Raw genomic sequence first — 72,089 nt, forward strand, 5'->3', positions numbered from 1 at the left:
CACCTCTCCTCAGTCGCATGATGTTCCTGACTATTTGGCGGACTTTTATGATGTATTTAGTGAGAATGAGTCTGCGTCTTTGCCTCCTCATAGGAGTTATGACTGTGCAATTGAACTGAGCCCGGGGTGTAAATTTCCCAAGGGTCGGCTCTTCAATTTATCTGTACCCGAGCATGAGGCTATGCGATCCTATATTAAGCAGGCGTTGGAGAAGGGTTATATTAGACCATCCTCTTCACCCTTAGGTGCTGGGCTTTTTTTCGTGGCCAAAAAGGATGGTTCATTAAGGCTATGTATTGATTCTCGTGCCCTCAACAAAATTACTATTAAATATCAGTATCCGTTACCCCTGATTTCGGATCTATTCTCCAGAGTTAAAGGTGCTTGCTGGTTTACCAAGCTTGACCTCAGGGGGGCGTATAATCTTATCCGCATTAAGCATGGGGATGAATGGAAGACGGCGTTTAATACTCCGGAGGGACATTTTGAGTACCTGGTGATGCCTTTTGGGCTCACTAATGCCCCTTCTGTCTTCCAGTGCTTCATGAACGACATTTTCCGAGACTTTGTGGATACATTTTTGATTATCTATCTTGATGATATTTTGATCTTCTCCAAGGATTGGGATTCTCACGTGTAACATGTTCGGACTGTGTTCCGGATCTTGAGGGAGAATTCCCTGTATGTCAAAGGATCTAAATGCCTTTTTGGGGTACAGAGGATTTCTTTTTTGGGATTTATTTTGTCTCCGTCAACTATTGAAATGGACCTTGCCAAGGTACAGGCCATTTATGATTGGGTTCAGCCCACTTCTTTGAAGGCCCTCTAGAAGTTTTTGGGTTTTGCTAATTTTTATCGGAAATTTATAGCAAAATTTTCTAGTATTGCCAAGCCATTGACTGATCTGACTAAGAAGGGTGCTGATGTGTTGAATTGGTCTCCGGAGGCTGTTTCTTCCTTTCAGGAGCTGAAGCGAAGATTCACTTCTGCCCCGGTTTTGCGGCAACCTGATGTCTCACTCCTGTTCCAGGTAGAGGTGGACGCTTCTGAGATTGGTGCAGGAGCTGTTTTGTCCCAAAAGGATCCTGTAACATCTAAAATGAATCCCTGTGCTTTCTTTTCCCGAAAGTTCTCTCCATCTGAACGTAACTATGTGGGGAATTGGGAACTGTTAGCCATGAAATGGGCGTTTGAGGAGTGGAGACATTGGTTGGACGGAGCTAAACATCAAGTCGTGGTCCTCACTGACCACAAGAATTTGATTTACCTGGAGTCGGCCAAACGCTTGAACCCTAGACAGGCTAGGTGGGCCTTGTTTTTTACACGTTTTGATTTTGTGGTCTCTTTTCTTCCTGGCACTAAGAATGTCAAGGCTGACGCTCTCTCTAGGAGCTTCTTTGCTGATTCTCCTGTGGTGACCAAACCTGCTACCATCTTAGGCGAAGGGATAGTTCTTTCTGCCATCTCGCCCGATTTGAGACGTGCTCTGGAAGAGTTCCAGGAGGACAAACCTGAGCGTTGTCCCAGTGGAAAGCTGTATGTTCCTGACCAGTGGAAGAAGAGAGTGATGTCTGAAGTTCATTGCTCTGCATTGGCTGGTCATCCAGGTATTTTTGGTACTAGAGATCTGGTGAGTCGGTCTTTTTGGTGGCCCGCCTTGTCTCGTGATGTCAGGAATTTTGTGCAGTCCTGTGGGACTTGCTCCCGGTCTAAACCTTGTTCTCGCTCTAGTGGGTTGTTGATGCCTTTGCCGGTCCCCAGGAGGCCATGGACCCATATTTCAATGGATTTCATCTCTGATATGCCTGTCTCTCAGAGAATGACTGTTATTTGGGTGATTTGTGATAGGTTCTCTAAGATGGTTCATCTTGTACCACTCCCTAAGTTGCCATCTTCCTCTGAGTTGGTGCCCCTGTTTTTGCAACAGGTGGTTCGCTTGCACGGGATTCCTGAGAACATTGTATCTGACAGAGGAGTTCAGTTTGTGTCTAGATTTTGGAGGACTTTCTGTTCCAAGCTGGGAATTCAGTTGTCCTTCTCCTCTGCTTTTCACCCTCAGACCAATGGGCAGACGGAGAGAACAAACCAGACCTTGGAGTCGTATTTGAGATGTTTTATTTCCGCTGATCAGGATGATTGGGTTTCATTTTTGCCCTTGGCCGAATTTGCTTTAAATAATAGAGCTAGTTCTGTCACTTTGATGTCACCTTTTTTTGTAACTTTGGGTTTCATCCTCGATTTTCTTCAGGGCAGGTGGAGCCTTCTGCCTGCCCAGGTGTTGACACTGTGGTGGAGAGAATGCACCAGATCTGGGACCAAGTGGTGGATAAGTTATCTCTCTCCCAGGAAAAGGCCCAGCGGTTTTCCAACCGACATATGACCATTGGTCCCCAGTTTAAGGTTGGTGATCTGGTTTGGTTATCATTAAAAAATATCGCTATGAAGGTGGCTTCTCCTAAGTTTAAGCCTAGATTTATTGGACCTTACAAGATTTTGGAGATTATTAATCCGGTCTCTTTTCGTTTGGCTCTTCCTGTCACATTTAAAATCCATATTGTGTTTCATAAGTACTTGTTGAAGAGGTTTGTTGAACCAGTAGTTCCTGGGGTGGCACCTCCGGACCCTGTATTGGTTGAAGGTAACATGGAATATGAGGTAGAGAAGATACTGGATTCCCGTCTGGCTAGACGGAGACTCCAGTATTTGGTTAAGTGGAAGGGTTATGGTCAGGAGGATAATTCCTGGGTCTCTGCCTCTGATATTCATGCCAAAAGATTGGTGCGTGCCTTTCATCGGGCTCACCCTGATCGCCCTGGTGGCGTGGATGAGTGTTCGGTGACCCCTCCTCAAGGGGGAGGTACTGTTGTGAATTCATTTTTCCCTTCACCATTGAGGTCTGATGAACTCCCTCTTCTGGTGAAGGAAGGTAGTGAGGCTGATTACCAAGCACCTGAGCTGGATGATGATGACTGGGTGGCGGGAATTGCTGACTGGATATAAGGCAGCTGATGCCCTTCTGCCTGGCTGGTGATTTCTCTGAGGGATTCTAGGAGACCAGTCTGATTCCTGCTCCTCAAAAGCTAAGTTTTCTGCTCTGCTTTTTGCATTTGTGTTTTGGTTTTGTTTTAACTTGTTTTTCTGGATTTCTGCCATTCCCTGCTGGGGTGAGCTGAATTCCTTTTTGCTCTGTCTTCAGAAAATACCTGAGTACTGATATAGTCTTTTTGAAGCCTAGCGTCTTCAGGGCTTTTTTCCCTATCAGTCTGTTGGCTCTTGTTTTGATAGGATTTTGGCTGATTGCAGACAGCAACTTTTCTATCCTGTCCTATTTAGTTAGCTTGGGCCCCATCATTTGCTCAGCCTATCTTTCTATCTGTGTGAGTGTTTTTTCATCTTGCTTCACCGTCATTATATGTTGGGGGCTGCCAATTGCTTTGGGGTCTGCTCTGGGGCAGTTTAGATTTCCCTTTCTGTCTTTAGGCTATATAGTGGGCTGTGATCGAGGGGTCTAGGGCACCGTAGAAACCCCGCACGGCTACTGCTAGTTGTTGTTGATAGGTTCAGGGGTCTGCAATCTGATAGCTGCCAACTTCTCTGGTTTTCTGGACTTAGCTAGTATTTCTGTTTTTGCCTGCTATGGTGACTCATTCATAACAGAGCTCCCTCTGCTGGCCCAGAATAGGAACTGTGCTGTGTGCTGGAATTACCTGATAGAGAGACCCTTCCATTGCTTCCAAGCATGACATCACACTCCGTAGGAGGGAGGTAATGCCACTGTGGCGACCGTACTCCTGGGAGCGCCATAGATGGAGGCAGAGCAAGTATAAAAGGGGCTGAGGACACCAGCAGAGGGCTCTCGACCGAGCAGGAGAGAAGGAGCAGGAAAGCTAGAGGGCACCAGAGAGCCAGAGCCAGGGCTAAAAGTAGAGAGCAGCGACTGGAAGGACTGGAGAGAGACTCACCGCAGACAGGAGAGAGACGGCACCGAGCAGTCTAGCAGAGAGACGTCGACCGCGCTTCTCGCGACAGTCACCGCCCGACTCCAGCCCGCGGCTGCAGCCTGCCCGCTGCCGCCCGTGGCCACCACAGCTCCACTCCAGCCCGCAGCTGTGTTCTGCCCGCTACCGCACTCGGTTGCCACAGCTCCACTCCAGCCCGCGGCTGCGGACTGCTCATTGCCTCTTGTGGCATCCACAGCCCGACTCCAGCCCACGGCTGCGACCTGCCCGCTGACGCCCGCAGCCCCCCGCGGCTCGACTCCGGCCCGTGTCCGCAGCTGCCCATCCCCATCTTATGGCTGCTGCCTGCACCCCCCGGTCCACGGGCAACGCCGTCCCGCCTCCGTCAGGAGGCGCAATGCAGAGGAACTCTTCAGGGGCCTGTTGTGTCCCCGCTTCGCCTGAACATAGGAACACCCGAAGTCTCCCCCAGATCCTCGTCGGCTTGACCCAGCAGCTGAAACGCCAAAGCAGTACAGACCACCACTCTGCCAGACGTCAAAGAGGATAAGTGACATGTTATAGTTAATACCCTGGACCCATAGTCGGCCATACCGTGGCCCTATAGTGACCGGTCTTGACCGGTTAGTCGTGTTCGTGTTACCAGTGTATTCTTGTTTTTATCCCTGCGAGGATAACTGTTGTTAGCTTGTTGGTTATTCAAGATGGCCCCTATAGGTATACATATATATAAAAAGTTACATCTTAAGTTCATCCCGTCTCCCGTCTCGTCACTACATCCCGCGTACCTGCAATTACTACAGGGGTATGACCTGGCCTAGGCCAAACTATACCCTGGGGTATATGCAGTCCCAGAGGGGTATAAACTGGCCTAGGCAAATTTATTCCCCGGGGTATAGTTTGGCCTAGGCCAAACTATACCCGGGGAATAATCTGGCCTAGGCCACTTTAACCCCGGGTATATTCTGGGCGGGGGGTTAATCTGGCCTGTTACACCAGGAATCCCCTTCAGCCTGCCGCTCTGTGACAGGACGTGGCCATGCACTGCCTGCAAATCAGCACCTCTGATGCGGCCACGCAGTGACACTGAGGTACAGTGCCGCCCAGCAACTGCTGAAGCCTCCAAACCCCCGCCCGCCCCTGCTCACTGACAACACACAGGATTGCAAGTGCTCAACTGGCCTCATTATAGGCGCGCCCCTGTATTATTGTACTCAATGAAACATACAGATGAGAAGGGGATGCGTGAATAGTGGTCAACGCCTTTAAGGCAAGGCAACAGCTAATATGGCCCTGATTCATCAAGACCGTTACTGTTCATTCAGGGCTTGATGAGGAAATGTGCTGGAGTGAGAGGCACTGGATTCATTACACCTCTACACAGTACAGATACCTCACACACAAGTAACACACATGAATAGAGTTGAGCGAAACGGGTCGAAAAATTTCAAAAGTCGCCGACTTTTGGTAGTCAGGTTTCATGAAACGAAACCCGACCCTAGGGTGAGGTCGGCCACGAGCTCGGTGACTTTAGCGCCAAAGTCGCGTTTCAAAAGTTTGTTTTCTGCCCTTTTTCAGCCAATCAGGATCCACGGACACCGTGGCCAACGTGATGACATAGTTAGGGGTCACCACCATCTTTGAGAAGGGCATGCAAGTGATTGGCTTGCTTTGGGGGGCGTCACAAGGGGTATAAAAGGGCGTGCACGCCGACCGCCATGTTACTCACGCTGATCTCAGAATAGGGAGAGCTGCTGCTGATGATGATTCTGTAGGGAGAGCGTTAGGCAGGAAAGAAGACACCAAAAACTGCTTCTGCTGCTAGCGATTTTGCCTGTACAACACACCAGTCACTGTGTGTGCAGTGCAAGTGGAGGCTATATTTTGCTGGATCAGCTGTGTTGGTTGTTAGGCTGCCTTATAAGGCTTCCTGATAGCTGCATTGCTGTTTTCCCACTGCTCTGCAAACTGCTTTTTTAAAAGCAATCCAAATTTTTTTTTGTCCTGGTGAGTTACTGAGCGTGCATTTTTTCACACCATACAGCGGTGTTCGCTCCTCACACAGTACCGTGTAACGGCTGTTATCACGGCCACAGTGAAGCTATCTGTGTGTGACTCTGTAAGGATAAGTCGAGGACATGTTCCGTTCTTACAGACCTCCACCTTCTAGTTTTGTCTGGTTTTCCAACAGTTAAGTATATTTGCTGTTTGATCACATTCAAAACTATAGAGAGACAGCGTGTGTCAGTCCGTATACTTAAAAAACACGGAGCTTGACAATTTTACGGACACCGGACAGCGGTGTACGTGCACGCTCCTCTCTCAGTACCGTGTAATGGCTGTTATCATGGCCACAGTGAAGCTATCTGTGTGTGACTCTGTAAGGTTAAGTCGAGGACTTGTTCCGTTCTTACAGACCTACACTCTAGGGAGATTCCTATTCTGCCCAATTCTATATACACCTTGTAGTTTGTCATACACTAGCCAATTTCTGCCTGTGACATAGTGGTGTGATATTCACTGTGCCTCACACAATCCAACAGTGTCCACAAGTGTGTTCAGAAATTCTACATCTCCCCTGTCCTATAGTGGCTTTTTTCACGCCTACGACATTGAGCCTGTGACATAGCGGTGTGATATTCACTGGGCCTCACACAATCCAACAGTGTCCACAAGTGTGTTCAGAAATTCTACATCTCCCCTGTCCTATAGTGACATTTTTCACACCTGCGACATTGAGCCTGTGACATAGCGGTGTGATATTCACTAGGCCTCACACAATCCAACAGTGTCCACAAGTGTGTTCAGAAATTCTACATCTCCCCTGTCCTATAGTGACATTTTTCACACCTACGATATTGAGCCTGTGACATAGCCGTGTGATATTCACTGGGCCTCACACAATCCAACAGTGTCCACAAGTGTGTTCAGAAATTCTACATCTCCCCTGTCCTATAGTGACATTTTTCAGACCTGCGACATTGAGCCTGTGACATAGCGGTGTGATATTCACTGGGCCTCACACAATCCAACAGTGTCCACAAGTGTGTTCAGAAATTCAAAATCTCCCCTGTCCTATATACACCTTGTACCTTGTTTTACATTACTATATAGTTTCTGGGATTTTGTGTACATTTTTACCAAAAATGAGGAAGGCTGGTGGAAGAGGCCGTGGAATTGGGCGGGGGTTGCCAGCTGGTAATGATGGTGTTGGTGGTGGATCTGATGGTAGTGGCAAAAGCAAAATAGGACCGAATGCAGGAGGTGTTGAGCCTGCGTCATCGTCTGGCTCCACAAAGCCTCGAAGGCTTAGTTTTCTAGAAGTTGGCAAACCGCTTTTAAAGCCAGAGCTTCAGGAAAAAGTTTTGGCTTACATTGCTGACTCAGCCTCCAGCTCTATCGCCTCCTCTTCTGAAGTTGTAAAAAATAAAAGCACTGAGTCGTCATTGGAGGCTCATGTTCATGAACCACACCTTTCCTTGTGTCCTTCACCCCAACCAAGATTGAAGGATGACGCAGGCCATACTACTGATTACTCCATGGAGCTGTTTTCACATACCATGCCTGGGTTATCAAGTGAAATGGTGAATTACCCAGGCCAAGATGAATCTGACATGGAGTGCACTGATGCACAGCCGCTGATGGATGATTCTGCTGGTACATTCACTCAGAGCACTACATTGTCCTCGCAGTGTAATGAGCCAGATTCTGACCCTGATGAGACTCAGGTGCCCCTTCCCGCATACTATACCACCATACACGGTGACACAGAGGAAGGTGCACATGACATTGAAGAGGAGGTGATGGATGACTCAGATGTTGACCCAGATTGGCATCCATTGGGGGAAGAGGGTGCTGCTTCCAATAGCTCAGATGAGGAGGAGGAGCATCCACAGCAGACATCGACATCGCAACAGCTGTTATCTGGCAGGCCCGGAGCACTCCAAAGACAGGTTCCAAAAATCAAAAGAGTTGCTGGACAGCTTGTCCAGACGGTCAAAATAGCACAGCGTGCTAGGCCACAAAATGTCTTCCAAAGTAGGAAGAATGCAGTGTGGCACATTTTTGAACAAAATCCTCATGATCAGGCCAAGGTTATCTGTAAGAAGTGCGCAAAGACCTTTAGCCGAGGGAAAAATCTGAAAAATTTGAATACCGGTTGCATGCTTAGACATTTAACCAGCAGGCACTTGCAAGCGTGGACTCAACACCAAACCTCAAGTACCACATGTGCAACTGATCACAAAGAAGGTAGTCAGCAACGCTACATTGTTTCCCCCACTGTAAGCCCACCGGTTAGCACAGCAGCAAATGTTGAGGTGTCGTTGCAAGGCCAAAGCAGTCAGGGAATCCCACTGTTATATCAAAGGAAGACTGAATCTAGGCCATCAGAAAGAACACCAACTCCATCACCATCATCAACCCTCTCTCAGTCCGCCCTGTCCACCGCTAGTTCCACCATATGCAGCTCTCAAGTCCAGCTCACCCTCCCAGAGACTATGAGTAGGTCAAGAAAGTACTCAGTCTCTCATCCGCGTACACTGGGTTTGAACGCCCACTTTGCCAAACTAATCTCGTTAGAGATGATGCCCTATCGGTTGGTGGAAAGCGCAGCGTTCCGCGAACTCATGGCCTATGCAGTACCATGCTATGACCTACCCAGTCACCACTTCTTCTCTCGCAAAGCCATCCCAGCCCTCCACCATCATGTGAAAGACCGCATTGTCCATGCACTCAAGCAGTCAGTGAGTGGAAAGGTGCACCTCACAACAGATGCATGGTCCAGTCGGCATGGCCAGGCCCGTTACGTGTCCATCACTGCGCACTGGGTTAATGTGGTGGATGCAGGGTCCACAGGGGACAGCGGTGGTGGGACAGTGCTGCCTAGCCCACGGTATAGGAAACAGTTGGCTGTAGGCGTTCGACCCTCCTCCTCCTCCAGAAGCGAAAGCTCATCCACAGAGCGCAGTCGTACGAGCACTCCATCTGCAGCTGCCACTGTTGCACACGAGGTGTCCCCCTATCGAGCAGCTAGTGGAAAGCGTCAGCAGGCTGTGTTGCAGATGATGTGTTTGGGCGACAGACACACCGCGGAGGTGCTGGCCGAGTACTTTCAGCGATAAACTGAGTCATGGCTGGGCAGTGTACATCTTGAGGCAGGCAAGGTAGTTAGTGATAACGGACGTCATTTTGTGGCAGCCATAGCCCTTTCAAAACTCAGCCACATACCTTGCTTGGCTCATACCTTGAACCTGGTGTTGCAGTGCTTCCTCAACAATTATCCGGAGTTAACAGCCCTGCTCCAGAAGGTGTGAAGACTGTGCGCGCACATCCGCCGGTCACCTGTACACTCCAGCGAGGGCGTCTGCCTTGACATTCTTAGTGCCAGGAAGAAAAGAGACCACAAAATCAAAACACGTGAAAAACAAGGCCCACCTAGCCTGTATAGGATTCAAGCGTTTGGCCGACTCCAGGTAAATCAAATTCTTGTGGTCAGTAAGGACCACGACCAGGTGTTTTGCTCCCTCCAACCAATGTCTCCACTCCTCAAATGCCCATTTCATGGCCAACAGTTCCCAATTCCCCACATCATAGTTACGTTCGGATGGGGAGAACTTTCGGGAAAAGAAAGCACAGGGATTCATTCTAAATGTCACAGGATCTTTTTGGGACAAAACAGCTCCTGCACCAATCTCAGAGGCATCCACCTCTACCTGAAACGGGAGTGAGACATCAGGTTGCTGCAGAACCGGAGCAGAAGTGAATCTTCGCTTCAGCTCCTGAAAGGAAGAAACAGCCTCCGGAGACCAATTCAGCACGTCAGCACCCTTCTTAGTCAAATCAGTCAATGGCTTGGCAATACTAGAAAAATTAGCTATAAATTTCCGCAAAATTAGCAAAACCCAAAAACTTCTGGAGGGCCTTAAAAGAAGTGGGCTGAACCCAATCATAAATGGCCTGTACCTTGGCCGGGTCTATTTCAATAGTTTTACGGAAACAAAATGAATCCCAAAAATTTAATCCTCTCTACCCCAAAAAGGCATTTCGATCCCTTGACATACAGGGAATTCTCCCTCAAAATCCGGAACACAGTCCGAACATGTTCCACATGAGAGTCCCAATCCTTGGAAAAGATCAAAATATCATCCAGATAGATAATCAAAAATTTATCCACAAAGTCTCGGAAAATATCGTTCATGAAGGATTGGAAGACAGAAGGGGCATTAGTGAGCCCAAAAGGCATCACCAGGTACTCAAAATGTCCCTCCGGAGTATTAAATGCCATCTTCCATTCATCCCCATGCTTAATGCAAATAAGATTATACGCCCCCCTGAGGTCAAGCTTGGTAAACCAGCAAGCACCTTTAACTCTGGAGAATAGATCAGAAATCAGGGCTAACGGATACTGATATTTAACAGTAATTTTGTTGAGGGCACGATAGTCAATACAAGGCCTTAATGAACCATCATTTTTAGCCACGAACAAAAAAACAGCACCTAAGGGTGAAGAGGATGGTCTAATATGACCCTTCTCCAACGACTCCTTAATATAGGATCGCATAGCCTCGTGCTCTGGTACAGATAAATTGAAAGCCGACCCTTGGGAAATTTACACCCCGGGCTCAACTCAATTGCACAGTCATAACTCCTATGAGGAGGCAAAGACGCAGACTCATTCTCACTAAATACACCATAAAAGTCAGAAAAAAGAACAAAGTAAGGAGAAACAGCGAAATTGCCCTGTATTTAAATAATAATATAAATAAGTGATAATATATCGCTGGTAAGTATTGGACTATATTATAGGACAGTCGTGTTGACAACAACCAAACTTACAAAAGAAAAAAACGACCATAGGTCCCAAGAATTATTGTTTATTGAGTCATTATATAAAGATTAAAAACATTCCATTAAAATAAATGTGTAGTACATATACTGAACAAACAAAGGGTCATGCTATCCAGATATGAGGCATACGATATATATAAAGATGTGTAAAAATAAGTGATAATTAAACAAACCAAAAGTGTTATTGTTTATAATAAAAATAACATAATAATGAACAGTATACAAGTGCTCAACCAAATATAAAACAACAACGGTGTGTAATCATATATCACGATATGCCAATAGTGCATATGTGTAATAGCACAAAGAAAAAAACACAATGTGCCACCGTGAAATAAGATGAAAATATCTATCAACCAGGAAAGGAAACCATGTGAAAAAAATAATAGATAAAAGTGGTAATATCATACAACCTCTCCTGGGAAAATAGTCAGCCAAATAGTCAGGAACATCATGCGACTGGGGAGAGGTGGAGAAAACAGGAGCATCACTAAGGGCACACCGACAACCCCAACTCACCACAGACACAGATTTCCAATCCAAAACTGGATTATGGATTTGCAACCAGGGAAACCCCAGAACAATGGTATCATGCAAATTATGCAACACCAACAATCTGCAATTTTCTTGATGGTCTGGGGCGACCCGCATTACCACCTGGGTCCAAAACTGAGGTTTATTTTTCGCCAAAGGAGTCGCATCAATACCCCTCAAAGGGATAGGCGTCTGCAAAGGCGTCATAGGAAATCCACAACGTTTAGCAAAATCCAAGTCCATCAGGTTCAGAGCTGCTCCCGAATCCACAAAAGCCTTGGCGGAAAATGTGGACTGGGAGCAGATCAGAGTAATTGCCAGAAGAAACTTAGGTTGAACACCACCCACAGAAAACGTGTGAGCACAACGTTTCTCTCGTTTAGGGCAGACAGAAATAATATGCGAGGCATCTCCACAAAAAAAACACAGCTTATTTTGCCTTCTGAACTCCTGACGTTGCGCCCTGGACAAAACTCTATCACATTGCATAGGTTCAGACATTTGTTCAACAGGTGGCAACACCTCACGTGCGGTCTTGCGTTCACGCAAACGCCGATCAACTCGAATGGCTAATGACATAGAATCGTCAAGACCAGAGGGAACAGGAAATCCCACCATAGTATCTTGTACGGTTTCGGACAAACCTTTCCGAAAGAGAGCTGCCAAGGCATCATCATTCCAGGTAGTAAGGACCGCCCACTTTCAGAATTTTTGAAAGTACAACTCTGCAGAATCCCGACCTTGGCTCAATGCCAACAGGGCCTTTTCAGCCTGATCAATAGCATTAGGTTCATCATACAACAACCCCAAGGCTTGAAAAAATGTATCCACATTATTTAGAATAGGATCATAAGGTTTCAAAGAAAACGCCCAATCCTGGGGATCGCCGCGCAGCAAAGAGATGACAATTTTAACCCGCTGCGCGGAGCTCCCCGACGAGTTAGGCTTCAAGGCAAAAAATAATTTACAATTATTCTTGAAATTCAAAAATTTAGACCGATCCCCAAAAAACACATCAGGGGTAGGGATCTTTGGTTCAGCAGCATGTGAATGAGTAAGATAGGCGGAAATTCCCCGCACTTCTGCAGCGAGCTGCTACACACGATCAGACAATTGCTTCATCTCCATTGAGAGAAAAAATTCCCCCTACGGCCTCAGAGATATAGAGGAAAAAATATACACACAGAAATTCTGACACCTTTTTTTTTTACAATTCTTTCCTGCTTTTGAGTACCCTAGGATCTGCGGTATGGCTGGTGATTCTGTTATGGATGAGTCACCGAAGGAGGAAAAAACAAAAATAATAGCTAAGTCCAGAAAACCAGAGAAGTTGGCAGCTATCGGATTGCAGACACCTGAACCTATCCACAACAACTAGCAGTAGCCGTGGGGGGTTCCTATGGTGCCCTTGACCCCTCGATCACAGCCGGAGAACTAAATTTGCCTAAAGACAGGGGAAATCTTAACTGCCCCAGAGCAGACCCCAAAGCAATAGGCAGCCCCCAACATATAATGACTGTGAAGCAAGATGAAAAACACTAACACAGATAGAAAGATAGGTTGAGCAAATGATGGGGCCCAAGCTAACTAAATAGGACAGGATAGAAAAGCTGCTGTCTGCAATCTGCAAAAACCCTATCCAAAAATGTACCAAGAGACTGATAGGGAAAACAGGCCCTGAAGTCGCTAGGCTTCAAAAAGACTATATCAGCACTCAGGTATATTCTGAAGACAGAGCCAGAGATCAAAAGATCAGAGACAAAAATGGAATTCAGCTCACCCCCGGCCGGGGATGGCTGAACTCCAAAAAACAAGGCAAACAAAACCAGAACTAAAGTGTACAAAAAGCAGAGCAAAACTTAGCTTTGAGAAGCAGAAATCAGACTGGTCTCCAAGAATCCAGCAGGAAAATCACCAGCAAGGCAGCAGGGCGTCAGCTGCCTTATATCCAGTCATCAGTTCCTGTGACCCAGTCATCATCTACCTGCTCAGCTGTTTGGTAATCAGCCTCACTACCTTCCTTCGCCAGAAGAGGGAGTTCATCAGACCTCGCTGGTGAGGGGAAAAATGAACTCACAACAGCCAGCATCCTGGATCCACGCTATAAAGGCAAATTACAAAACATCATGCCACAGGAGAACCTTGACCTAATATTTGCTAATAAACATGCAACTCTGGTAAACCGGTTGGTTGAGGCATTCCCAGCACACAGCAGCGGTGATGGTTCTCACACAAGCCATACGGGCCGGGGGCAGCTTGGCAGAGGTGTTCGTGGTGCACACAGCAGAAGTGGCGTTGGAGACAGGGGTTTCATGACAATGTTGTGGACTGATTTTTCAAGTACCGCTCACACAACTGGTAATACTGCATCGATGGAAAGTGACAGGAGACAGCAGTTGTCAATTATGGTTACAAACTACTTTTCCTCCCATATCGATGTTCTCCCGCACAGGTCATTCCCCTTTGACTATTGGGCCGCTAAACTGGACACCTGGCCTGAATTGGCACAATATGCCTTACAGGAGCTCGCTTGCCCAGCTGCAAGTGTGCTATCGGAAAGAGTCTTCAGTGCAGCTGGATCAATCCTGACAGAAAAAAGGACCCGTCTGTCAACCCAAAATGTGGATGATCTAACCTTCATTAAAATGAACCAAGGATTTTGTCCCACCTTCCCTTGATGACACATAGGTTGCCAGAAAAATGGCTTGCTTTAGTCCTCCTCCTATTCCGCGAACTTGACCTATTTCGCCTTTTGCAGCAGCTGAATGTCCCACATCAACATATGCCACTTTGTAAACTGCCCTAACTGGGCTGCCCCCCCGATGGCCGGGGTCACCACCTAGCGTATGAAACCGTGCGAGTGCCGTTGCCCTGGACAGGTGGGTAGGCCGACTCTTGGGCGCGGGCACTGGCACAGGGTCCCTCATAGTGCAATCGTTTCTGCCGTCAGACACACCGCCGTACTATGAGGGGCCCAGTGCCAATACCGACGCCCACGAGTGTGCCCCCCTTGCTTGGGCAGGGCCCCAGCATTTGCAATGTTTACCTCACCCTGCTCCTCCGCTGTGTAGTCTGGGCTGTCAAATCCTTCACTGGGAGTGCCACTACAAATTGATTGAATTGAAAGATGATGGTTAAGATGTAGCTATGCCCTGTCCTGCTGGCCGGCTCTAGCTCCAGATGATCAATGGCTTCCATTTCTTATGGACGTCGACTCACAATGACATGCAGTGGTGGTTTATCATCAGCTTTCACAGTTTTCCTACTCACAAACGTGTGACATTCCGGCGCACATTTTAACCTTCGTCAGGCTGCATAATTTTACAACGTTAACAGGCTGCAGAGGTACAATTGTACCTTCATATATACCTCCACTGTGGGAAGACTTTCTCCTTTACTTGGTTTCAGAAACTAAAGTTCATTCAGCTACAAATGTTATGCTGATATCTATTGGCAAGTGTTGTTACTGCTCACTTATGTTGCTGTCAATTAAGTTGATTCAATATATAGAGACGTTTTGGCACAACTTCAAGAGTGGTGGTGCACAAGTAGGATCCCAATCCGTATACTAGTATAGAAGAACTTGGCACACATGTGAATGATTGCAAGTGAAAGAGGGAGTGTTTTAATAAGATACAGTACATACAGTAAACGTTTCGGTCATAACTACCTTCGTCAATGTACTGAAAAAATAAAAAATTACAAGATTTTACAAAATTTCAAAATAAATTAAACAAAGTATATACAAAATGGATAATCTTGGGTACAAGTATATGCAGAAATTCAAAGTTATGCCGTATACCAATAACAGCTTATAGCAAAATTGTGATACAAGATTTGATAATCACTGACACCCTGAGGACTCAAGATTATAGATACGCACATACCTATATAATGTACTGACTGCACTTGTATAGAGGGCAACCTGTTCTATAGAGAAAAGATATTATGTAGTAGATGTTTATTATGGATGCCCATACCACAGTCACCATGTGCCCATAATATCAAAGAGGTGCTACATACCATAAGGAATAATGCTAGAGCATGGAGGGTTAATTTGTCTCTTTAACAAGAGCCTGAAAATAAGAGGTACTAAAGTGACCTATTTGCGCCATGCTGCTGATCCAGAAGTTAGTAGCAGCAGAAAGGTATCTTACCGTTGGTGATAACGTGGAACGGTAACTAGTCTGGACGCGGTTTCCACCTCTTGTCTCCCGTGGTGTGGGGAGTGCGCACGGACCGTGTTATATACATGGTGAAAATCAGCGCTAACCGGAAGTGCTAGGGCGGAAGTGCCTTAGCGTGCGGTCCAGCCATGCCGTCTAGTGTGTTCCACAGGCAGGAAGGACGTAGACAAGGGGCGTGTTTAATGTCTGTCAATCATAGGTTACCAACATAGGCTCTGCTATACTTAGCGTGCTGATGTATCAGGCGGTGACTTAGTGCAGCGGTATAAAGGCTCTCTATCATAGTGCTGATCAAGTGGGAAGGTGATTATTGTGATTCCATGGTTTACTGGGAGTGAGTTCAATTCCGAGGATTCTGTAATGAAGATTGATAATATTAGTATGATGTATATTATAAGCTGTGTCACAATCTCAATGCATGCCATGAATAAAATAAGATAAACATCACAATAGACAGTCACTTGATGAGATTAATATCTATGATGAAAGAAAGGATTGCACATCATACTCTTTATTTAACCCCTTAGGTGCTAATGTATTCAATTCATGAATCCAAAACGCTTCTCTTCTTTTAAGTAATAAAATGCGATTACCTCCCCTGCGTGGTGTATGGACCTGCTCTATTACTTGAAATTTTAACTGGGCAATGTTGTGGCCTGCTGTGATAAAATGGAATGGAATAGGGGGAAGTAAGTTTTTTACACCTGATTGTGGATTTGTGTTTGGAAATCCGGTCCCTGATGGGCGTGTGGTTTCTCCTATATAGAGTAGCCCACAAGGACATTTAATAAGATATACCACAAAGGACGTGCTGCAGGTATAAAAGTCCTTGATATTATATCTTTTGCCAGTGTAAGGATGAAAGAATTGGTTACCTTTAAGTACATTGTTGCACTGTAGGCAAGGAAAGGTACCAAATTTTGGATTCATGAGGAAGCGCTGTTTTTTAGGAGATTGTGATGAGCCAATATCAGCTCTTATTAGATGGTCACGTATGTTACGTGGGCGCCTGAAACAGGGTAAAAAAGTTTCTTTGAATTCCTTAATATTCGGATGTGCCGTGCTAAGATGGTGCCAATGTCTACGTATGCTTGTGTGGAGGCGGTATGCTAAGGGGTGGTAATCGTGAACAAAGGGGATACGTTGGTTCATGTTTGATTTAGGTGGGGTGGTGGAAGGGGCCAAATTTGTTGATTGGACACTATTCTTTCAACCCTTTTCATTTGAGATTTGGGTATGGCGTCTTTCATTTTAGTACGATGGAAGCTCTCATAGTGGAGCAGACTATTCCGATCAGTAGGTTTGACATAAATGTCAGTTGAAAGACTGCCCGTTTCATCTTTAATGACAAGGGTATCCAAGAAATTGATCTCCCTGTAACTCTATGACATCGTAAAATCCAGACCAGGCCAGGAGGAACGTAGGCGAGAGAAGAAACAATTTAATGTGTCTAGAGTACCCCCCCAAATACAGAATATATCATCGATATACCTTTTCCACATCACAACATGTGTGCGGAAAAGGTCATCCATGTAGATTACATCTTCCTCATAATGTGCCACATAACAGTTGGCATACGGGGGCGCTGTATTTGAGCCCATAGTTGTGCCTTTGATTTGTAAATAAAAAGTGTCCTCAAATAAAAAATAGTTTTTTGTAAGGAGGACACATAGTAGGTCACAGCATAGGTTCACCTGTTCTGGGTGGAAATGTGACAATTCCAATAATCTACGTACTGATCTTAGACCTTCCGTGTGTAGTATTGACGTATACAGGTCTTTAATGTCAAAAGTGACCAGTAGGGCTTCATTAGGGATCTGGCCTAGATTACGTATTTGGTCAAGAAATTCTCCCGTATCTAGTATAAAAGAGGTTGTGCGTCTTGAGGGGGGTTAGGATTTTTTCGAGATATTTCGAGACAGGCAAAAAAATAGTCTGTGGAGGCCACAATGGGTCTACCAGGTGGGTTGTCAAGGCTTTTATGAATTTTAGGTAGTATGTAAAATACTGGGGTGATGGGATATTGTTTTGTGAGATATTCGCAAGTTTTTTTATCAAGAACTCCTCTGTTGGTATATTTCAAGAAAATTTCTTGAAAGAGGTTTTTTATTTCCTGAATGGGATCGCCCCTTAAAGGTTGATATGTGGATTTGTCCACCAACTGACGGTATATCTTTCAAGTACATAGATTTGTCAAGGACTACGACTGCTCCCCCCTTGTCTGCGGGTTTAATAATTATGTCCTTGTTATCCTGTAAGTTACCTAATGCTTGTTGGTCTAATCCCGACATGTTCCTAGGGAAGTGAACTTTGCCCCTATTTATATCTTCCCTCAGTTCCTCAAATGTACCATTAACAAAAGAGATAAACGTCTCTAGCGCATGGGAACCTGGAGGGGGCCTATAGTTACTTTTGTTTCTGAGGCCTAAACTATCTGAAGAAATCACCATGTTGGATGGGGTGGTAACAGGACCAATACTACTATCGTTGTCAGAAAATTGTAATTTCAGTCTAAGTAGTCTGTAGAACCTTTGTAGGTCCATGTCAAGATTAAAAGTGTTAAATTTATAACTTGGGCAAAAGGAAAGGCCCTTTTGTAGTAACTGATGTTCCGCTATACTAAGACTTTTGGATGACAAATTAATTACAAGCTGGTTGTTACCTGGGAGCGAGTCACTCGATTGTAGTCCATGTTTCTCCGTGGGTCTTTTTCCTCTACGGGTCCTCTTCTTCTGGTAGGTCGACGTCTTTGTCCTAAAAAACGGTTCATAGGAGAGTATCTCTCGTGGTCCGATCCCAACGTGGAGACATCTGTTGAGGACCTGTAGTTGGAACGTGGAAAGAGATTTACAGAGTTGGAAGATTCCCGCCATTTATAGACCCTATTGAGTTCGTAATCTTCTGTGTCTCTGGCAAATTTATTTCTTTTTCTTGCTTCCGTATCCCGCCGGTGCTGTTCTATAATCCCATTTATCTTGGTCTTCAGGGTGTTGAATTCTTCTATAGGAATGGAAGAGGTTAATTGGCTCTCAATGTTCTTGATCTCTTCTTTACACTTGGAGATTCCTCGATGAAGATGCTCTACCGTGAGAGTCATGAGATCAAAAGAACATTTATTAATAATTTGTTCAAAGTGTGAACAAAAATCCTGAGAATCACTAAAGAGGGTGGGTCATAAAGGAACACATAGACCCCTAGGTATCCTTTGCACTTTTAGATACTCAGTGAGCGTAGCACAATGAAGTTCAAGATTGGTGCACCGTCTGAGTTCCCTCTCTAGATCCCGTCCCCGTGTTTTCTTGGGGGGAATTTTAAGAAAGTCAGAGGATAAAGTAGATTGTGCTATAATGTTAGAGGTTTCTTCGGCATTATATGAGAACGCTAATGAGGTCATTTGCCCAATGAAGTGTGCTCAACATAAGGGTTATACTGCAATATATAGAGACGTTTTGGCACAACTTCAAGAGTGGTGGTGCACAAGTGGGATCCCAATCCGTATACTAGTATAGAAGAACTTGGCACACACTTGAATGATTGCAAGTGAAAGAGGGAGTGTTTTAATAAGATACAGTACATACAGTAAACGTTTCGGTCACAACGACCTTCGTCAATGTACTGAATAAATAAAAAATTACAAGATTTTACAAAATTTCAAAATAAATTAAAGAAAGTATATACAAAATGGATAATCTTTGGTACAAGTAGATGCAGAAATTTAAAGTTATGCCGTATACCAATAACAGCTTATAGCAAAATTGTGATACAAGATTTGATAATCACTGACACCCTGAGGACTCAAGATTATAGATACGCACATACCTATATAATGTACTGACTGCACTTGTATAGAGGGCAACCTGTTCTATAGAGAAAAGATATTATGTAGTAGATGTTTATTATGGATGCCCATACCACAGTCACCATGTGCCCATAATATCAAAGAGGTGCTACATACCATAAGGAATAATGCTAGAGCATGGAGGGTTAATTTGTCTCCTTAACAAGAGCCTGAAAATAAGAGGTACTAGAGTGAACTATTAGTGCCTCTTATTTTCTCTATAGAACAGGTTGCCCTCTATACAAGTGCAGTCAGTACATTATATAGGTATGTGCGTATCTATAATCTTGAGTCCTCAGGGTGTCAGTGATTATCAAATCTTGTATCACAATTTTGCTATAAGCTGTTATTGGTATACGGCATAACTTTAAATTTCTGCATATACTTGTACCCAAGATTATCCATTTTGTATATACTTTGTTTAATTTATTTTGAAATTTTGTAAAATCTTGTAATTTTTTATTTTTTCAGTACATTGACGAAGGTCGTTGTGACCGAAACGTTTACTGTATGTACTGTATCTTATTAAAACACTCCCTCTTTCACTTGCAATCATTCACGTGTGTGCCAAGTTCTTCTATACAATTAAGTTGATTCAAACTGGGAGTGGCTTCTACTTCTCTTCCTGCCTCCCTCCTCTCAGTAGCCATTTTGCTGTTCATCTCATTGCTGTGAGCACACACATTTCTAGGCTTGTGAAGTCTTCAATTTCTTGGATACGAAGGTAGGAAAGTCTCACAGCACCTAACAGCCAGTTACATGCAGCCTGCCAAAGAAAGGCCTGTAAACTCAACAAATTTTGCCTACAATCATGATGCAACAGTCTGTTCATATGTACCAAAGAAGAACAAATCAGTCGTGCTTCTATCATCTATGCACATGACGGGAGAAGTTGAAGAGACACTAGCAGCCAAGCCAGAGATAATAAAATACTACAACAAAACAAAAGGCGGAGTTGATGTTATGGATAAAATGTTGGGAGAGTACACTGTGAAACGACGAACATTACGTTGGCCTCTGGCATTTTTCTACAATATGATTGTCACTGGGTTTGCATCCTACATCATCTACAGAGAACACCATCCAAGCTTCAGGACAAAGGATCAACGAAGAAAGTTCCTGAAAGATCTCGCAAATCAGCTGTGTATGCCTGCAATTGAAGATCGTAGTACAAACCGAATGATGATGAGAAACCATTTTCTTCGAGGTGCAGTAGAATTGGTGCTTGGACGATGCATTCTGCTAGCATCGCAAGCAGCAGCTGGCCCTCAAATACCTCATGGTAGTCGTGGACCCTCCCCTGTTGTTGGTAGTTGCTATGTCTGCCGAGACCTGAGGCGAAAACAACGTAAGACTAGAAAGTCTTGTGTGGTTTGTGTGAAAGCCTTTTGCGATGAACACTCGGTAGCAAAGACAACATGCATTACTTGCGAAGAAAATCAATAAAAAGAGTTTCTTACAATTTCTTTTATAATGTAAATGAACAGTATTTTTCCTTGTTTATAATAATAAAATAGTATTATCATTAAAAAAAATATTATTATTTTTTCCTTGCATTATCTTCATTCAAAATATATGAGGGTACATTTGTACCTATGCTGCTTGTTATGGATGCAAAAATATCTGGAGATATTTTATTGAAATTTGGCCAATATATTCTGGACCAAAACTGCAGAGATGTCACGAAATTTCAGCCCTCTACGGCTTTTCGAAAAAAAGTTATTGCAATTTTAAAACGGAATAGGTACAATTGTACCTACTCAGCCGGACGAAGGTTAAAATGTGCCCTCTCATGCCAATCAAATAGAATCGCCTATGGCCTGTGGCTTCTGTCTTTTGCACTCCAAAGTTACGTGACAGATCATGATAGCCAGTGAGCACCATGTTTACATCGCTCCCTGTGATAAAAATTTGATTGAGATGAGTAACAGTGATGGAATCAACGGAGTGCGATACAGCAAGACTTTATTCACAAAAAAATGTTTTCACTGTCTCAACACACAAATTAATTGAGGGTCAGCATCGCCTATGAGAATTGTGACGGAAGTTTTTCCCATGAATAGTAATTCCTAGATTTCTACAATCACTAGCCTTTATGTCAGTAATTGTATGCATCTCATTTCCTATTGCGGAGAGGCTGGACTGTATTACTGAGACAGAAATATATATGAAGATTTAAAAATAACACCAAAAGTATATAGTTGTGTACGCCTCAAATGCATTTCCTTTTTTCTACTTTTTAGATTGCTGCGTAATCCATACTGAGAACACGGAGATTTTACATGTTTAAACTATGCTATATATACCTGCTATCCAGTGATAAAATACCCTTTCTTAACTTTGTACAATCTGGTCAAATCCATACTGGCCTGAGAACATCTGAGTCTGCCTCCTGATCTATAGACATATATTTTTAATGTGTAAACTAGGCTACATATATACGTGTTATCCGGTGAAACTGTACCCTTTATCAACTTTCTACAAGTTGTTGAATCCATACTGGGCCTGAGAACGGCTGCCGAGCTGTTAAGAAAGCTACAGCACCTGTGGTTTGGACACGTAATTTTTTCAGGAATGACGTTAGGCCTAACTCTGGAATTGCGGTTGACCTGAACTTACTGGGAAATCATCGTTCGCGGGGAATAATCTGAATCCCAGATCCCCATCACTAATGGAGTTCAGCAGGTTATCTGCACCTGTAAGTGACAAAAGCTGGTCCTTTCAGTGTAGCGTGCATGCAGCCCTGGACATGTACGGGGATGCTAGACGTGTTATTGCTCGATCTCACGTGCCAGAGCCTCGCTTATCCCTCTAGTAAGCTTGACGCGTACTGCGGGGGCATGCCGGAGTCTCGGTTGTTAACGGAATAAAGCTGAGAAATCGCTAGCACAACTACAAACACACATACCACACCACACACAGAATCGACAAAGCTTTCAAAGTGTGCATCTTTTCTTTATGTGGCATGGTTGTAGTTTCCCGGGTGGAGTCCAATTAAGCCACAGGCTCCACTCCTGGTGGTGCCCTTTTGGACATTCCTTTAAGGTTCAGCTTTGCAATCATACTGCCCCCGGAAACCAAAAACTTTGCCTTCATGGACGCTGTTTGGAGGTTCGTGGGAATAACGCTGCCCGATCAGCAGTCGGCATATGGGTCGCCCTCCCAGGGCTGTGGGGTACTCGGTACCGGGCCGGTGTCAGTGGGATGTGTCACAGCAGCGGTGACCCGGACGGTGGCCCTGGGCGCCCATGTAAATGGCATGGTATAATGGTAAAGAGTTTATATAGATAGTTTGACGCCACCTGTGGTGTTCGGCAACATAGATGTTAGGCCGACACTGCATGCAGATCCTCTGGGACTGATGGTGTTGTGCAGCAAAGATGGTGAAGCTCCCCACAGGTGGAGCTGGAGTCCCAGGGAAGTGTAGATGTAGTGATGGGGGAAAGGCACAGGAGGTGTAGGTGCTGGTACCCAGATGTAGTGGTGCTGGAATAACTGTAGGAAACCAGAGCGTGCAGTTCCAAAGCTTTACTCAGTCTGCAGGTTACACAGATGCCTGCCTCCGTGCTGTGTCCTCCGGGTCAGGACCTCAGCCAAACTCCAGGACCAAAATGGAAAGCTCCCTTCCAACACTCCACCAACATGTACCTTCCTGAACGTCTCCTTTCTAGCGCTTGTGGGGGAAGCACTCACAGGACCGTGGTTCACTGAAGCGCCTCCTGTCTAACAGATGTTCCTCAGACTTTACTTGTATGGCAGACAGCTGTAGCCTTTTCCTTCTGGCTCCCACACGTCGATGCTGGGGCCTCCGAGCCTTAGTTGGGTACAGAGCATTTATAGCTGCTACTTCCCCCGCTTTCTGCTGCAGGAACGTCAGTGTCCCTACAAACTCGGAGACCGGAATCGGGACCATGCACTCCAGCTAGGAGTGAGCCTTAACTCTGCTCATCCTCCAGCTCCCCTTCTCACGTCCACACACTTCCCCTTCCCTGCACAGAGTGCCCTAACTTACCTCCTCCCGACCACAGAGAGCAGCTCCTCAGCAGTCAGGTTCAGAGGTCTCCCTGCTAGCCTGGAGTGGGAAATGTGTTGTGTGTTGGTTTCACTGCTAGAGAGATCCTTCGTTGCTCCCAAGCTTGACATCACACTCCCTAGGAGGAAGGTAATGCCACAGTGGCGACCGTACTCTTGGGGACGCCACAAGTGTACTGAGGCCCAGCCACTGCTGGATGATGCTGCTGGCACATTGACCCAGACCACTACATTTCCCTCGCACTCTACACTGCCAGAATCTGACCCAGAGGAAACTCAGGTTCCCCTTCCCACATACTATACCACCTTACACGGTGACAAAGAGGAAGGTTCAGATGAAAGTGCAGGTTCCTTGAGCAGGTGTTGGTATACTCATGGGCGATGGCACTGGCACAGGGCACCGCATAGTACGCAAAAGTGTCTCTGCCGGTAGGAGGGCCTAAACAGCCAAGTGCAGTGAGATGGAAGATGGGGACGACAAGGAGTTCAGAGTAGTGCAGGGATTCCCTAGCAAGGAGACTTATGTAATTGTTTTCAATGTTGGGACAGCAATTTTTGGGGAGCACTATATTCTGGTGAATGATATATGGGGCCCACCATGCACTGGAGCATTCCAAAGGTGGACATCAGACACTGGAGCTGCATTTACAGGGCTCATTATAGACTAGAGCTGTAGAAATGGGGCCCATTATATATGGAGCATTATTTGGGCTTATAAGACAGTGGAGCTTCATCCATTGGCACCAACATATACTATAGCATTATGTGGAGCTCATCATATACGGTTTGAAACATTATATGGGATCAATGATTCCATATGGAGAAATATATGGGCCTCATTACTCTGTATAGCGCACTAAGCGCTGGCCATAATACTGTATGGAGTTATATACTGTCCGTTTTTGGAGGTATTGGAGAATTTAAAATGGATATCAGTCATGAGATGTAAGAAGTGAAGTATTTTTCATTGTACTATACTGCTATTTCTCTGCCGTATCGGAGCATCATGAGTTGTGGTATGTGTTAAAGGGGCACTCTTTGGCCCTGGGCCCACGAAAACCTGGAGCCAGCCCTGCCCCCCCACAACTGTAGCCAAATAACCCCCATTTTTCAGTGTGTAACTAGTATTATGAAGTAAATTAAGGTTGACAAGCTTAAGTAATAAGAATTGATGCTTTTGGCATTCAAATGGGCACTGTAGGTGTGTTTCCTGTCCTCCTCTCACTGCCGACTTTAATTCCCCATTGACTTACATTGGGTTTCGTGTTTCGGTCGGACCCCCGACTTTTCCCTATAGTCGGCCGATTTTGCTCGACCCGACTTTTCGAAAAGTCGGGTTTCATGAAGCGAAACTCGACCCTAAAAAAACAAAAGTCGCTCAACTCTACACATGAACACTACAGATACTTCACATACATCTAACAAACACAACAGATACTTCATACACAAGTAACATACACATGTGAGCAGGTTGCGGGATGCAGTGAAGGACAGGAGACAGAGCAAGGATTAACGTATTTTACTTTAACAGATGCGTACTCCACGCAGGTATATAAAGGGTTAAACAGGGATAAAGCAGGTAGTAGGTAATAAAGGGTATGCAGTTTGGACAAAATGCAGGGGACAATGACGGTAGCAATTCTTAAGGTATCACTTACAGTATACGATCCGACGACTTCCAGACTGTAGAGTCCACGAAACAAGCATCCGCACCAATAACGGTTAGCGCAGGGTTAATCCAGTGTAGTCCCGAAGACAGTGACGAGCTGCGTCCTTCCGGCAGCGATGAGTCTCTGATGCCTTCTGCTGGATCTTCAGTCCAGCGGGTACTGTGGAGGGTAAGGCACAGGCTACAGCAATATCGGAGCCATACGCGGCCCGACAAATATGCACCTGAGGTTCAGAGTTCAGTTCACGGTCCCACACCCGGTACTTTTGGGCGGCATACGTGCAGTACTCACTATCCTGGAGTGTTTGGCACCTTGCTTGGCGGGGCCCAACGGACACACGGTACGTGTCTGTTCAGTCTCTTTGGGCAGCAGCAGGGATGTTGGAGCGCGGACCTTTCCCTGCTACGGTGCTCGAGGGACTGAACATTCACCTCCCCTTGCTGCGTGCTGTCAGTTCCCACCACGTCTCCCTGTTTCCACTCGCGCTTTTGCTTTTTAGCCTCAAACACGCCCCAGGTGCCAAGTGCAAAGGTTGGTCCAGTTCTTTAAGCTCCGACAGTTCCGGACTCAGCGCAAGAAAGGTACCTGCAGCCCTTTCCTTCTGATTACACACACACTATAGATATTTCGCACACAAGTAACATACACACTACAGATACTTCACACACAAGAAACATACACACACTACAGATACTTGCCACACAAGTAACACATACACACTACAGATTCCTCACACACAAGTAGCACACACTACAGATACTTCACACACAAGTAACACACATACACACTACAGATACCTCACAAACAAGTAACACACACACACACACACACACACACTCTACAGATACCTTACACACAAGTAACACACATGAACACTACAGATACCTCACACACAAGTAACACACATACACACTATAGGTACCTCCCACACAAGTAATACATGCACACTACAGATACCTCCCACACAAGTAACATACACACTACAGATACCTCACACACAAGTAACGCACCCACACACAGTACAGATACCTCACACATGTAACACACACACTATATGCTTCACACACAAGTAACATACACACTACAGATTCTTCACACACAAGTAACACACATGAACACTACAGATACCTCACACACAAGTAACACACACTACATATACCTCACACACAAGTAACACACATGAACACTACAGATACCTCACACACAAGTAACACACACTACATATACCTCACACACAAGTAATACACATGAACACTACAGATACTTCACACACAAGTAACATACAGTACACACTCATCTGTGCTGCAGGAGAGGCTGATATAGACATACATGTGAAGCTCCTCCTGCTCACAGCAAGCATTTTCCCAGCACCTCCATCGCTCTCTCCTTCTCTGTCGGGCTGTGGACCAGAGCAGGAGAAGATGTGATCATGGGGAATTGAGCTGCTTCTCTATCTGTCCCTGGGAAGCAGTGGTAGCTCACACAGGTGGATATGGCTGACCTTGCAGCTTGGTTGCAGGCTCTCTCCCTCAGAGGCGCACAGTGCAGGAGGACGGGAGCATGGGCCAATCAGCTCTTCTATCAATCTGATGCTCATTGGCCAGTGTTCTTCTCCTGCATGGCACGCCCCCTTTTTGAATGGCTCAACCCAGCGCAGCAAAAATATTAGTGTATATAAAAATGCATGCACCCCTGTAGGGGGTTTGGTAATGCCCTAGCCTTTTTCTTTTGTCCCGGTGCCGTATATTATCAGTATATGTATATTTGTTAATACATTATGGTACTGCTACACGATTAAGTGTATTACCATGTCTATATAATGGTACCGCTACAGTGTTATGTGTATTACCGTGTCTTGCTAAATGTACAGTCATATGTAAAAGTTTGGGCACCCCTATTAATGTTAACCTTTTTTCTTTATAACAATTTTGGTTTTTGCAACAGCTATTTCAGTTTCATATATCTAATAACTGATGGACTCAGTTATATTTCTGGATTCAAATGAGGTTTATTGTACTAACAGAAAATGTGCAATCTGCATTTAAACAAAATTTGACCAGTGCAAAAGTATGGGCACCCTTATCATTTTCTTGATTTGAACACTCCTAACTACTTTTTACTGACTTCCTGAAGCACTAAATTGGTTTTGTAACCTCATTGAGCTTTGAACTTCATAGCCAGGTGTATCAAATCATGAGAAAAGGTATTTAAAGTGGCCACTTGCAAGTAGTTCTCCTATTTGATTCTCCTATGAAGAGTGGCATCATGGGCTCCTCAAAACAACTCTCAAATGATCTGAAAACAAAGATTTTTCAACATAGCTTTTCAGGGGAAGGATACAAAAAGTTGTCTCAGAGATTTAACCAGTCAGTTTCCACTGTGAGGAACATAGTAAGGAAATGGAAGAACACAGGTACAGTTCTTGTTAAGCCCAGAAGTGGCAGGCCAAGAAAAATATCAGAAAGGCAGAGAAGAAGAATGGTGAGAACAGTCAAGGACAATCCACAGACCACCTCCAAAGACCTGCAGCATCATCTTGCTGCAGATGGTGTCACTGTGCATCGGTCAACAATACAGCTCATGCATAACGCCTTTTTGTATGACCAAACAACTCAATCTTTGTTTCATCAGTTCACAGGACCTTCTTCCAAAATGTAACTGGCTTGTCCAAATGTGCTTTTGCATACCTCAGGCGACTCTGTTTGTGGCGTGCTTGCACAAACGGCTTCTTTCGTATCACTCTCCCATACAGCTTCTCCTTGTGCAAAGTGCGCTGTATTGTTGACTGATGCACAGTGACACCATCTGCAGCAAGATGATGCTGCAGGTCTTTGGAGGTGGTCTGTGGATTGTCCTTGACTGTTCTCACCATTCTTCTTCTCTGCCTTTCTGATATTTTTCTTGGCCTGCCACTTCTGGGCTTAACAAGAACTGTACCTGTGTTCTTCCATTTCCTTACTATGTTCCTCACAGTGGAAACTGACTGGTTAAATCTCTGAGACAACTTTTTGTATCCTTCCCCTGAAAAGCTATGTTGAATAATCTTTGTTTTCAGATCATTTGAGAATTGTTTTGAGGAGCCCATGATGCCACTCTTCATAGGAGAATCAAATAGGAGAACTACTTGCAAGTGGCCACTTTAAATACCTTTTCTCATGATTTGATACACCTGGCTATGAAGTTCAAAGCTTAATGAGGTTACAAAACCAATTTAGTGCTTCAGGAAGTCAGTAAAAAGTAGTTAGGAGTGTTCAAATCAAGAAAATGATAAGGGTGCCCATACTTTTGCACCGGTCAAATTTTGTTTAAATGCAGATTGCACATTTTCTGTTAGTACAATAAACCTCATTTGAATCCAGAAATATAACTGAGTCCATCAGTTATTAGATATATGAAACTGAAATACCTGTTGCAAAAACCAAAATTGTTATAAAGAAAAAAGGTTAACATTAATAGGGGTGCCCAAACTTTTACATATGACTGTATATATGTACAATGTTATACCGTTGTATTGCTGCTATGTATAGTGTATAGGGTAAGTATAGTTATTGGATTGGCCACTAGATGGGGGCATTATAGTGTACAGAGCTTTCACCTAGTGAATAGTATAGGAAAGGGTTAACTATACGAGCGACTGCTGTTTGGTAAGCTAGGAATGTTCCCTTAGGTAGTCAGAAGGGCCCGAGCGTCTGAATAGTACACATGAGCTCTAGGCCCAGGACACCGCAGCAGTCACGTAACATTAAAGAAGAGAAGCTTAGCCATTCGGAGTCTATAGGACAGAAGTATGGTGTAAAGCAGCAGGATTGCAGCAGTTCATAGCTGGAGAAAGGAAGCAGTCCGAGAAAGTATAGGGCGCAGATTGTTCAACATGTGGCAGATAGTTGCGTGGGCCGATGCTCTCACGACCGGGGTGACACAGGCCAGAGAATCCCTAAGCACAGGAAGTCTGAACCGGGAGAATGCTGCGGTAAAACCTAAGGCGCTATTACCCCGTAATGTACTGGAGGATGTGGAACTGAGTACAGGGAAAGAACAGAATGAGAACTGCATGGATCTTGCTGTTGATGTTGTAACTGACAAGAATGTGCTGCCAAGTTGTTCAAGTAAAGTTTCACTTGTTGCATTTTAGGCCTGTTTCACACATCAGTTTTTTTGGTCAGTCAAAATCCGCTAAAAGGGCGGATAACGGATCCGTTCCTGTACTCACCACAACGTTTGGCACCGGACCGTTATTTTTACAGATCCGTCAAAGGAAGAAATTTAAAGGAACCGCTGCCTGGGGTAGAAGAGAAAGAGAGAGAGGAGAGTATTTTTCAGCCGCCAGAACAGAGTTTAGGGTTAAATTTGTGGCTGAGTGAAGTCTTTCGGGCATGCGCAGTGAGAAATGCGGATCCGACCACCCGAAAAAATGCTGCATGGTCTGTTCGGGCATGTTGGCGGATGTCAAAATTTTGGTGGATCCGCAAAAAAACGGATCCAACGGATGACCATCCATCAAGATCCGCCAGTAATGCAACTCAATGGGAAAAAAATGGATCCGCCAAGAAAAATGGCGGATCTGTTTTTTTGCAAAACTGCGGATTTTGACTGATGGACACAAACAGATGTGTGAAACAGGCCTTAACTGGACTGCGTCTCAATTCTTGCAAAACCAATTGCAGAAAGGCTTCAGCACCACAGTGGTATCCCTGATGGCGCAGTGAGAGAAGACACAGTTAAGCTGGTGAAAGAATGCTGTTTTCATGTGAGAGGAGGCCAGGGCTCAGATACACCAGAGTGCTCGACCATGACTACAGTCTTGGACCATCCTTACACTTGGCATAGTCGGCAGGATGCGACTACCTCACAATGCGGAGAAACCGCGAAGAAAGAAGATGTGGATGATGTGAAAGTAATTGCTGTGTTCAGAAAACTTAAAGATGAAGATTTGGTGAATGCTATTGAAATGCTGGATGTGACGTACAAACTGGACTTGACTTATACCGTGAAAGAGACTGACATTGTGTTGGCCAACATGGTGGCCATGAAGATGGTGGGAAATGGCATTGAAGAAGAAGAAGACATGGGCCTTTCCATTCATGTGCGTTTTAGTACAGTATTGGTACCAAGATCCACCTGTCGATATTCCCCGGTCTTCCCCTGGTGGGTACGGATGAAGAAAAGAAGACCTTGCCCTCCCCTACAGAATTCCAGCAAATAGGTTGAATTGTCGGAGGCGTCCCTATGTGGAAACAGATGGGGTCTAGAAGGAAATGGCATGGCACCGTTGCGTGATTTTGGACTGGCAGTGATGGAGCAATCCTGAACTTGAAGCTGCCGCATAGGCTGCATGGAGCTGAAATGGCAGTGACAGTGTCATGATCCAGCGTGTATCTGACAGTTTAAATGGATAAGTGAACTTTTTTTCCTTTGGCTAGGTGCCAAAGTGATGTGATTGCCCCCGGTGGCCATTAGAATTATTACACGTGGTGTCATTCATTCTAAGTTGCCCCGGTGGTGGTAAGTGGTAGTGCACTTTAGTTTCTTTGGTTTAATGTGCACTTAATTACATATCAGGTGTTAGGCTCTATAAAAGAGAGCCAGGTGTGTTCAATCACTGTTGGTGATATTGCGGGTTAGTCATTCGCAAGGAAGCCTGGGTGAATGAAGGTGCTGAACATGAGTCCTACGCAGCCCAGCCAGAGGGGATGAGTAGCAGCTATGTGGTCTGCAAGAAGGGCTGGCATGGCGTGGTGGAGTCAGTTTATGGTGTTGGCAGGAAGTGCTTGCATGGCTTGGTGAAGTGACGACTATGGAGAGAGTTGCACTCAGCATGCGCGACTTGGTTGCTGATAGCTGGACTCAAGCATGCTGGACTTCTTGGGCAGGAGCTGAACTCATCTTTGGGTCTCTCTTACTAGACAGCTGCAACTGGTGGTGGACTCTGCTCCAAGGCTGCACTATGGTGAAGGATCCAGTTATGGTGATGGATCCAGGTGGAGGAGAAGATGCACACAGGTGGTGGGCTCTGTTGCTAGGAGCGTACGCAACAGAGCAAAGCTAAGTGGTGTTTCCCCTGTTTTGTCATCTTTCCTCATGTGTGTTTTAGTGCAGTGGTGGGATTAGTTTTCGCACCGACCAATTCCCTAGTGAGGGTTTAGGTCAGGGTGAGCTAGGGTTATTAGGTTCCTGTGAGTCGCCCGGTGCAGAACCGGCATAGGTAACGTTAGGAGAGCAGGGACACTGGCTCAGGGGAGTTCAGGAGGTCTCCACTTCCCTATTCCCTATTGCAGGGCCCACCCTTGTTAATGTTACCCAGGTTTCCCCTTTATTATTTAAATTCGCCTTACTGGAGGAAGGGTTTTCAGATTTACGTGTAATACCTAAATTCGCCTGTTGGAGGCGGCGTATCCAGCTGCACGTTTTATTATTTAAATTCGCCCCACTGGAGGCTCTGTATCCAGGGTCACGTGTGTCATATGGGTTCGCCTTGCGGTACTCGCTGCGTCCAGACACACGTGACCGTGACATTATCACCAACCCTACATTTTTTTTTTTCTGGTGAGCTTTGGCCATGTGGAGACCTGTGAGTAATTGCTGTCGGGCCTCACTGAGGTGAGTGGGGAGCGGCAAGGTGTTTAGAGCCGCTGCAGCAGCAGTTATCAGGGTCTGGGGCCTCTGCTCAGGCAATCAGGAAATCAAAATGGTGGCTTTGGCAAATTGCAGGTCTGGTAAAAGCCCCCTAGAGTCGCTGCTGGGGAGCTGGACTTGTTCATACAGGTGGACGTAACCAGACAGGTGGGTGGAGTTGGTGATCCCCATGGTGCTGCCTGGGGCTCCCCGAGGTGAAGGGGTACGTCCCTGTAGTGAGCAGACTGGTGTTATAGTCCACGGGGCTGACGCCAAATCTTCTATACCACCGAAGAGGCCGTCCCCTCCTGGTGGTTTGGAGGAAGGCGACCAGGGAGTGTATATTTCCTCCATATTCCTGTCCCCTTCTCCTCCAGGTGTGTGCAGCAGGTGCGCTGCGGGGGAGTAGGGACAAATCTCAACTCTCGCCATTAACCATTTCTACCTCCCTTCCACTCTCTATCACAACCTTCCGTAACCACTCCAACCTTATACCCATTCACCCAGCCCCCGCTTCCCCAGTCCCACTAACAGGAGCTCTGTGGAACGCTTGCTCTGTCTGCAACAAGCTTTCCTACATCCATGATCTTTTTGTTACTACCAAACTTTCCTTCCTCGCCATCACCGAAACCTGGCTCACCCCTTCTGACACAGCCTCTCCTGCTGCACTTTCATATGGTGGCTTCCACCTTTCTCACACCCCCCGCCCCAGCAGCAAACATGGTGGAGGAGTTGGTTTTCTCCTGTCAGATACCTGCTCCTTCACCCCAATCCCACTGCCACCCTCTGTTACCCTCCCTTCCTTTGAGGTGCACTCTGTGCGCATCTACTCCCCCTCCAACCTCCAACTGGCTGTCATCTACCGCCCCCCAGGGCCAGCCACCACCTTCTTTGACCACTTCACCACCTGGCTACTTCATTTCCTTTCCGCGGACATCCCTACTATCATCATGGGCCACTTCAACATCCCCATTGACACTTCCCTCTCAGCTGCCACTAAACTTCTATCTCTCACTTCCTCCTTCGGCCTCACTCAATGGTCTTCTACAGCCACCCACAAAGATGGCCACACACTGGACCTCAACTTCACCCGCCTCTGCTCCCTATCTAACCTCTCTAACTCACCTCTTCCTCTCTCTGACCACAACCTTCTCACATTCTCTTCCCTCTCCACTCCATGTCTACAATCCCCACCCCACAAACTTTCACACCCTCGCAGAAATCTTAAACACCTTGACCTACTCATTCTCGGAATCCCTCCTCCCTCTCACAGATATAAGTTCCTTACACAATGCGGATGACGCTGCTGCTCTATATAACACCACAATAGCTGTAGCTTTGGAATCTGCTGCCCCACTTACACATACCAAAGCTCGCAAAATCAACAGACAGCCCTGGCACACCAGCCTGACCAAAGAACTGAGGCAAGCTTCCAGGGCTGCTGAGCACAGATGGAAAAGATCCCACTCCAATGAGCACTTCATCGCATTCAAACAGTCCCTCACTACTTTCAAGACCACACTCGCCACAGCTAAACAAACCTACTTTTCATCTCTCATATCCTCCCTGTCTCACAACCCTAAACAGTTATTCAACACCTTCAATTCTCTCCTCCGTCCCCCAGCACCTCCTCCCTCCCCACTCATCTCAGCTGAAGACTTTGCCTCCTTTTTTAAGCAGAAGATTGATAACATCAGAGACAGTTTTGGTCAACAACCCCCAGAGCCCTTCCTCCTGACTTCCCAGCCCTCCACCATTACAGAAGATCAACTCTCCACTCTACTCTCAAGATCACATCTCACCACCTGTGCACTTGACCCGATCCCATCCCACGTCATCCCAAACCTCACCACAGTCTTCATCCCAACCCTAACCCATCTCTTCAACCTATCACTAACAACTGGTGTTTTCCCCTCAAGCTTTAAACATGCCTCCATCACACCTATCCTCAAAAAGCCCTCTCTTGACCCATCCTCTGTATCTAGCTATTGCCCTATTTCACTTCTCCCCTATGCCTCCAAGCTACTGGAACAACATGTCTACCTTGAACTGTCCTCCCATCTCTCTTCTTGCTCCCTCTTCGACCGCTTACAATCTGGCTTCCGGTCACACCACTCCACTGAAACTGCCCTTACTAAGGTCACCAATGACCTCTTAACCGCCAAGAGCAAGCGACACTACTCTGTCCTCCTCCTCCTGTACCTGTCGGCTGCCTTTGACACAGTGGACCATTCCCTATTATTACAGAACCTCTCATCCCTTGGCATCACAGACTTGGCCCTATCCTGGATCTCATCATACCTAACAGACCGGACATTCCGCGTCTCCCACTCACACATCACCTCCTCACCTCGCCCCCTATCTGTCGGAGTCCCACAAGATTCAGTCCTAGGACCCCTTCTCTTCTCCATTTACACCTTTGGCCTGGGACAGCTCATAGAATTTCATGGCTTTCAGTATCATCTCTATGCTGATGACACACAGATCTACATCTCTGGACCAGATATCACCTCCCTAATAACCAGAATCCCTCAATGTCTGTCCACTATTTCATCCTTCTCCGCTAGATTTCTGAAACTTAACATGGACAAAACAGAATTCATCATCTTTCCCCCATCTCATGTGACCCCCCCCAACGAACCTATCCATTACAGTAAATAGCTGCCCACTCTTCCCAGTCCCACAAGCTCGCTGCCTCGTCGGTAATCCTTGACGCTGATCTCTCCTTCAAACCACATATCCAAGCCCTTTCCACTTCCTGCCGACTTCAACTCAAAAATATTTCACAAATCCGTTCATTCCTCAATCAAAAATCTGCAAAAACCCTAGTCCATGCCCTCATCATCTCTTGCCTTGACTACTGCAACCTCCTGCTCAGTGGCCTCCCCTCGAACACTCTCGCACCCCTCCAATCTATTGTAAACTGTGCTGCCCGACTAATCCACCTGTCCCCCCGCTATTCCCCAGCTTCTCCCCTCTGTCAATCCCTTCACTGGCTCCCCATTGCCCAGAGACTCCAGTGCAAAACCCTAACCATGACATACAAAGCAATCCACAACCTGGCTCCTCCATACATCTGTGACCTCGTCTCCCAGTACTTTCCTGCACGCAACCTCCGATCCTCACAAGATCTTCTTCTCTACTCCCCTCTTATCTTCTCTTCCCACAATCGCATACAAGCTTTCTCTCGCGCATCACCCCTACTCTGGAACTCTCTACCACAACATATCAGACTCTCACATACCATCGAAACCTTCAAAAAGAGCCTGAAGACCCACCTCTTCCGACAAGCCTATAACCTGCAGTAACCACCAATCGACCAAACCGCTGCATGACCAGCTTTACCCTCGCCTACTGTATACTCACCCATCCCTTGTAGATTGTGAGCCTTCGCGGGCAGGGTCCTCTCTCCTCCTGTACCAGTTATGACTTGTATTGTTTAACATTATTGTACTTGTTTTTATTATGCATACCCCTCCTTACATGTAAAGCGCCATGGAATAAATGGCGCTATAACAATAAATAATAATAATAATAATAATTAACCAACCCTGGGAGGTGCAGACCTCACGGTGAAAGGGTTGGAGGGTGGTGTCCCTTGGTGAATGGCGTGAGACTGAGTGTGGTGACAACAGGGGGACGCCTTTGTTGTCCTGTCCAGAAGGAGTTCACCAAATATATGACAAACGAATGTGTGCAATAAACGTTGAGGTCCGGACCTGTGTGTGAACGAGCATGTATGGGTGGCCACCAAAAAACATCAGTGGAAGTGTGTTGCGAAGTGTTACCAGCGCATATTAAACATTCACATGCATAACCTCGTTCCCCAGGTCGGCACTGTGGAGATGAGTGGTGCCTCCAAAACGAACATTATTGCCAATACCAGCGGTGCGTTTGTCATAAACCTGAAATTTCAGGTAGGGGTGGGGATCTCAGGATCTGGATGTCCCCGCTGTAAGTGTTTACCTAATGAGGAGTGGTCTTGAGGGTCCAGAGGCCCCTCATTAAGGAGGTGGTACTGTCATGATCCAGCATGGATCTGACAGTTTAAATGGATAAGTGAACTTTTTTTTTCCTTTGGCTAGGTGCCAAAGTGATGTGATTGCCCCTGGTGGCCATTAGAATTATTACACGTGGTGTCGTTCATTCTAAGTTGCCCCGGTGGTGGTGAGTGGTAGTGCACTTTAGATTCTTTGGTTTAATGTGCACTTAATTACAAATCAGGTGTTAGGCTCTATAAAAGAGAGCCAGGTGTGTTCAATCACTGTTGATGATATTGTGGGTTAGTCATTCACAAGGAAGCCTGGGTGAATGAAGGAGCTGAACATGAGTCCTGCGCAGCCCAGCCAGAGGGGACGAGTAGCAGCTATGTGGTCTGCAAGAAAGGCTGGCATGGCGTGGTGGAGTCACAGTTTATGGTGTCGGCAGGAAGTGCTTGCATGGCTTGGTGGAGTGACGACTATGGAGAGAGTTGCACTCAGCATGCGCGACTTGGTTGCTGAGAGCTGGACTCAAGCATGCTGGACTTCTTGGGCAGGAGCTGAACTCATCTTTGGGACTCTGTTACTGGACAGCTGCAACTGGTGGTGGACTCTGCTCCAAGGCTGCACTAAGGTGAAGGATCCAGTTATGGTGATGGATCCGGGTGGAGGAGAAGATGCACACAGGTGGTGGGCTCTGTTGCTAGGAGCGTGCGCAACAGAGCAAAGCTAAGTGGTGTTTCCCCTGTTTTGTCATCTTTCCTCATGTGTGTTTTAGTGCAGTCGTGGTATTAGTTTCCGCACCGACCAATTCCCTAGTGAGGGTTTAGGTCAGGGCGAGCTAGGGTTTTTAGGTTCCTGTGCGTCGCCCGGTGCTGAACCGGCATAGGAAACGTTAGGAGTGTATGGACACTGGCTCAGGGGAGTTCAGGAGGTCTCCACTTCTCTATCACCCTATTGCAGGGCCCACCATTGTTAATGTTACCCAGGTTCCCCCTTTATTATTTAAATTCGCCTTACTGGAGGCAGGGTTTCCAGATTTACGTATAATACCTAAATTCGCCTGTTGGAGGTGGCGTATCCAGCTGCACATTTTATTATTGAAATTCGCCCCACTGGAGGCGCTGTATCCAGGGTCACGTGTGTCATATGAGTTCGCCTTGCAGTACCCGCTGCGTCCAGACACACGTGACCGTGACAGGCAGGAAATGGAAAGAACCCGGCCTAGCAGATCATGGGAAGACATCGGTGGGGGCCCCACTCGCCCACTCTCGTGATGCCCCAGACACAGAATCGGTGGTCGGAGAAGTCATCATCATATTCCTTTAGGTCAGATCCTCTGTATGCGGAGGTAATGCCTCGATGTTCTATGGAGCATCATGTGGAGCCAGCGTCGTGGCACCAGGAGGAGGAACCTCATTGTCCGGAACCAAAGTTGCTAACTCAGCAGGGACCAGAAACAACGACCGCCCTGGAGGATCCAGAGCCGGGAGCCGAGCATGAGCCGGAGCTCTATTTGCCACCAGCAGAGTACACAGGCACAAACGCGGAATGATCCAGCGTACCCGGGACGGGTGCGACCAACATTCCTGAGAGGGTGAGTGCACCTCAACCCCTTACCCGGAAGGGATGGTCCACACCATGGGCCACTGTATTGTTACTCAGGCAGTGTGCCGAAAAGCGCGTTGGGGAGGGCGCCCATCCAGGAGACCAGGAACATATCATGTTATCTTGTAAGTTACTCGATACCACTACTATTTTATAATGTTTATCTGTCTTCTATATACTTAGTCCTGGTCACTTAATATGTGATGTGGACACACTAACACCCGGTGGTGTATTTTTGCATTTGCACTTTACTATTTTTTATCCAGCGTGTCTAGTATTTTCTGGACACATTGACACCTAATGGTGTTTTTTTTTGCACTATTGCACTTTATTAATTATTTTTGTGTAATTTTTCTTATGTATTTTTTGTCACATACACTATATATAATATTATCGTTTTGTAATTGTGCACTACACATACTGCATATACAATTTTTACACTTTTTATATTTTTATATTCTATGTATATTTTTACACTGAGATATAATCCACATCTATTTTATATAATCTGATAAGTGCGCCCCTTTTTCTTGTAGCAAACAGATATACATTGCAATTTTACTAAATTTATTACTTTATGAAGTTTTGACCTTACATCATTTTTAACCTTGTATACTATTAAAAATTTATATTATTCTGAACTCTGGATTGTCAGTTGTTTTTTTTCTTGTGGTTCTATGTCAGTGCTGGTCTTTGTGTAGAGATTTTTTTCACTAACAGTGCGGTCATCTGCTGAGGTTCCTCTATACCAATCACCATACTTGTAAACAGGATTACTGGTTAGGGGCCCACTCAGATATTTAACCTCCCTTCTCGAGCTGTACTTCTAGCTACCCCTCTCAGTGCAGGTCAGGAGACTCAGCCATTGGACTAGATACAGAGATCGGAGCATTGGTTGATTTTCAAGGATGTTTGAAATTGGCCTTAGGGTAGATTTACAAAAGCAGATTTTGATGTAGAACTTTGTGCACCTGAAAACATGTTGTGTTTATTTGTATGGGGGTGTTGCCTAAATGCTGTAGGATATCCAATTATTTCACTTGTTGCATTGAAAAGGATCAAATCGACTGTAAAATATGCAGCAAAAATGGTCATAATTTCCAATTTCAAATCCCCAGTGCCTATCCTATCAACCCTCTACCGACATGCGCCGTATATGCACGGCGCTGCATCCTGCAAACTGCCGTGCAGATACTGCGTGATCATTGTGCTGGCTCATGACGAGCACCACCATGATCAAATGCAGATGTCCGCTCTATATGAGAGCTGACACCCTTCATCAACGCACACAATCGGGGCAAGCACCGATCATGGGCATTTAAGGCCTCCGATGCCACTGTTAGTATTGACATTGCTGGGCATCGCAAAGGGAAGGAGTTCCCTCTCTGCTCCCATCAGCAAAACACAGTTGCCATCTTGTTGTGCCTATGGTTTCCATGGTGACCCTAGGCCAAAAGGTGGCGGTAGGGTCACACATAGCTGGTGTCCTGTAAGCTCCTGCTCAGAGCAGGAACTGACACGCCTCCTCCCTGCCTGCACAGTGCTGATTTGATGCCCTACTATGCAAAAACATTGCAGAGTATTAGATCAGTGATTAGGGCAGAGTAAGTTGATGTTCCAGCCTGGGATAAAGTAAAATAGTAAAAAAAAAAGTTTTGAAAATTTGTGAAATTATATATCTTTTAAATCACAAAATAAAGAACAAAAAGAATGAAAACAATATTAATGCAATATATACATTTATTCACAGTATGTAAAAGCAAAAAATAAACAAAGTATATATATTTGGTATCCCCACATCTGAAACAACCTGCCCTATAAAAGTGTCCCACTACTTATCCCCTTCAGTGAACACGGTAAAAAAAAAAATAACTTGGCAAAAATCTATGCTTTTTCATCATACTGCTGAACAAAAAGTGGTATTAAACGCGATCAAAAAGTCAAATGTAACTGAAAATTATATCACTGAAAACGCCATCTTGTCCTGCAAAATAATAAGATGCCACACAGGTTCATCAACGCAAAAATAAAAAAGTTATAGCTCTCAGAAGAAAGTGATGCAAAAACATTTCTTTTTTCTATAAAATAGGTTTTATTGTGTAAAAGTGCCAAAACATAAAAAAAATATAAATGTGGTATAGCTGTAATTGTGCTTATCCGAAGAATAAAGTTGTCTTACCACCTTTGCAACATGGTGAATGGTATAAAAAAACACAAAAAATCCCAATTCCTAAATTGCTGGTTTTTTTGTTCATGCTGCCTCCCAAAAATCGAAATAGAAAGTGATAATAAACTATATGTGACTGAAAATGGTACAAGTTAAAACATCAACTCGTTCTGCAAAAAGCAAGCCCTCACATGACTGTCGGCAAAAATACAGAAAATGATAGCTCACGAACTGTGGTGATGTTTTGCAAAGAAAGCATCTTTTAGGCTATGTGCACACGTTGATGAATTGCCATGGAAATTTCTGCGGGAATTCCGCAACTCCCTGCCGCGGGAAATATGCTAGAATTCCAACTGCGTGATTCCTGCGTATTGCAAGCGTAATTAGCTTGCAGAATGCTAGCATTTTCCAAACGATCTGTACATCGCTTGGAAAACTGATTGACAGGTTGGTCACACTCGTCAAACATAGTGTTTGACAAGTGTGACCAACTTTTTACTATTGAGGCTGCCTATGCAGCATCAGTAGTAAAAAGATATAAAGTTGAAAATAATAAAACAAAATAAAAATGGTGTTTTTCTCACCTTCCGGAGTCCCACGCAGCGTTCGCAGGCCTCAGCGATGTTCCTGGCAAGTCCCATTCCAGCGATTCTTTGCGACAATGATCTTTGATGATGTAGCGGTCATTGTCGCAAGGCATCACTGGGACCGGAAGATGCTGGGAGCACAGGCGGGAATGCTGCGTGGGACACCGGAAGGTAAGAATAACACCATTTTTTATTTTAATTCTTTTTTTTAACAGGGATATGGTACCCAGAGCCTGGAGAAGAATCTCCTCCAGACCCTGAGTACCATCCGCACATTTTCCGCTTACTTTGCGCATGGTGGGCATAGCCACATGCGGAAAGTAAGTGGAACAATGCAATCCTATGTGTGCGGAATTCCGGCGATTCCGCACAAAGAATGAGCATGCTGCGTATTTTTCTGCGAAGCGGTATTGCCGTGGAAAAATACACAGCATTAGCACAGCATGTGCGGAATTGCATTGAATACAATGGGTTGCTTATTTTATGCGTTTTTGCAGCGTTTACGCCGCATTTTCGTGGCAAAAATGCATAAAATCCATGGGAATTCCGGATGTGTGCACATAGCCTCAGTGTTGTGAAAGCAGCCAAACAGAAAAAACAATATAAATCTGGTATTGCTGTAATCGTACCGACCCGAAGAATAAAGTCGTCTAATCACTTATACTGCACGAGGAACAGCATAAAAAATGAATAAAACCAATTCTTCACCTGCTGTTGATTTTTTCATTCTGCCTTCCAAAGATTGCAGTAAGGCACGGCTAAGATTTATCCTGCACTCTACACTGAGCGCTTACAATGGGGTTTCTGTGTAAATCTCTGAAATACTTGATTCAGATGGAACCCCAGAGGAAGATTCTTTATAATGAGGCCAGAGGTGTATCTAGGTTTTCTGGCATTTGGGGCAAGAATAGCATTTGGCGCATCTATAACTAATGTAGATTTAAATAATCATATAGTGGAATAGCCAAATATAAATTGCAAAGTGCAAATGTGCTATAATTATAGTAAAGCTATCTCATAATGAAATAAAGTGCCAAGTGCTATATCTGTCCAATAAGAGAAAGGATTTCCCAAAAAACAAATAATCGTTAAATACTTTGCTGCTAGGCCACAAGGTGGCAGTATTGTTCTACAAATAGATTAAGTTATCAAAAGAGACGTGAAATCCAATAGTGAACAGCTCAAAAAAGGTATATTCACATATCACATTAATATACGTACCAGCCACAACGTCCTATCAGTATAAATACATCTTATTGTTAATCAATCGATTATACCATAACTATTATTCCATCAGTTGTTGAGCTTAGCATACATAAATTGATCTAAAGAGATACTCATATGCCATATAAATTTTTTACCTTCAGCATCCGGTTTACTAAATATGAGGTGCCGCTGTCAAGAGACCCACTTACTTCCTTGCCCCAACGCGCGCGTTTCGCCCAGCTTCTTCCGGGGGCGTGTCCTGCATTGATGGGCATGTATGTATAAATACAAGACTCTACCAATAAGGAAATTCCTACCGTAACATTAAGGCTGAGTTCACACGTGGGGTTTTTTCGCGTTTCCGTGGCGATTTTAACCGTGCAATTTTGCCTCGAAAAATAAGCATCCCATGCATTCCTATGGGATTCCGCAATGCTGTGCTAATGCTGCGGTTTTTACCGCGGCGGAATCACTTTGTGGTAAAAAACGCAGCATGCTCATTAATTTTGCGGAATCGCGGCGATCCCGCACCCATAGGAATGCATTGTTCCGCTTACTTCCCGCATGTGGTGGTGCACACCATGCGAAAAGTAAGCAGAACAATTGCAGATGGTACCCACGGTCCGGAGGAGAGGAGACTGTCCTCCAGGCTTTGGGTACCATATCCCTGTAAAAAATAGAATTTAAAATAAAAAATATTGGTATTCTTACCTTCCGACGTCCCGCGCAGCCTTCCCGCCTCTCTCCACGCTCTCGTTCCCAGTAATCCTTTGCGAAAATGCCCGCGATGACGTCCGATCTCGCGGGATCGCGAAGTCTCGCGGTCACTCGCGCGAGGTCATCGTGAATATCTGCAAGACGTCGCGATCCCGCGAGAACGGACATCATCGCGGGCATTTTCGCAAAGGATTACTGGGAACAAGAGCGTGGAGAGAGGCGGGAAGGCTGCGCGGGACTTCGGAAGGTAAGAATAACACCATTTTTTATTTTTTTTATTATTTTTTACTTTTTATCTTTTACTACTGATGCTGCATAGGCGGCCTCAGTAGTAAAAAGTTGGTCACACTCGCCAAACACTATGTTTGACGAGTGTGACCAACCTGTCAATCAGTTCTCCAAGCGATGCTCCAGATCGTTAGGAAAACGCTAGCATTCTGCAAGCTAATTACGCTTGCAAAATGCTAGTTTTTCCACGGGAAAATCGCGGGAATTTAAAATGCGATTTTCCAGCGGAATGGAATTCCGTAACTCTTGCGGTAATTTCCGCGAGAGTTCCGCTACGTGCGAACTTAGCCTAATAGTTGCTAGGTGTAATTGCACATGCGTGAAAGGGAAAGATCTTCACCCAATAAAATAATTTAAGATCACTGACGTCAGCTGTTACTTAGTGGCATGACGTATGTTAAAACAGAGGCGTGTATTTCCGCATCCATAACAACAATTGCGCATGCCTCAGAAAGTAAAACAAGGTTATCACATAAGTAGTCTTTTTTTTAGGCCAATGACGTCTGCTGTCACAAAATCTCCTCAAGCATGTACAAACCGCAATATATTTTAACTATAATATAGACCAGCACACCGCAATCTAGCCCAGCTACGTCATTCTATCATTAGCCAATCATAAGATTTTTTGCTGTGGCGGGATATATAAGTGCTAAATGTGAATGCTCCGATGTAAATGTGATTACATAAATTAAAAGGGAGACAACATTATCAAATAATTCTCCGGGTTAGTGATCTTAGCTATATCTGCTTCGGCTCTCTACACTCTACTGAAACTGCCCTCACTAAAGTCTCTAATGATCTTCTAACAGCTAAATCTAATGGTCAATTCTCTTGGATCTCTCCGCTGCATTCGACACTAGAAAATCAGCTCCTCCTCACTATGCTCCGTTCCATTGGCCTCAAGGACACCGTTCTCTCCTGGTTCTCCTGCTATCTCTCTGACCGCTCCTTTACTGTATCTTTTGCTGGTTCCTCCTACTCTCATCTTCCCCTTACTGTTGGGGTTCCTCAAGGATCGGTTCTAGGCCCCCTCCTCTTCTCTTTGTATACTGCCCCTATTGGTCAAACAATCAGTAGATTTGGGTTCCAGTACCATCTCTATGCTGATGACACTCAATTATACACTTCTCCTGATATCACACCTGCCTTTTTGGGAAACACCAGTGATTGTCTTACCGCTGTCTCTAACATCATGTCCTCCCTCTATCTGAAACTGAACCTGTCAAAAACTGAACTCCTCGTGTTTCCTCCCTCTAGTAACCTACCTATGCCCGACATTGACATTTCCGTGTGTGGTTCCACCATTACTCCCCAGCAACATGCCCACTGTTTTGGGGTCATACTTGATTCCGAGCTTTCATTCACCCCCCACATCCGATCACTGATTCGCTCTTGTTATCTGCACCTAAAAAACATTTCTGGAATTTGACCCTTTCTTACTTTCGACTCTGCAAAACTCTTACTGTTTCTCTTATTCATTCTCGTCTGGACTATTGTAACTCTCTACTAATTGGTCTCCCTCTTACCAAACTCTCCCCTCTCTCAATCTGTCCTGAATGCTGCAGCCAGGATCATATTCCTCACCAATCGCTATACCGATGCCTCTACCTTGTGCCAGTCCTTACACTGGCTACCTGTCATGATCCCAGTGCAGGTTTTTGAGCTGCACACCTGGGGTTAATGATTGTGGCCTCTTTCTGGTTCTGGGAGAGCTTCTTAAACCCCTGGGAAGCTTCAATCCCTGCCAGTTATACTTTTGCCTTTGGCCTAGTGTGCTGACCCCTGTGTGCCTGTTTGTTGCTATAGCTTGTTTATATGTGTGACATCGGCGGCCGTGCCCGCCGATGCCCCTTCAGCGGCGGTGCCCGCCGCAGCTTCCTCTCACCTGCGTCCCCCTGTCCGCGCGCTCTTCCGCCCTGCTCACCGCTCTGTTACGGGTAACCGCGCCGGCCTTAGGCCGCGCACGCGCGTTCCCCCGCCCTCTTCTGTTGGTAGGGGGCGTCGCTGAGGGGAGGATCTGTAGGGCGTACTTCCGGTCCCCGCATATATCAGGCGTCCGCTCTATTCTGAGGGCGCCTGGTGATTGTTTGTGACTTTCAGCAACCATCGGCCATACCTATTCTAGTGTACCCTGCCTATCCTTGCTGTTCTCATTGTGTGCTCTTTTCCTGGCCCATTTCCGTCTGTCTGTCTCCACCCCGTGGTCCCCGCTGACCCTTCCCTGTAGACTCCTAGCCATTACCTTCCTCCTTTCCATCCCGCTATCCCTGCTCTGCCTGCCTGTCCTCCGAGTCGTCCCTGCTGGCTCCGGCTGTCGCGGTTCCGCCCCCTGCGGTCCTGTCCCTAACGATCCCTGTACAGGGGTCGGTCTTCACCAGGTGCGCTCGGCCCAGGGGCTCCGGATCCGTGACCCAGAGGGTCCACTCTTGGACGTATTAGCCTGAGTCGTCACAGTATCACCAGGCCATGGATCCCGCCGGTGCCGCAGCCGCCACACAAAAGGAATTACTTTTTCTTCGTGAAAATCAGACCCGGATAATGTCCTTTATGAAGTCTATGGACACCCGGTTATCCGCCCTGCAGACCTCTGACCCCGGGCACGCTCCCCTCTTAGTCAGCCTCCAGCAGGAGCTCGCGCAGCAGCGCGACGCTCAATCCCACATCTTAGGTTACATGGCATCCGTGGATGATCGATTGCTTGCTCTGCAATCCTCTGCTGCCGCTGCAACTTCCTCCCCTGACGTAGTCTCTACTCCGGCTCCCCGTCTGGGCAAACCCCCCAGGTACAGCGGAGATCCCAAGTTATGCCGGGGTTTTCTAAATCAATGCAGGCTACATTTTGAGCTTGCCCCCCTTCAGTACCCCACTGACCGCGCCAAGGTGGCGTTCATTGTGTCCCATCTCGAGGGTGAGGCCCTGTCCTGGGTGAACCCCTTGTGGGAGAGGGATGACCCCGTAGTGTTAAGTATACAGACCTTCTTGGAAACCTTTCGCAAGGTGTTCGATGAACCGGGTCGCTTAGCATCCTCCACGGAGGCCCTTTTTAACCTCCGCCAGGGTTCCCTCACAGTGGGGCAGTACGCCATCCGCTTCCGGACCCTCTCTTCAGAGTTGGGGTGGAACAATGAGGCTCTTGTGGGAGCCTTTTGGAGAGGCCTCTCCAGTAAGATCAAGGATGAGCTTGCCGGGCGAGACACCCCCACCACTCTGGAGGACCTTATTTCGCTGGCCACTCGCATTGATCTACGCTTTCAGGAGCGCACTCGAGAGGCGGTCGGAGAGAGAAGGTCCTTTAGGCTGTATCAGGCTCCTGTCCCCCGTTTCCCTGTATCTCCTGTTAGTACCGCTCCTGAGCCTATGCAGATTGATCGCGTCAGACTGTCCGAACAACGGCGCAGGGAGAGGATGACCAAGGGTCTCTGCCTGTACTGTGGAGGTGCCAACCATTTTGTGCGTTTTTGTCCGGAGAAGCCGGAGAGGTCGGGAAATGCCTCCACCTAGGTCAGGTAAGAGAGGACCCCCTAGGTGATCAAAATTCCTCTCTCCCCCTTATCCTTTCAGCTTTGCTAATTACAGGTCGGGAGCGTGGATCTGTGGAGGCGTATGTGGACTCGGGTGCTGCCGGTAATTTCATCCGCCAGGAGGAGGTCGATAAACTCCAGATTCCGGTGATTGTTTTGAAGAACCCTCGCGCTATTTCCTCCGTTGATGGTAAACCTTTACCCGGACTCATCACCATGGTTACCGTCGAAGTAGACCTTCAAATCGGAGCTCTCCACCTCGAAAAGATAGCCTTTTATGTCCTGCCACAACTAGCCCATGCTGTTCTTCTAGGGCTACCCTGGCTCAGACGGCACGAGCCGGTGATTGACTGGCGCTCTGGGGAAGTTCTCCGTTGGGGGCACTCCTGCCAGGAGCACTGCCTACGGGCTCTCACTCGTCCCCGTCCATGCTCGAAGCCTGCCGACCTTCCGGGTCTACCCGCACCCTATCACACGTTTGCCGATGTGTTCAGCAAAAAGGAGGCGGACTCCTTGCCCCCTCATCGCTCCTATGACTGCCCTATCGACCTGGTCCCCGGAGCCACTCCTCCCCGAGGGAGAACTTATCCTTTATCCCCAGCAGAGACCTCGGCTATGTCGGAATATATACAGGAGAATCTGGCCAAGGGGTTCATCCGGAAGTCCTCGTCCCCTGCGGGCGCAGGTTTCTTCTTCGTCCGGAAGAAAGATGGGTCCCTGCGACCCTGTATTGATTACCGGGGCCTGAACAACATCACTGTTAAGAACCGGTACCCGCTCCCGCTGATTCCTGAACTCTTCGACCGGCTGAGGGGGGCCAGAATTTTCACGAAGTTGGATCTGCGGGGAGCTTACAACTTAATCCGAATCCGAGCGGGGGACGAGTGGAAGACGGCCTTCAATACTCGGGACGGCCATTATGAATACTTGGTCATGCCGTTCGGTCTCTGCAATGCTCCGGCGGTGTTTCAGGAATTCGTAAATGAGGTGTTCCGGGACCTACTCTATTCCTGCGTGGTGGTGTATTTAGATGATATCCTCGTTTTCTCGACCGACCTCTCCTCCCATCGGAGAAGTGTACGCATGGTCCTGCAGCGTCTTCGAGAAAATCGTCTTTACGCCAAGATCGAGAAGTGCCTCTTCGAGCAAACAGCGTTACCCTTCTTGGGATATATCATCACGGATTCCGGTCTTAAGATGGATCCGGAGAAGCTGTCCGCGGTACTCCAGTGGCCTCGTCCAGTTGGCATAAAGGCCATCCAGCGTTTCCTCGGCTTCGCTAACTATTACCGACAATTTGTACCCCACTTTTCTACAGTCACCAAGCCCATCACGGTCCTGACCCGTAAGGGGACGAAGTCTAACGTCTGGTCTTCCGAAGCCGAGGACGCCTTTCTTGCCCTGAAACGCTCGTTTGCCTCTGCTCCGATCTTACACCGTCCAGTGGCTAGTAGGCCCTTCATCCTGGAAGTTGATGCCTCCTCCACTGGAGCTGGGGCGGTTCTCTCCCAACAGGCTCCATCCGGACGTCTAGTCCCCTGCGGGTTCTTCTCCAAATCCTTTTCTCCGGCGGAGTGCAACTACTCCATTGGGGACCGGGAATTATTGGCCATTAAGATGGCGCTGAAGGAATGGCGATATCTGCTCGAGGGGGCAGTGCATCCCTTTACTATCTTCACGGACCACAAGAACCTGGCCTATCTGCAATCTGCCCAGAGACTCAACTCCAGACAAGCCAGGTGGGCTCTGTATTTTTCCCGTTTTGAGTTTAAGCTCCACTTCCGGCCCGGCAGTAAGAACATCAAAGCTGATGCGCTTTCCAGGTCTTTCCAGCCACCGGAAAAGGAGGAGGATCCATCATATATCATCGAGCCGGCTAAAGTTATCTCCGTGGCCCCTGTGAGATTCTCTACTCTTCCGCCTGGCAAGACCTTCGTCCCTTCAAACAAACGTCTGGAAGTACTGCGCTGGGGACATTCTTCCAAGGTTGCTGGGCACGTTGGGATTAAGAAGACTCTTTTGCTCCTTTCCCGGTATTACTGGTGGCCCTCTCTCCACCAGGATGCTAAGGACTTTGTAGCCTCCTGCAGGACTTGTGCTCAGAACAAGGTTCCTAGGACTCTGCCCTCCGGGCTCCTTCATCCGTTGCCTGTGCCAGAGGCCCCTTGGCAGCAAATCGCCATGGATTTCGTGACTGATCTGCCTCGCTCTGCTGGATGTACTACCATCTTAGTCGTCGCAGACCGCTTTTCCAAGATGGCCCACTTTATTCCCTTGGTCGGACTGCCATCTGCTCCAAAGTTGGCCGAGATCTTTATCCACCACGTTTTCAGGCTGCATGGTCTTCCTCTACGAATCGTGACCGATCGAGGGGTCCAGTTTACTTCCCGATTCTGGAGGGCCCTCTGTCGGCTCCTGGGCACGTCTCTCGACTTCTCCTCAGCGTATCATCCTCAAACCAACGGCCAAGTGGAACGGATTAACCAAATTCTGACCACCTACTTACGCCACTTTTCTAACGCCCATCAGAATAATTGGGTCTCTCTTCTACCTTGGGCGGAATTCGCTCATAATAATCATTCCAGCGAATCAACGTCCAAGACACCGTTCTTTGTGGTAACTGGGCTAAATCCTGGGGTTCCATTGCCCTTTTCCGCATCGTCTGGAGTTCCTGCAGCAGACACTCTCGCCAAGGAATTTTCGCAAATTTGGAAGGAGACCAGAGAGGCGCTCGAGCTTGCCAACATCCGAATTAAGAAACACGCTGACAAGAGACGAAGGGATCTACCCCCGTACCATCCCGGGGACAAAGTCTGGCTTTCTACCAAGCATATCCGCCTGAAAGTCCCTGCTTACAAATTAAGTCCTCGATATATCGGGCCTTTTGAAGTACTTGGGCGCATTAACGAAGTAGCCTACAAATTGAGGTTGCCGGCGTCACTCCGGGTCCCTAACGCCTTCCATATCTCGCTCCTTAAACCTGTGGTCTTGAATCGGTTCCAACCAACCTCCATGTCCCCTCCCTCGCCAATTTGTTCCAACGATGTCTTCGAAGTAAAAGACATTCTGGCTATGAAAAGGGTCAAGGGTAAAACTCTTTTTCTTATCGACTGGAAGGGTTTTGGCCCAGAGGAGAGGTCCTGGGAGCCCCGAGAGAATGTCAATGCCCCCCTTATCATGAAAAGATTTCTGACCAACCTCAGAAGGGGAGGACTTATGGGAGGGGGTACTGTGACATCGGCGGCCGTGCCCGCCGATGCCCCTTCAGCGGCGGTGCCCGCCGCAGCTTCCTCTCACCTGCGTCCCCCTGTCCGCGCGCTCTTCCGCCCTGCTCACCGCTCTGTTACGGGTAACCGCGCCGGCCTTAGGCCGCGCACGCGCGTTCCCCCGCCCTCTTCTGTTGGTAGGGGGCGTCGCTGAGGGGAGGATCTGTAGGGCGTACTTCCGGTCCCCGCATATATCAGGCGTCCGCTCTATTCTGAGGGCGCCTGGTGATTGTTTGTGACTTTCAGCAACCATCGGCCATACCTATTCTAGTGTACCCTGCCTATCCTTGCTGTTCTCATTGTGTGCTCTTTTCCTGGCCCATTTCCGTCTGTCTGTCTCCACCCCGTGGTCCCCGCTGACCCTTCCCTGTAGACTCCTAGCCATTACCTTCCTCCTTTCCATCCCGCTATCCCTGCTCTGCCTGCCTGTCCTCCGAGTCGTCCCTGCTGGCTCCGGCTGTCGCGGTTCCGCCCCCTGCGGTCCTGTCCCTAACGATCCCTGTACAGGGGTCGGTCTTCACCAGGTGCGCTCGGCCCAGGGGCTCCGGATCCGTGACCCAGAGGGTCCACTCTTGGACGTATTAGCCTGAGTCGTCACAGTATGGTTCTGACCAGGTTCTGTTTCCCGTTGTGAGTTTGCCTGTTGATTTTGTACAGCATTATTATCTCTGTGTATGACTCATTGCCTGTGACCTGACTACTCTCTGCTTGCCCCTCATGTACCTTTGCAGCTATCTCTGTGTGTGACTCACTGGCTACATCTTGACTATTCTCCCTGTCTATGCCCCCTGGTAACTTTGTCTTGCAGTTATCCTGCTAGGAGTTATCTTGCAGCTCCTAGCTATGTGGAGTTTAGGCCACGCCCCTAGCAGTCATGTGCTTCAGGTCCTGCGGCTCTGAAGTACGCATCTACTTGGCTGCTGCCCGCTCCACATGTATCTTTGAGCACTGTTCGCTTTACTCAGGACACGCGTACTGGCTCAGTGAGCAAGTTCAGTGCGGTGTTCCTGACATTATAACTGGCCTACAATTTTTTTTTTCTCTCCTCACTTCTGCAGCATGGACCCAATGTGTGCTTTATCTGAGCAGGTGAAATGCTTGACTCAGTCACTGCAGAAGCTTAGTTTGGAACACCAGGCTCTGGCCCAGTCCCAATGGCGGGTGGAGGACTCAGTTCAGGGGGTGCTTTCTGCAGGCTTCCAGCAGGTGGGGAATAGAGATGTTATTTTTGTCCCACCCGAATCCCCAGTTAAATTGCCTGATACATTTTCTGGTAACAAGGAAGATTCCAGGGCATTTAAAGAGGGCTGTAAGCTCTTTTTCTCTTTGAGACCCCGCTCCTCTGGGGATGAGAAACAGAAGGTGGGGGTGGTGATGTCCCTGCTTAGGGGGTCCCCACAAGCCTGGGCATTTTCGCTTTTCTCTTCTGCCCCTGAGAGAATGTCTGTGGATGCGTTTTTTGAAGCCTTAGGGCTTATTTATGATGAGCCTGATAGAGTGTAGTTGGCTGAGGACAAGGTGATGAGTGTCTGTCAGGGGGAGCACTCGGCCGAATGGTTCTGTGCTGAATTCAGACGTTGGGCAGCCGAGATTTCCTGGAGTGATGCCGCCCTTCGGGGGCTGTTACACAGAGGTCTGTGTGAACGTCTGAAGGATGCTTTGGCACTTCATCCTCCGCCTGACTCCCTGGAGGATGCCATGATCCAAGCGGTTCGCATGGATCGCAGGCTGCGGGCTAGAGGCATTATGCAATGGGAAACACCATTGTTCTTCAGTGGAGATGAGACCTGGACTCTTCCTATGGCTATGGAGGTGAGCACTGTCACTTGTGAGGGAAAGGAAAGAAGACGCCGCCGGGAAAAGCAGTTGTGCTTCTATTGTGGGAAATCTGGACATTGGAAGAAGGACTCCCCCTCCTGTCCATCATCCTCCAAGATGGCGGGAAACAACTAGGTCTGGGTAGTAGTCGAGGAGGCTACCCAGACCTTCAGGTACAATTTTCCTCATGTGCAAAAATGGTGCTGCAGGTGGAACTGGAACTTGGTTATGGTCCTGTTCAGACTACTGCTTTTTTTGACTGCGGTTCTGCTGTGAACCTGATTGATACCAAGGTTATGACTCTTAATAAGATAGGGGCAGTCAGGCTTCACGATCCTGTTAAACTTGTGGCAATTGACTCATCTCCTCTTGCCCAAGACGGTATCTGTTGCAGGTCTGAACTTTTTTCTCTAAAAGTGGGTTCCACTCATGTGGAAAAACTAAGTTGTCTTGTGCTAGATAACTTGCCTGCTGGACTGGTACTGGGGATGCCTTGGCTTCAAAGCCATAATCCTACCATTGATTGGGTTACAGGGGAAATCAATCAATGGGAATGCAATAATAAATGTGGTAACCTGGGACATCTTGTTAATGCTGTTAAATCCGTGTCTGTGTCATCTGTCGGTCTGGAAGGTATTCCGGAGTACCTGAAGGATTTCGAAGATGTTTTTTCCGAAAATGGGGCTGAGGCGCTGCCACCACATAGACCCTACGATTGTGCCATTGATTTAGTACCCGGAGCCAAGTTACCTAAGGCTCGATTGTTCAATTTGTCTGGGCCTGAGCGCCAAGCCATGAAGGAGTACATAGCTGAGAGCCTGCGCAAAGGGCATATCAGGCCTTCTGTGTCACCTGTGGCAGCAGGGTTCTTCTTTGTGAAGAAAAAAGATGGTGGTTTGCGGCCGTGCCTCGACTTTCGGGAACTGAACAAGATAACGGTTAGGAACTCTTACCCGCTTCCCCTCATCCCAGACTTATGTAACCAGGTAGCTGGGGCCCAATGGTTCTCCAAGTTAGATCTGCGGGGGGCCTACAATCTGATAAGGGTTTGGGAAGGGGACGAGTGGAAAACGGCATTCCTCACATCAGAAGAACTCTTTGAGAACCTGGTAATGCTGTTTGGGTTAACTAATGCACCCGCTATTTTCCAAAATGTTGTGTTTTCTGATCTGATAGGCCATTTTGTTATTATTTATTTGGATGATATTTTGGTGTATTCCCCGGACAGTCAATCTCACTTGCAACATCTAAAGACAGCTCTCCAGAGACTCAGGGAGAACCAATTGTTCGCTAAATTGGAAAAATGTCCGTTTTTTGTACAGGAGCTGTCCTTTTTGGGGTTGATTGTGTCCTGTGAGGGGTTTCGTATGGATCCTACGAAAGTGCTGGCGATCGCTGACTGGGTTCAGCCTCGAGATCTCAAGGGGCTCCAGCGCGACTTAGGATTTGCGAACTATTACCGGAGATTCATTAAAGGTTTCTCACAAGTGGTTAAACCACTCACGGATCTTACCCAGAAGGGCCCTGATGTAAAAAATTGGTCTGTACTCGCTAAGGAATCCTTCTCAGCGATTAAGAAATGTTTCATGTCTGCCCCGTTGTTGGTACAACCTGACCCATCCAAACCATTCATTGTGGAGGTGGATGCTTCTGAAGTGGGGGGGTGGGGGCTGTGCTGTCCCAGAATCCGGCCACCCTTACCAATCTCAAACCCTGTGCCTTCTTCTCCAAGAAGTTCTCTTCAGCTGAGAATAACTATGATGTAGGCAATAGGGAACTTCTTGCGGTCAAGCTGGCGTTTGAGGAATGGTGGCACTTTTTGGAAGGGGCGACTCACCCTATCACGGTTGTCACGGATCACAAAAATTTGGCATACCTTGAATCTGCTAAGAGGCTTACTCCTAGGCAAGCCCGTTGGTCACTTTTTTTTTCACGATTTCAGTTCTCCATTACTTTTCGACCGGGGTCCAAAAATGTTAAAGTGGATGCCCTGTCCAGAAGTTTTGATCCAGTATCTCCCCCTGAGCCTCCGTCCTCCATTCTTCCCCCAGGGGTGGTAGTGGCGGGGGTCTCAACTGAGTTGGAACAAGAAATTCTAAGGGCTCAGGCCCTATCTCCGGCAACCAGGCCAGGGGATAAACGGTTTGTTCCAGATTCATTGCGCCCTAGACTTCTGCAGGAGTTTCATGAGTCTAGGCTCAGTGCTCATCCAGGTATCACGGCCACTTGAGAGGCAGTAGCCAGGGGTTTTTGGTGGCCTTCATTAAGGTCCGATGTGAAGAAATTTGTTTCTGCTTGTGGCATGTGTGCCCGTTCCAAAAGCTTGCATAACCGACCGGATGGGGAACTCATACCTTTACCGGTTCTTGATAGGCCATGGACTCCTCTTTCCATGGATTTTATTACCAGCCTTCCACCTTCCAGGGGCAATACCGTGATCTGGGTGGTGGTGGATAGGTTTTCTAAACAGGCCCATTTCATTCCCTTGGCAGCATTACCTTCAGCAGAAACGTTGTCAAGGTTGTTTGTGCAGCATGTGGTCCGATTGCATGGGGTACCCCTGAATGTTGTGTCTGACAGAGGTGTGCAGTTTGTGGCCAAATTTTGGAGGGCGTTCTGTATGAAATTGGGCATCTCATTCTCCTTCTCGTCGGCATATCACCTGGAGAGTAATGGTCAGACAGAACGCACCAATCAATCCCTGGAACAAATTCTCAGGTGTCTGACCTCTGCCAGACAGGAGGATTGGTGTGATGCGTTACCGTTGGCTGAATTCGCTTTTAACAACCGGGTGAGTCAGTCCACCAACATGTCCCCATTCCTGATTAACTATGGGTTTAATCCGCATTTTGGGGAGTTTTCTCGGGTGGATTCCGGTTGTCCAGGGGCAGAGGGGTCCGTTCAACAGTTAAAAAACCTCGGCTGAAGTCCGGAATAATATCTCTCGGGCCCAGGGGAGATACAAATATTTTGCGGACAAAAAGAGAGCCTCGAGAGACATGTTTCAGGTGGGAGAGAAGGTTTGGCTCTCCACACGTAACATCAACTTAAAGGTACCATCAGCTAAGTTGGGACCAAAGTTCTTTGGTCCGTACGAGATTATGGAGATAGTCAACCCAGTGGCATATAGGTTGCGTCTCCCCGCCTCCTTAAAAATATCTAATGTGTTCCATAAATCTCTGTTGAAACCCGCAGGATCTGTCAAAGAGATCTCTGAGTCTGTTGTTCCTCCAGTGCTGGTGGAGGGTCAATTGGAGTATGAGGTCGGACATATTGTGGACTCTCGGCGGGTGCGCCGCTCTTTGCAGTACCTGGTCCACTGGAAGGGATATGGACCAGAGGAGCGCTCATGAGTCCCTGCTCGCTAGGTACATGCAGATTGCCTGGTTCGGGCTTTCCATGCCAAGTACCCGGGGAAGCCTGGGGGTCCAGAGGCCCCCCCCGTTGAGAGGGGGGTACTGTCATGATCCCAGTGCAGGTTTTTGAGCTGCACACCTGGGGTTAATGATTGTGGCCTCTTTCTGGTTCTGGGAGAGCTTCTTAAACCCCTGGGAAGCTTCAATCCCTGCCAGTTATACTTTTGCCTTTGGCCTAGTGTGCTGACCCCTGTGTGCCTGTTTGTTGCTATAGCTTATTTATATGGTTCTGACCCGGTTCTGTTTCCCGTTGTGAGTTTGCCTGTTGATTTTGTACAGCGTTATTATCTCTGTGTATGACTCATTGCCTGTGACCTGACTACTCTCTGCTTGCCCCTCTTGTACCTTTGCAGCTATCTCTGTGTGTGACTCACTGGCTACATCTTGACTATTCTCCCTGTCTATGCCCCCTGGTAACTTTGTCTCGCAGTTACCCTGCTAGGAGTTATCTTGCAGCTCCTAGCTCTGTGGAGTTTAGGCCACGCCCCCTAGCAGTCACGTGCTTCAGGTACTGCGGCTCTGAAGTACGCATCTATTCGGCTGCTGCCTGCTCCACAGGTATCTTTGAGCACTGTTCGCTTTACTCAGGACACACGCACTGGCTTAGTGAGCAAGTTCAGTGCGGTGTTCCTGACACTACCCATCCACTCCAGAATTCAGTATAAACTTATTACCCTCACCCACAAAGCACTCCATGGCCCAGCACCACCCTACATCTCCTCCCTTGTCTCAGCCTACCACCCTACCTGTGTCCTCTGTTCTGCTATTGACCTGAGGTTAGCATCCTCAATAATCAGAACCTCCCACTCCCATCTCCAAGACTTTTCACGTGCCGCGCCGATTCTTTGGAATGCACTTCCCAGGCTAATACCATTAATCCTCAATCCCCACAGTTTTAAGCGTGCCTTAAAAACGCAATTGTTCAGACTGGCCTATCGCCTCAACGCGCAAACCTAAATATTCCTGTGTGGCTCGTTTCCAAATTTTTTACCTTATCCAGGTTCCTTGCATCATGTCCTCACATGCTTTTTGCAGTTAATATCCCTCTGTGTATGTAGTGTTACATATTTAGACTGTTAACTGGTTCATGCAGCAACAGGAACACCCAATTCTTACACTATGGCTGGTCCGAACAATAAAAGCAATTGTTGCCATCCACCTTTCGTGTCTCCCCTTTTCCCTCATAGATTGTAAGCTTGCGAGCAGGGCCCTTATTCCTATTGGTATCTCTTTTGATTTATGTGTTTATTGCTATGCTATGCTGTAATGTCTATTGTCTGTAGAAGTCCCCTCTATAATGTAAAGTGCTGCGGAATATGTTGGCGCTATAGAAATAAAATTATTATTATTATTGTTATTATTATCCAGATATAACGCCGCATGCTCGGACTGAGGAACACAACTCATAATATAGCCTGGCGCCCGCGATCCAGCACAGCAGCATCTCGCCTCTGTTAACCTTAATGGCATGGGGAAGAATACTGAGCGCATTATGATCAGCAGTTGCTGGTGCTGTGTGTTACACAGTCCAGAGACGCGCACCAATCGGCTGGCTTTTTTTCACAACCTGGAGAATAAACAGAAAAAAATTAAAATTAAAAATGACATATATAAAAGTGAATGCATGTGAATATGTTTACAAATGTGTTATTTATAAAATAGTTTATAAAACAGAGGTGACAAGAACATTTATTTTTCTAAAAAAGAAAAAAACTCTATAAAAATCTATAAATGTGAATATAATAATTGATGCACAAATTATTATTATTGGCAAAATATACCATAATAAAGTATATGACTGCTTTTATGGGTTAAAAAAATGCAGAAAAAAAATCCATTTTTTCTTTTATCTATTATTGGGGGGAAAGAATTGTGTATACAATTAGACTCTAACTATTATGAGTTTTACCTTATCCATAATACATCCTGACTATTTGAAAATGTTCAGGAGGCTTTTCTTTGTACATCAAATCATCAAGTATACAAACAATGTTTAACCCCTTAGTGACAGAGCCAATTTTTTTAAATCTGACCAGTGTCACTTTATATAGTAATAACTCTGGAACACTTCAACTTATCCCAGTGATTCTGAGATTGTTTTTTCATGAGACATTATACTTTATGATAACAGTGCATTTAGGTCAATATGTTTTGTGTTTATTTTTAAAATTATCAGAAAATGGACAAAACTGTAAAAAAAATTGCAATTTTCAAAGTTTGAAAGATTATCTCTTTAATCCAGATAGTCATACCAAACAAAAACATTAATAAATAACATTTCCCTCATGTCGGCTTTACATCAGCAACATTTGTAAAATGTTATTTAATTTTGTTAGCATTTTAGGAGGTGTAAAAATGTAGCAGCAGTTTGTCCTTTTTCCAAGGAAATTTACAAAATATTTTTTAGGAACCTATCCAGGGTTGGAAGTGACTTTAGGGGTCCTATATATTGGAAACCCCCCTAAAAGTGATACCATTTTAAAAACAGCACCCCTTGACATATTGAAAACTGCTGTCAGGTAGTTTATTAACCCTTCAGGTGATTTTCAGGAATTAAAGCAAAGTGACATGACAGGAATGAAAAAGGGTATTTTTACCACCTAAGTGACGCTAACGTCTGCACATGTTACTATAACCGGCAGACTCTAACGGCCCCTTTACATTTAGCGATACACCAGCGATCCCGACAATGATACGACTCGGTCAGGATCGTTGGTGCATCGCTAAATGGTCACTAGTGAGCTGCCAAACAGGCAGATCTCACAGCAATGCAGCAGCGATACAGCGGTCATTACTTACCTTTCAGACGCGGCGATCCTGACGTCCTCCCATCCGCGTCCACGCGTCGCTCGTCAGTGCCAGCAGGAAGCCCAGCAGGAAGCACCTGACGAGAAAGGGAGCTGCGCGATCAACGACAGACAGCGGGGGAGCCGGTCGGAGGTAAGTATCACACATGGACAGCAGCATATAAGGGGTTAAACAGATATGGACAGTGCCAACACTGATTGTGGCTGATATAGCAAGTTGTCAGCTGTAGTGTACATCTGACAGCTGCTCGATTGTGACCTTTTTGGGGATGTTATTGTCTTATATCTCAGGTCAGTTAAAAGACGTATTGGCTGTCATTAAGGGGTTAAAAAAGGCTTCTAAATTCATGTTTTTAGAGAAGTCCATTTAACAATATCTCAATAATCCTCTTCTTCTTGTCTCTTTCTCCCCAGACCGCATGGATATATCTTAGCGGGTGTCATCACATACCAGGTAAATATACATACACTATGAAAAATATAGAAATGTAATAAATATTAAAACCTAATATAAAACAGGATAAAAAAAAAAAGAAACCCTATTCACCCATCTCTGCTCTTTCTAACTTCACCAACTCCCCTGTCTGACCATCATCTACTCACTTTCTCATCCCTGTCCTCCTCAGTTGGCATCCATGTCCATCAGCATGCACACCCCCGCAGAAACCTTTCACACCTAGACACCCACGCGCTCTCTGACTCTATTCTACCACTGGCATCCATATCCTCACTCCATGACACAGTGCCACTGCTTTCTACAATGCCACTCTCGCATCAGCTATTGACACGGTTGCCCCTCTCGTTCATGGCAGAATGCGACATATCAACAGACAACCCTGGCACAATAACACCACTAAAAAGCTCCGGCAAGTGTCCAGGATTGCAGAACGGCGCTGGAAGAAAACAAATTCGCAAGATGACTTCACCACATTCAAACAGGCAACACTCGATTTCAAATCTGCCCTCACCTCTGCGAAACAGGCCTACTTCACAACCCTCGTTGTTGTGAGTTCATTTTCCCCTTCGTCACTGGGGTCTGGTGAACTCCCTATTCTGGTAAAGGAAGGTAATGAGCCTGATTATCAGGCACCTGAGTCTAATGAGGATGACTGGCTGAGTGGAGTCACGGACTGGATATAAGGCTGCCGACGCCCTTCTGCCCTGCGGGTGATTTCTCTGTGGACTTCTAGGACACCAGTCTGATTCCTGCTCCTCTAAAGCTAAGTTTCTGTTTTGCCTGTTAGCTTTTTGTTTTGTTTTTTGTTTTCCTTGCTTTTCAGTATTCTGCCATTCCCTGCTGGGGTGAGCTGAATCTCCTTTTGCCTGTAGCTCTGTCTTCAGTATTTTCCTGAGTACTGACATAGCTTTTTTGAAGCCTAGCGTCTTCAGGGCCTTTTTCACTGTCAGTCTGTTGGCTCTTATTTTCATAGGGTTTTTCACGGATTGCAGACAGCAGCCTTCCTGTCCTTTTCTATTTAGTTAGCTTGGGCCCCTCTTTGCTCAGTCTATCTTTCTGTCTGTGTTAGTATTTTCATCTTGCTTCACCGTCATTATATGTTGGGGGCTGCCTATTGCTTTGGGGTCTGCTCTGGGGCAGTTTAGATTTCCCCTTTCTTTCTTTAGGCCTATTTAATTCTCCAGCTGTGATCGAGGGGTCTAGGGCATCGTAGGAACCCCCCACGGCTACTGTTAGTTGTGTTGATAGGTTCAGGGGTCTGCAATCCGATAGCTGCCAACTTCTCTGGTATTCTGGACTTAGCTAGCATTTCTGTTTTTGCCTCCTACGGTGACTCAATCATAACACCTCGTATCTTCCCTATCTTACAACCCAAAACAGTTATTCAAAACTTTTAACTCCCTCCTCCGCCCACCACTGCCTCCTCCAACTTACCTCATCTCTGCCGAGGACTTTGCCACACACTTCAAAAACAAGATTGACCAAACAAGGCAAGTCTTCATCACTCAACCACCACAACCCCTTTGTATACCAGACCAATGCCCAAACCCCATAACCTCACTCTCCAACATCACTGAAGGAGAACTTAATCGCCTCTTCTCCAAATCGCACCTCACAACCTGTGCACTTGACCCCATCCCATCCCACCTCCTCCCCAACCTCACCACCACACTTATCCCATCCCTAACCCACCTCTTCAACCTATCACTAACGTCCGGTACCTTCCCTTCTGCCTTCAAGCATGCCACAATCACGCCTATCCTTAAAAAGCCAACCCTCGACCCAACCGCTATGTCCAGCTATCGCCCAATATCATTGCTCCTATTCGCTTCCAAACTCCTGGAACAGCATGTCCACGCTGAACTTTCCTCCCACCTATCATCTAACTCACTCTTTGACAATCTACAATCTGGTTTCCGCCCCCATCACTCCACCGAGACAGCCCTGACCTAAATTACTAACGACCTACTTACAGCCAAATCAAATGGACAATACTCTATACTACTGCTTCTAGACCTGTCCGCTGCATTTGACACAGTTGACCACTGCCTCCTACTACAGATCCTCTCCTCCTTCGGCATCAAAGGCCTTGCCCTATCCTGGATCTCCTCATACCTTTCCAACCGCACATTTAGCGTTTCCCACTCCCACACCACCTCCTCATCCCACCCTCTCTCTGTTAGAGTCCCCCAAGGCTCTGTTTTAGGACCCCTACTCTTCTCAATCTATACACTTGGTCTGGGGCAACTCATAAAGTCCCACGGATTCCACTACCACCTTTATGCTGATGACACTCAGATCTACCTCTCTGGCCCAGACGTCACCTCTCTGCTGTCCAGAATCCCAGAGTGTCTATCAGCCATATCCTCCTTCTTCTCCTCTCGCTTCCTCAAACTCAATGTAGACAAATCTGAACTCATAATCTTTCCTCCATCTCACAGATCTTCTTTACCCGACCTAGCTATAACAATTAATGATATCACACTTTCCCCAGTACCAGAAGTCCGCTGCCTCGGAGTAACCTTTGACTCTGCCCTGTCCTTCAAACCGCACATCCAAGCTCTTTCTACCTCCTGTCGCCTCCAGCTCAAAAATATTTCCAGAATCCATCCTTTCCTCAACCCTCAATCTACTAAAATGCTTGTGCATGCCCTCATCATCTCCCGCCTCGACTTCTGCAACATCCTTTTCTGAGGTCTCCCTGCTAACACCCTTGCACCTCTCCAGTCCATCCTTAACTCTGCCACCCGACTAATTCATCTCTCTCCTCGCTACTCCTCTGCTTCTCCCCTCTGCAAATCTCTTCACTGGCTCCCATTCCCTCAGCGTATCCAGTTCAAATTACTAATTCTGACCTACAAGGCCATCTATAACCTGTCTCCCCCATATGTCTCTGAACTAATCTCCCGATACCTTCCCTCACATAATCTCCGGTCCTCCCGAGACCTCCTTCTCTCCACACTTATTCGCTCCTCACCCAACCGCCTCCAAGACTTCTCCCGAATAACCCCTATTCTCTGGAATTCTTTGCCCCAACAAGTCCGACTATCAACCACATTTGGATCCTTCAGACGGAACCTGAAAACCCACCTCTTCAACAAAGCCTACAGCCTGCAATGACCCCGCTACCTCCTTCTCTCTCACCACTACCTGTGATATCACCTCAACCAACACCGGAACTGCTGCAACCCACCAACCTACTGTCTCCTTCCCCACCATCCTGTAGCATGTAAGCCCGAAAGGGCAGGGTCCTCTCTCCACTCTGTATCAGTCTGTCATTGCTAGTTTGTTTACTGTAAGTGATACCTGTAATTTGTATGTAACCCCTTCTCATGTACAGCACCATGGAATCAATGGTGCTATATAAATAATAATAATAATATTCTATATAAGAAATTATTTTACAAAACGGCCCCAAAGTCAAAACTTTCATTGAGGCCTTGCAGGGCCAGAGATCCAAGTTGGAATATCCACCAACACTTTTTGCAAACAGTTTTCCTAAATCTCCCCCTCTCGATCCCATAGTAACTAAATCTATTCCTCTTATTTTAAGCAAATTGGGATTGCAGCGAAGATATTTTCTAAAATGTCGTGGCAGTGTTTTTAGGTCCAAATCATTATTGATACTTCTTGCTTTTTCTATATCAAGGCAGTGTTCTTTATTATTATCATTATTATTATTTACTTATATAGCACCATTGATTCCATGGTGCTGTACATGAGAAGGGGGTTACATACAAATTACAGATATCACTTACAGTAAACAAACTAACAATTACAGACTGATATAAAGGGGAGAGGACCCTGCCCTTGCAGGTTTACATTCTAGAGGATATTGGGGAAGGAGAGAGTAGGTTGGGGAGTTGCAGCAGCTCCAGTGATGGTGAGGCGGTAGCTCCAGTAGTGGTGAGGAGGCAGCGGGGATCATTGCAGGCTGTAGGCTTTCCTGAAGAGATGGGTTTTCAGGTTCTGTCTGAAGGATCCAAGTGTGGTTGATAGCCGGACGTGTTGGGCCAAAGAATTCCAGAGGATGGGGGCTATTCGGGAGTAGTCTTGGAGGCGGTTGGGTGAGGGGCGAATAAGTGTGGAGGAGAGAAGGAGGTCTTGGGAGTATCAGAGATTACGTGAGGGAAGATATCGGGAGATTAGTTCAGGGATTTATGGAGGAGACAGGTTATAGAAGGCCTTGTAGGTCAGTATTTAAATTGGATACGCTGAGGGAGTGGGAGCCAGTGAAGAGATTTGCAGAAGGGAGAAGTGGAGGAGTAGCAAGGAGAGAGATGAATTAGTCGGGCAGCAGAGTTAAGGATGGACAGGAGAGGTGATAGCAGGGAGGCTACAGAAAAGGATGTTGCAGTAGTCGAGACGAGAGATGATGAGGGCATGCACAAGCATTTTAGTAGAGTGAGGGTAGAGAAAGTGACGGATTCTGGAAATATTTTTGAGCTGGAGGCGGCAAGAGGTGGAGAGAGCTTGGGTGTGCGGTTTGAAGGACAGGGCAGAGACAAGGGTTACTCCGAGGCAGCGGACCTGCGGGGGAAAGCGTGATGTCGTCAATTGTTATAGATAGGTCAGGTAAGGAAGATCTGTGAGATGGGGGAAAGATGATCAGTTCAGATTTGTCCACATTCAGTTTGAGGAAGCGGGATGAGAAGGAGGATATGGCTGATAGACACTCCGGGATTTTGGAGAGCAGAGAGGTGACGTCTGGACCAGAGAGGTAGATCTGAGTATCATCGGCATAAAGGTGGTACTGGAATCCATGGGACTTTGAGTTGCCCCAGTCTCTAATTTTTAGTTCTCTGCTCGTAAGGCCTTTATATGTCTTGCCACAAGGGCATTTTGCTTGGTAAATTACACCTTTTGAGCTACATGGGATGTGTTTTCTTCTCTCATATACTTTTGAACCATTATGATTTTTGAAATTTTTGCATTTTATGAGATTGGCGCAAGCTTTGCATAGGCCACATGGATAAAATCCATCCCTTTCCTGTATTTTTTCTTTTTTTCTTCATTTGGTTCAAAGTGACTGTGGACGCTTAGGTCACGCAAATTTTTGGATCGGCTACTATTGATGGAGTGGGGTTAAGAACGTTTTTCAAAATGGGATCAGTAAATAAGATTCCCCTGTAAAGGGTTATAATTTATTTAAGCTCACTCCACTGGGTGTGAAAATCAGCAATTAGACGTACCTCATTCTCCATGGTCCGTATTTCACTATTCCTCTCATTTTTATACAGCAAAGAATTTCTTGCCGTGTTTTTTGCTTTCTGAAATCCGTTTTTTATTATCCAATGACTGTAGCCTCTTTCTTTAAAACGTACTGACAACTCTTTGGATTCTGTAAAAAAATCTTTTTCTTCTGAGCAAATCCTTTTTAATCTTAAAAACTGGCCTGGTATTCCTTTAATTGTTGACTTAGGATGTGATGATGTGGCATCCAAAAGCGAATTAGTGGCTGTTGGTTTTTGAAATATCGTGGTAGCCAAATGTCAACCAAGGTCCTTTGAAATGAATAAATCCAAGAATTCAACTGTGTCACCATATTTGAACGTCAATTTGATATTATAATTGTTGGTATTTAATTCTCCCATTAATTTTACCAATTCTTCTGCAGACCGTTCAAAAATGAATAACACATCGTCTATATAACAAATCCATTTTTGGATTTTTTCAATCCCTGGAATGGAATCATTTTGGAAGATCTTTCCCAGTATCCAAAAAACAGGTTCGCATATGCAAGCCGGCCCTATAGCAGTACCTTGTTGTTGTATATAGATCTTTTTATTAAAAGTGAATACTTTATGGGTCAAAATAAACTCAAATAAAACAATAAGAAGGTCAGCCATTGGTTTTTCAACATTGCTTGATTCCAAGAACCATTTCACTACTTTGAGGCCATCATGGTGTCTAGTCGAAGAATACGGAGCTTCGATATTTGCTGTTACAAGTAGTACATTCTCATTTAAGACCATATTATCCAGATGTCCTAATGCAGCTGTTGTATCCTATATATGTGAAGGCAATTCAGACACAATTCATCATAGAGGTGGACGCATCGAATCTGTCTTGAATGCTACTGCCAGGATCATATTCCTCGCCAATTGTTACACCGATGCCTCTACCTTGTGCCAGTCATTACACTGGCTACTAGAGTTGAGCGACTTTTGCTTTTTTAGGGTCGCGTTTCGTTTCGTGAAACCCGACTTTTCCAAAAGTCGGGTCGAGCAAGATCGTCCGATTATAGGGAAAAGTCGGGGTCGTCCCAAAACACGATACCCAATGTAAGTCAATGGGGAATAAAAGTCGGCAGTGAGAGGAGGACAGGAAACACACCTACAGTGCCCATTTGAATGCCAAAAGCATCAATTCTTCTTACTTAAGCTTGTCAACCTTAATTAACTTCATAATACAAGTTACGCACTGAAAAATGGGGGTTATTTGGCTAAATTTGTGGGGGGGGAGGGCTGGCTGCAGGTTTTCATGTGCCCTGGGCGAAAGAGCGCCCCTTTAACACATACCACAACTCATCATGCTCCGATACGGCAGAGAAATAGCGGTATAGTACAATGAAAAATACCTCACTTTTTACATCTCATGACGAGGCCCATCTATTTCTCCATACAAAATCATTGGTCCCATATAATGTTTGAAACAGTATATGATGAGCTCCACATAATGCTACAGTATATGTTGGTCCCCATGGATGAAGCTCCACTGTCTTATGGGCCCAAATAATGCTCCAAACATAATGGGCCCCATTTCTAATGCTCTAGTGTATAATGGGCCCTGTAAATGCTGCTCCAGTGTCTGATGTCCACCTTTGGAATGTTCCAGTGTATGGTGGGCCCCATCTATCATTCTCCAGAGTATAGTGCTCCCCAAAAATTGCTGTCCCAACATAGAAAACAATCAAATAAGTCTCCTCGCTAGGGAATCCCTGTACTTGTCTGGACAGGTGCTGTAGCTTGCTTAACAGCTCGCCAGCCGTTCTCACGCCCAGTATGGATTGCACGTGATTGCACAAAGGTTAGAAAGGGTACCGTATCCCCGGATAACATGTATGGATAGCGTACACATTCAAAATATATGTCTATACAGCATGAGGCAGGCTCAGACGGTGTTAGGCCCAGTATGGATTGCACGTCATTGCACAAAGGTTAGAAAGGGTACCGTATCCCTGGATAACATGTATGGATAGCGTACACATTCAAAATATATGTCTATACAGCATGAGGCAGGCTCAGACGGTGTTAGGCCCAGTATGGATTGCACGTCATTGCACAAAGGTTAGAAGGGGTACCGTATCCCCGGATAACATGTATGGATAGCGTACACATTCAAAATATATGTCTATACAGCATGAGGCAGGCTCAGACGGTGTTAGGCCCAGTATGGATTGCACGTCATTGCACAAAGGTTAGAAGGGGTACCGTATCCCCGGATAACATGTATGGATAGCGTACACATTCATAATATATGTCTATACAGCATGAGGCAGGCTCAGACGGTGTTAGGCCCAGTATGGATTGCACGTCATTGCACAAAGGTTAGAAAGGGTACCATATCCCTGGATAACATGTATGGATAGCGTACACATTCAAAATATATGTCTATACAGCATGAGGCAGGCTCAGACGGTGTTAGGCCCAGTATGGATTGCACGTCATTGCACAAAGGTTAGAAAGGGTACCGTATCCCCGGATAACATGTATGGATAGCGTACACATTCAAAATATATGTCTATACAGCATGAGGCAGGCTCAGACGGTGTTAGGCCCAGTATGGATTGCACGTCATTGCACAAAGGTTAGAAAGGGTACCGTATCCCCGGATAACATGTATGGATAGCGTACACATTCAAAATATATGTCTATACAGCATGAGGCAGGCTCAGACGGTGTTAGGCCCAGTATGGATTGCACGTCATTGCACAAAGGTTAGAAGGGGTACCGTATCCCCGGATAACATGTATGGATAGCGTACACATTCAAAATATATGTCTATACAGCATGAGGCAGGCTCAGACGGTGTTAGGCCCAGTATGGATTGCACGTCATTGCACAAAGTTTAGAAGGGGTAACGTATCCCCGGATAACATGTATGGATAGCGTACACATTCAAAATATATGTCTATACATCAGGAGGCAGGCTCAGACGGTGTCAGGCACAGTATGGATTTGACGGCCCAGATTACACAGCGGAGGAGCAGGGAGAGGTAAAGATTGCAAATGCTGGGGCCCTGGCCAAGCAAGGGGGGCCCACTCGTGGGCATCGGTACTGGCACTGGGCCCCTCATAGTACAGCGGTATGTCTGACGGCGGGTGTGCACCACCACCGTCAGAGACACTTGATTGCACTATGAGGGACCCTGTGCCAGTGCCCGCGCCCAAGAGTCGGCCTATCCACCTGTCCAGGGCAACGGCACTCGCACGGTGTCGTGCGCTAGGTGGTGACCCCGGCCATGGGGGGGGAGGCAGCACAGTTAGGGAGTTTTAGAAAGTGGCATATGTTGATGTTGGACATTCAACTGATGCAAAAGGCGAAATAGGTGAAGTACCAGGAAGAGGTGGACCAAAGCAAGCCATTTTTCTGTCACCCTATGTGTCATCAGGGGAAGGTGGGACAAAATCCTTGGAAACCCATGCGTGGTTCATTTTAATGAAGGTTAGATCATCCACATTTTGGGTTGACAGACGGGTCCTTTTTTCTGTCAGGATTGATCCAGTTGCACTGAAGACTCTTTCCGATAGCACACTTGCAGCTGGGCAAGCGAGCTCCTGTAAGGCATATTGGGCCAATTCAGGCCAGGTGTCCAGTTTAGCGGCCCAATAGTCAAAGGGGAATGACCTGTGTGGGAGAACATCGATATGGGAGGAAAAGTAGTTTGTAACCATAGTTGACAACTGCTGTCTCCTGTCACTTTCCATCGATGCAGTATTACCAGTTGTGTGAGCGGTATTTGAAAAATCAGTCCACAACATTGTCATGAAACCCCTGTCTCCAACGCCACTTCTGCTGTGTGCACCACGAACACCTCTGCCAAGCTGCCCCCGGCCCGTACGGCTCGTGTGAGAACCATCACCGCTGCTGTGTGCTGGGAATGCCTCAAGCAACCGATTTACCAGAGTTGCTTGTTTATTAGCCAATATTAGGTCAAGGTTCTCCTGTGACATGATGTTTTGTAATTTGCCTTTATAGCGTGGATCCAGGATGCTGGCCAACCAGTAGTCGTCATCGTTCATCATTTTGGCAATGCGGGGGTCCCTTTTTAGGATCCGCAAGGCATAATCTGACATGTGGGCCAATGTTCCCGGTGTCAATGATGCACTGCGAGTGCTGGGTGGAGGAGCACTTTCTGGCAAATCCACATCCCTCCAGTCACGCACAAACCCTGTACCAGACCTTGCCACGCCAACATTTTCACTTGCCCCACGAGATGCATCCTCCTCCCCTAAGTAATCATCCCCATCATCCTCCTCCTCCTCCTCCTCCTCCTCTTCTTCCTCCACCTCGTCCAGGAGAGGTCCCTGAGCAGACAATGGCTGAATGTCATCAAGGATTCCCTCCTCCTCTTCCTCCTCATCAACATTGGCTGCAGACGCCTGCTCCTTAAGGTGCGTCAAAGTTTGCATGAGCAGACGCATAAGTGGGATGCTCATGCTTAGGATGGCGTCGTCTGCGCTTACCAGCCGTGTTCATTCCTCAAAACACTGAAGGACTTTACAAAGGTCTTTCAGCTTCGACCACTGCACGCCTGTCAACTCCATGTCTGCTCTCAAAGTGCCTGGCCGTGTATCCTCCCACAAATGCATTATGGCCTGCCTCTGCTCGCACAGCCGCTCCACCATGTGCAGGGTGGAGTTCCACCTTGTTGCAATGTCGATAATGAGGCGGTGGTTGGGAAGGTGGAGCAATCGCTGCAGCTTCTGCATACGAACGGAGTGTACAGGCGACCGGCGGATGTGCGCGCACAGTCTTCGCACCTTCTGGAGCAGGGCTGTTAACTCCGGATAATTTTTGAGGAAGCACTGCACCACCAGGTTCAAGGTGTGAGCCAAGCAAGGTATGTGGCTGAGTTTTGAAAGGGCTATGGCTGCCACAAAATTACGGCCGTTATCACTAACTACCTTGCCTGCCTCAAGATGTACACTGCCCAGCCATGACTCAGTTTGTCGCTTCAAGTACTCGGCCAGCACCTCGGCGGTGTGTCTGTCGCCCAAACACATCATCTGCAACACAGCCTGCTGACGCTTTCCACTAGCTGCTCGATAGGGGGACACATCGTGTGCAACAGTGGCAGCTGCAGATGGAGTGCTCGTACGACTGCGCAATGTGGACGAGCTGTCGCTTCTGGAGGAGGAGGAGGAGGGTCGAACGCCTACAGCCAACTGTTTCCTATACCGTGGGCTAGGCAGCACTGTCCCACCACCGCTGTCCCCTGTGGACCCTGCATCCACCACATTAACCCAGTGCGCAGTGATGGACACGTAACGGCCCTGGCCATGCCGACTGGACCATGCATCAGTTGTGAGGTGCACCTTTCCGCTCACTGACTGCTTGAGTGCATGGACAATGCGGTCTTTCACATGATGGTGGAGGGCTGGGATGGCTTTGCGAGAGAAGAAGTGGCGACTGGGTAGGTCATAGCGTGGTACTGCATAGGCCATGAGTTCGCGGAAAGCTGTGCTTTCCACCAACCGAAAGGGCATCATCTCAAACGAGATTAGTTTGGCAATGTGGGCGTTCAAACCCAGTGTACGCGGATGAGAGACTGAGTACTTTCTTGACCTACTCATAGTGTCTGGGAGGGTGAGCTGGACTTGAGAGCTGCATATGGTGGAAGTAGCGGTGGACAGGGCGGACTGAGAGAGGGTTGATGATGGTGATGGAGTTGGTGTTCTTTCTGATGGCCTAGAATCAGTCTTTCGTTGATATAACAGTGGGATTCCCTGACTGCTGTGGCCTTGCAACGACACCTCAACATTTGCTGCTCTGCTAACCGGTGGGCTTACAGTGGGGGAAACAATGTAGCGTTGCTGACTACCTTCGTTGTGATCAGTTGCACATGTGGCACTTGAGGTTTGGTGTTGTGTCCACGCTTGCAAGTGCATGCTGGTTAAATGTCTAAGCATGCAACTGGTATTCAAATTTTTCAGATTTTTCCCTCGGCTAAAGGTCTTTGCGCACTTCTTACAGATAACCTTGGCCTGATCATGAGGATTTTGTTCAAAAAACTGCCACACTGCACTCTTCCTACTTTGGCAGACATTTTGCGGCCTAGCACGCTGTGATCTTTTGACCCTCTGGACAAGCTGTCCAGCAACTCTTTTGATGTTTGGAACCTGTCTTTGGAGTGCTCCGGGCCTGCCAGATAACAGCTGTTGCGATGTCGATGTCTGCTGTGGATGCTCCTCATCTGAGCTATTGGAAGCAGCACCCTCTTCCCCCAATGGATGCCAATCTGGGTCAACAACTGGGTCATCCATCACCTCCTCTTCTATGTCATGTGCACCTTTCTCTGTGTCACCGTGTATGGTGGTATAGTGTGCGGGAAGGGGCACCTGAGTCTCATCAGGGTCAAAATCTGGCTCTGTACACTGCGAGGACAATGTAGTGCTCTGAGTGAATGTACCAGCAGAATCATCCATCAGCGGCTGTGCATCAGTGCACTCCATGTCAGATTCATCTTGGCCTGGGTAATTCACCATTTCACTTGATAATCCAGGCATGGTATGTGAAAACAGCTCCATGGAGTAATCAGTAGTATGGCCTGCGTCATCCTTCAATCTTGGTTGGGGTGAAGGACACAAGGAAAGGTGTGGTTCATGAACATGAGCCTCCAATGACGACTCAGTGCTTTTACTTTTTACAACTGAAGAAGAGGAGGCGATAGAGCTGGAGGCTGAGTCAGCAATGTAAGACAAAACTTTTTCCTGATGCTCTGCCTTTAAAAGCGGTTTGCCAACTCCTAGAAAACTAAGTGTTCGAGGCCTTATGTAGACAGACGATGACGCAGGGTCAGCACCTCCTGCATTTGGTCCTATTTTGCTCTTGCCACTACCATCAGATCCACCACCAACACCATCATTACCAGCTGCCAACCCCCGCCCAATTCCACGGCCTCTTCCACCAGCCTTCCTCATTTTTGGTAGAAATGTAGACAAAATCCAACAAACTATATAGTAATGTAAAACAAGGTACAAGGTGTCTATAGGACAGGGGAGTTTTAGAATTTCTGCACACACTTGTGGACAGTGGACACTTGTGGATTGTGTGCGGCCCACTGATATCTGAGCGCTATGTGACACGCTCGATGGCACAGCTGCCTGTGACCAAAGTGACGAGAGGATAATGGAGATTTTGAATCTCTGCGTACACTTTTGGACACTGGACACTTGTGGATTGTGTGCGGCCCACTGATATCTGAGCGCTATGTGACACGCTCGATGGCACAGCTGCCTGTGACCAAAGTGACGAGAGGATAATGGAGATTTTGAATCTCTGCGTACACTTTTGGACACTGGACACTTGTGGATTGTGTGCGGCCCACTGATATCTGAGCGCTATGTGACACGCTCGATGGCACAGCTGCCTGTGACCAAAGTGACGAGAGGATAATGGAGATTTTGAATCTCTGCGTACACTTTTGGACACTGGACACTTGTGGATTGTGTGCGGCCCACTGATATCTGAGCGCTATGTGACACGCTCGATGGCACAGCTGCCTGTGACCAAAGTGACGAGAGGATAATGGAGATTTTGAATCTCTGCGTACACTTTTGGACACTGGACACTTGTGGATTGTGTGCGGCCCACTGATATCTGAGCGCTATGTGACACGCTCGATGGCACAGCTGCCTGTGACCAAAGTGACGAGAGGATAATGGAGATTTTGAATCTCTGCGTACACTTTTGGACACTGGACACTTGTGGATTGTGTGCGGCCCACTGATATCTGAGCGCTATGTGACACGCTCGATGGCACAGCTGCCTGTGACCAAAGTGACGAGAGGATAATGGAGATTTTGAATCTCTGCGTACACTTTTGGACACTGGACACTTGTGGATTGTGTGCGGCCCACTGATATCTGAGCGCTATGTGACACGCTCGATGGCACAGCTGCCTGTGACCAAAGTGACGAGAGGATAATGGAGATTTTGAATCTCTGCGTACACTTTTGGACACTGGACACTTGTGGATTGTGTGCGGCCCACTGATATCTGAGCGCTATGTGACACGCTCGATGGCACAGCTGCCTGTGACCAAAGTGACGAGAGGATAATGGAGATTTTGAATCTCTGCGTACACTTTTGGACACTGGACACTTGTGGATTGTGTGCGGCCCACTGATATCTGAGCGCTATGTGACACGCTCGATGGCACAGCTGCCTGTGACCAAAGTGACGAGAGGATAAGGGAGATTGGATTGCTTTTAAAAAAGCAGTTTGCGGAGCAGTGGGTAAACAGCAATGCCAGCGTGTCAGGAAGCCTTAGAAGGCAGCCCAACAACCAACACCACTGATACACCACAATATAGCCTCCCCTTGCACTGCACACACAGGGACTTGTGTGTTGTGCAGGCCAAATCGCTAGCAGCAGAAGCAGTTTTTTTGTCTTCTTCCCTGCCTAACGCTCTCCCTACAGAATCAGCAGCAACCTCTCCCTATACTAAGATCGGCAGAAGTAAGATGGCGGTCGGCGTGCACGCCCTTTTATACCCCCTGTGACGCCCACCAAAGCAAGCCAATCACTTGCATGCCCTTCTGAAAGATGGTGGTGACCCGTGCCTATGTCATCACGTTGCCCACAGTGTCCGTGGATCCTGATTGGCTGAAAAAGAGCGCAAAACAAACTTTTGAAACGCGACTTTGGCGCGTAAGTCGCCGACCTCGTGGCCGACCTCATCCTAGGGTCGGGTTTCGTTTCATGAAACCCGACTTTGCCAAAAGTCGGCGACTTTTGAATTTTTTCGACCCGTTTCGCTCAACTCTACTGGCTACCCATCAACTCCAAAACCCAGTACAAACTTATTCCCTCACCCACAAAGCTCTTCATGGCTCAGCACCACCCTACATCTCCTCCCTTGTTTCAGTATACCATCCTACCCGCGCCCTCCGTTCTTCTGATGACCTGAGGTTAGCATCCTCAATAATCAGAACCTCCCACTCCCGTCTCCAAGACTTTACACGTGCTGCGCCAATTCTTTGGAATGCACTTCCCAGGTCAATACGATGAGTCCCCAATCCCCACAATTTTAAGCGTGCCCTGGAAACTCATTTATTCAGACTGGCCTATCGCCTCAACACATTAACCTAATCTATCCCTATGTGGCACAGCCAAAAAATTTTACCATAACCAGGTTCCCCGTACCATGTTCCCACATGCTTTATGCATCCATTAGCCCTCTGCGTCTGTACTGTTACACATTTAACATTATGGCTGGTCCATACAATCAGGGCAACTGTTACCACCCACCTTTCGTGTCTCCCTTTTTTCCTCATAGATTGTAAGCTTGCGAGCAGGGTCCTCATTCCTCTTGGTATCTGTTATGATCTATGTGGTTATT

The 72,089-nt window shown here is 46.7% G+C and overlaps 1 long non-coding RNA gene across 1 annotated transcript; it reads right to left on the bottom strand.

Moving 5' to 3' along the window:
- Nucleotides 1–14,944: 14,944 nt before the first annotated feature.
- LOC141054193 (uncharacterized) lies at nucleotides 14,945–18,480 on the bottom strand. The gene is made up of 2 exons (XR_012221373.1): nucleotides 18,192–18,480; nucleotides 14,945–15,884 (listed from the first exon to the last, which is right to left on the bottom strand). It is a non-coding gene; the product is annotated as an uncharacterized lncRNA (long non-coding RNA).
- Nucleotides 18,481–72,089: the final 53,609 nt, after the last annotated feature.

Source organism: Dendrobates tinctorius, unplaced genomic scaffold, assembly GCF_039654945.1.
Source record: "Dendrobates tinctorius isolate UK_male_01 unplaced genomic scaffold, ASM3965494v1 ptg000177l, whole genome shotgun sequence".
Classification (NCBI taxonomy): domain Eukaryota; kingdom Metazoa; phylum Chordata; class Amphibia; order Anura; family Dendrobatidae; genus Dendrobates; species Dendrobates tinctorius.